At 43.4% G+C, this 58,425-nt stretch overlaps 4 protein-coding genes across 5 annotated transcripts; all 4 read right to left on the bottom strand.

Moving 5' to 3' along the window:
- Positions 1 to 3,786: 3,786 nt before the first annotated feature.
- LOC123484277 lies at positions 3,787 to 12,782 on the bottom strand. The gene is made up of 3 exons (XM_045214424.1): positions 12,760 to 12,782; positions 10,774 to 11,538; positions 3,787 to 3,821 (listed from the first exon to the last, which is right to left on the bottom strand). Exons 1-3 carry the CDS (start codon positions 12,770 to 12,772, stop codon positions 3,787 to 3,789), a joined length of 813 nt encoding a protein of 270 aa, XP_045070359.1. The 5' UTR covers positions 12,773 to 12,782.
- Positions 12,783 to 27,479: 14,697 nt separating this feature from the next.
- LOC123484279 (zinc finger protein 768-like) lies at positions 27,480 to 30,766 on the bottom strand. Its single transcript, XM_045214433.1, has 4 exons — positions 30,730 to 30,766; positions 30,205 to 30,316; positions 29,956 to 30,083; positions 27,480 to 28,526 (listed from the first exon to the last, which is right to left on the bottom strand). The coding sequence occupies exons 2-4, from the start codon at positions 30,305 to 30,307 to the stop codon at positions 27,609 to 27,611; spliced, it is 1,149 nt and encodes a 382-aa protein (XP_045070368.1). The 5' UTR covers positions 30,308 to 30,316; positions 30,730 to 30,766; the 3' UTR covers positions 27,480 to 27,608.
- A 2,623-nt stretch (positions 30,767 to 33,389) lies between these two features.
- LOC121561233 (zinc finger protein 528) lies at positions 33,390 to 45,426 on the bottom strand. 2 transcript variants are annotated; one of them, XM_041873842.2, is made up of 4 exons: positions 45,411 to 45,426; positions 45,058 to 45,222; positions 35,101 to 35,231; positions 33,390 to 34,923 (listed from the first exon to the last, which is right to left on the bottom strand). In XM_041873842.2, exons 2-4 carry the CDS (start codon positions 45,071 to 45,073, stop codon positions 33,718 to 33,720), a joined length of 1,353 nt encoding a protein of 450 aa, XP_041729776.2. In that variant the 5' UTR covers positions 45,074 to 45,222; positions 45,411 to 45,426; the 3' UTR covers positions 33,390 to 33,717. The 2 variants fall into 2 exon arrangements, with proteins under 2 accessions (XP_041729776.2, XP_041729777.2); XM_041873843.2 differs by lacking the exons at positions 45,058 to 45,222; positions 45,411 to 45,426 and adding an exon at positions 39,539 to 40,642.
- LOC123484280 (zinc finger protein 664-like) lies at positions 43,635 to 45,051 on the bottom strand. The gene has a single exon (XM_045214435.1). It carries the CDS (start codon positions 44,875 to 44,877, stop codon positions 43,954 to 43,956), a length of 924 nt encoding a protein of 307 aa, XP_045070370.1. The 5' UTR covers positions 44,878 to 45,051; the 3' UTR covers positions 43,635 to 43,953.
- Positions 45,427 to 58,425: the final 12,999 nt, after the last annotated feature.

Consider the following 58,425-nt stretch of genomic DNA (forward strand, 5'->3'; position numbering starts at 1 on the left):
GCTTGAAACATGTTGGTATTACAGACTCAGTCAGGGACATGTTGAAAATGTCAGTGAAGACACTTGCCAGTTGGTCAGCACATGCTCGGAGTACACGTCCTGGTAATCCGTCTGGCCCTGCGGCCTTGTGAATGTTGACCTGCTTAAAAGTCTTACTCACATCGGCTACGGAGAGCGTGATCACATAGTCGTCCCGGAACAGCTGGTGCTCTCATGCATGCTTCAGTGTTGCTTGCCTCGAAGCGAGCATAGAAGTGGTTTAGCCTCGTCTGGTAGGCTTGTGTCACTGGGCAGCTCGCGGCTGTGCTTCCCTTTGTAGTCTGTAATAGTTTTCCAAGCCCTGCCACATCCGACGAGCGTCAGAGCCAGTGTAGTATGATTCAATCTTAGACCTGTATTGACTCTTTGCCTGTTTGATGGTTCGTCGGAGGTCATAGCGGGATTTCTTATAAGCGTCCGGGTTAGAGTCCCGTTCCTTGAAAGCGGCAGCTCTACCCTTTAGCTCAGTGCGGATGTTTCCTGTAATCCATGGCTTCTGGTTGGGGTATGTACGTACGGTCACTGTGGGGACGACATCATCGATGCACTTATTGATGAAGCCAGTGACTGATGTGGTGTACTCCTCAATGCTGTCTGAAGAATCCCGGAACATGTTCCAGTCTGTGCTAGCAAAACAGTCCTGTAGCTTAGCATCTGCGTCATCTGACCACTTTTTATTAGCGAATCACTGGTGCTTCCTGCTTCAGTTTTTGCTTATAAGCAGGAATCAGGAGGATAGAGTTATGGTCAGATTTGCCAAATGGAGGGCGAGGGAGAGCTTTGTATGCGTCTCTGTGTGTGGAGTAAAGGTGGTCTAGAGTTTTTTCCCCTCTGGTTGCACATTTAACATGCTGGTAGAAATGAGGTAGAACGGATTTAAGTTTCCCTGCATTAAAGTCCCCGGCTACTAGGAGCGCTGCATCTGGATGAGCGTTTTCCTGTTGATTAATGGCCTTGTACAACTCATTCAGTGCAATCTTAATGCCAGCATTGGTTTGTGGTGGTAAATAGACAGCTATGAAAAATATAGATGAAAACTCTCTTGGTAAATAGTGTGGTCTACAGCTTATCATAAGATACTCTACCTCAGGCGAGCAAAACCTTGAGACTTCCTAGTATTTGATTTTGTGCACCAGCTGTTGTTTACAAATATACACAGACCGCCACCCCTTGTCTTACCAGAGTCTGCAGTTCTGTCCTGTCGATGTAGTGTATAGCCCGCTAGCTGAATGTTGTCATTGTTGTCGTTCAGCCACGACTCCGTGAAACATAAGATATTACAGTTTTTAATGTCCCGTTGGTAGGATAACCGTAATCTTAAATCGTCAATTTTATTCTCAAAAGATTGAACGTTGGCTAATAGGATTGATGGGAGAGGCAGTTTACTCGTTCGCCGTCGGATCTTACAAGGCACCGGATCTGCGTCCACGATATCTCCGTCTCTTCCTCACGCGAATGACGGGGATCTGGGCCTTGTCGGGTGTCTGTATGATATCCTTCGCGAACGCCTCGTTGAAGAAAAAGTCTTCGTCCAATTCGGGTGAGTAATCGCTGTCCTGATATCCGAAGCTCTCTTTGGTTATAAGAGACGATGGCAGAAACATTATGTACAAAATAAATTACAAAATAAGCGGAAAAACACACATAATAGTACAATTGGTTAGAGGGCTGTAAAACGGCAGCCATCTTCTTCCGGGGCTGTTCTACATTATTCCACACAAACTACAAAACATTTACAAAAACAAAAAAATCCCACTCCTTCAGTCATTCAAAAACTCAGAGACCCTGCTAAGGCTCTGGGGGCATGAGAGGGTGAGACTGCATGAGACAGTACTCCATCTGTCATTATGTTGTCTTATAATGGTCATATTCTGGTCACGATGTCATACGACCAAAAAATGACTAGTTTAAGACATCTTTTTCTGAGATAAAAATATTGGATTTAAGCTGATTGGCCACTCTTTAAAGAGATTATCCGGTACTTTTGTATAATTTTTTTAGCCAGTAGTTCTGAGACCAGTAGTTTTGGCACTCACACGCCAAAAGTGGTCCCCGAAAATTGGGTTACGTCACATATGTCCAGATATGTGCACCACGTCACTGCACTCGCTCTGCTGTGTCCACTGAGCCGTTGGGCCCACCCCTGCAACCTCATTGGATAATGCTGCGAGGGCTGAAGTACATTGGCTAGAACTTGAATTGCTAGGGGGCTGGCCCCAGGTGGGGGAAATTTAGGGAAAATGGCTTGGCAAAACTTCAAGAAAACAGTCGCTTCAAAACTGAAACAGTAATTCTGCTCATAGATTATGCATGTATGAACTACACATTGACACATCCAGCCAAAAGCAGGAGTTAAAAAAAATACACTACATGGCCACAAGTATGGCCCTTCAAATTAGTGGATTCGGCTATTTCAGCCACACCCGTTGCTGACAAGTGTATAAAATCGAGCACACAGCCATGCAATCTCCATAGACAAACATTGGCAGTAGAATGGCTCCTACTGAAGAGTTCAGTGACTTTCAACGTGGCACCGTCATAGGATGCCACCTTTCTAACAAGTTAGTTCGTCAAAATTCTGCCCTGCTAGAGTTGACCGGTCAACTGTAAGTGCTGTTATTGTGAAGTGGAAACGTCTAGGAGCAACAACGGCTCAGCCACAAAGTGGTAGGCCACACAAGCACACAGAATGGACTTCCAAGTGCTGAAGCACGTAGCGCGTAAAAATAGTCTGTCCTCGGTTGCATCACACTACCGAGTTCCAAACTACCTCTGGAAGCAACGTCAGCACAATAAAAGTTAGTCGGAAGCTTCATGAAAATGGTTTCCATGGCCGAGCAGCCGCCACCAGCCTAAGATCACTATGGAGTGGTGTAAAGGTCGCTGCCATTGGACTCTGGAACAGTGAAAACGTGTTCTCTGGAGTGATGAATCACGCTTCATCATCTGGCAGTCCGTTGGACGAATCTGGGTTTGGCGGATGCCAGGAAAACGCTACCTGCCCGAATGCATAGTGCCAACTGTAAAGTTTGGTGGAGGAGGAATAATGGTCTGGGGCTGTTTTGCATGGTTCGAGCTAAGCCCCTTAGTTCCAGTGAAGGGAAATCTTAACTCTACAGCATTGCTGCCCAACCCTCTTCCTGGGGATCTACTGTCCTCTAGGTTTTCAGTCCAACCCTCATTTAGCGTATCTGATTCAGCTAGTTAAGGTCTTGTTGAGCAGCTAATAAGTAGAATCAGGTGTGTTAAATTAGGGTTGGACTGAAAACCCACAGGACGATAGATCTCCAGGAAGAGGGTTGGACAGCCCTGCTCTACAGCATACAATGATGACATTCTAGACGATTCTGTGCTTCCAACTTTTGTGGCAACTGTTTGGGGAAAGCCCTTTCCTGTTTCAGCATGACAAAGCAAGGTCCATACAGAAATGGTTTGTCGAGACCGGTGTGGAAGAACTTGACTGGCCTGCACAGAGCCCTGACCTCAACCCCCTTGAATACCTTTGGGATGAATTGGAATACCGACTTGAGAGCCAGGCCTAATCGCCCAACCTCACTAATGCTCGTGGCTGAATGGAAGCAAGTCCCCCACAGCAATGTTCCAACATCTAGTGGAAAGCCTTCTCAGAAGAGTGGAGGCTGTTATAGCAGCAAAGGGGGGACCAACTCCATATTAATGCCCATGATTTTGGAATGAGATGTTCAACGAGCATGTGTTGACATACTTTTGGACATGTAGTGTACTTTCTTAGTAGCCAAAGTACTGCCGCATGTCTTTAAGGGCTGCAAAATGAGCAGGGATGTACCCAGAAGATCCAACACGTTTGCTTAAAGCTGCACTAGGGTCAGATAACATTCCTGTGTAGATTAAGACACCGCGGAGCCGGCGGGAGATATGGCTCGGAAAATTTACCTCAATCCAGGGATTAGAAATGCGTTGTACTCCGAATTGTCCCATTATCCCAACTGTTACACAGAGAAGATTGAACGACTGCTAGCAGTAGCCACAGCAGCCATTATGGATGAATCCCGGAACATATTCCAGTCTGTGCTAGCAAAACAGTCCTGTAGTTTAGCATCCGCTTCATCTGACCACTTCCATATTGAGTGCGTCACTGGTACTTCCTGTTTGAGTTTTTGCTTGTAAGCAGGAATCAGGAGGATTAAGTTATGGTCCGATTTGCAAAATGGAGGGTGGGGGAGAGCTTTGTATGCGTCTCTGTGATCTAGAGTTTTTATCCCTCTAGTTGCACAGGTGACATGCTGGTAGAAATGAGGTAAAACATATCAGTTTTCCTGCATTAAACTCACCGGCCATTGGGGGCCGCCTCTGGATGAGCATTTTCTTCTTTGCTTATGGCCCTATACAGCTCGTTGAGTGCGGTCTTAGTGCCAGCATCGGTTTGTGGTGGTAAATAGACAGCTACGAAAAATACAGATCAACTCTCTTGGTAAATAGTAGGGTTTACATGATGAGGTATTCTAACTCAGGCGAGCAGAACCTCGAGACTTCCTTAATATTAGAGACACACCGCTACCCCTGTTCTTACCGTACTCTGCCATTCTGTCCTGCCGATGCATAGAAAAACCAGCTAGATTTATATTATCCATATCCTTGTTCCAGCCATGACACTGAGAAGCATAGTATATTACAGTTCTTAATGTCCCGTTGATAGGATCGTCTCGGAATGGAGCTCGTCCAGTTTATTTTTTCAGCGATTGCTCATTTGCCAATAGAACAGAGGGGAGATGCGATTTATTCATTTGCCGCCGTAGTCTCGCCAGGGTGCCTCGGCGGCCTCTATAATGCCTTCTATGAGTGTCTGGGATTAGGGCCTGGTCCGGGATAATCAATATGTCTTTAGCTTCCGACTCACTGAAGTAGAAGTTCATATCCAAATCGAGGTTAGTGAGAGCTGTTCTTATGTCCAGAAGCTCTTTACGGTCATAGGAAACGATGGCGGAAACATTATGTACCAAAAAAAGACACAAAATAGCACTATTGGTCAGGAGCCCGTAAAACTGACGCCATTCCCTCCGGCGCCATTCAATAATTCGTAACATCTTGTAGGAATTGTAATTCGTAACATATCAGACAAATTCTAATTTGTAACATATCATACGAAATGGATGATGGACTTCCACAAATTAATACCTACCATACGAAACGTAACATATCATAACGTTTACTCTGGTCCAACGTTAAATCAACTCGGAAGTTCAAAGACACTGAGTTCTTCCATAGAAGCCGCTTCTCCATAGGTATAATTCTGTGGGCCTAATTCAGATAATGCATGTCATAAGAAGATGCCCAGCGCTTCAAGGCAAGCTTCCTCCATCCTCTCTCTCCTCACCCGCAAAATGTCAATTGCATCTCGCACCCTACACTGTGACTGGCAGGACAGCGTGTGTGTTTGTCTTTCATTATTATTAAACCATGCTGTTACGGCAAAATACAATTTGCTCTTAACGACTTTCCTATGCAGATTAAATCAGCACCTGCTCCATAGCAAGCTGCTCTATCTGCACTGGGAAGTAATTTAATGTTGAGCTAAATGTAAAGAACATTTTGATTTCAGAGGTTTATAAAGGAACAGAAAGGAACAATATAAACCGTAACTTTTTTTTTTGTTCGAACCCCCTGCTGAAAAGTAGTAAGTAGTAGAACATTTGAGAAAGTTGTCAATGATGAGATTCGAACACGCAACCTTTGGGTTGCTAGACATTCACATTATAAACCCACCCATCCACCCCGACCAACCACCTTCCTTGCGTTTTTGCCTTAAGTAACCTTCTGTCTTATGTAACCATACCAAATGTAACATGTCATACTAATGTGAGTGTCCCGGATTTACATTTACTATGTTACGTCTAGTCTATGAGACCAGGCTGGAACGCTTCACATCCCTAGCTTATGAAACACATTCCAGACACTGGCTCTTGCTATTTTACTATAACTGATTTGACAGAGAAATATCAGCTAGACAGGATAGTCAGCTGCAGCTATCACCAAGCTAAGCTAGGCCCCGTTTACACTGAAGAGAAAGGATCTTATTGGTTGGTGTCATATAGTTAAAATGGTGTGGTTAAATGAAAAAGGTATGCGCGCTGTTCTTTCAAATACGGTACTGCTTATTACATTACACATCCAATCTCCTATGACCAACATCTTTCAAGCTGAGAGCAGACTTTTTTTAGAAAGAACAGTGTGTTAGCAAGAATATAGTAGAAAATAATAATTAAACTATTCCATTTACATCACCTCAGTAAGGTAAATATTCAACTGCCCTTGTTCTAGCCTAGGTTTACTGTCTCTCTAAAAAACGGTATCTACACCAGCCTGTTAATTACCCTCTTACCCCAAGACACTTGACATGTTAACTGTAATACAGTGGGTATCATAAATATTCACCCCCCTTGGAATTTTTCACATTTTGTTGCGTTACAAAGTGGGATTGAAATAGATTTAGTGATTTTTTTTGTCATTGATCTACACAAAATACTCCATAATGTCAAAGTGAAAAGAAAATTCTACAAATGTTTACAAATTAATACAATTGTAATAACTAAAATATAGCATAAGTATTCAGCCCCTTTGTTCAGACAAGCCTAAATTAGTTCAGGAGTAAAGTTTGGCTTAACAAATCACATAATAAGTTACATGGATTCACTGTGTGAAATAGGGATTGACCTGATCTTTGAATGACTACCCCTTCCTCTGTCCCCCATACATACAGTGCCATATTTTGCTACGTTAGAGCCTTATACTAAAATTGATTAAATACACATTTTCCCTAATCAATCTACACACAATACCCCATTATTACAAAGCGAAAACAGATAATAAAAAACAGAAATACCTTATTTACAGAAGTATTCAGACCCTTTGCTATGAGACTCGAAATTGAGCTCAGGTGCATCCTGTTTCCATTGATCATCCTTGAGCTGTTTCTACAACTTCATTGGAGTCCACCTGTGGTAAATTGAATTGATTGAACATGATTTGGAAAGGCACACACCTGTCATTATATGGTACCACAGTTGACAGTGCATGTCAGAGAAAGAAACTAAGCCATGAGGTTGAAGGAATTGTCCGTAGAGCTCCGAGACAGGATTGTGTCGAGGCATAGATCTGGGGAAGGGTACCAAAACATTTCTGCAGCATTGAAGGTTCCCAAGAACACAGTGGCCTCCATCATTCTTAAATGGAAGAAGTTTGGAACCACTAAGACTCTTCCTAGAGCTGGCCGCCTGGCCAAACTGATCAATCGGGGGAGAAGGGCCTTGGTCAGGAGGTGACCAAGAACCCGATGGTCACATTAGAAATACATCAAAACACAATCATGTTGAAGTAAAGAGCCCTGCCAACTAATAGAAACACTTATATTTCATTTTGGATAACTGTTTCTGTACATTTAAGAAACATTGCCTTGTGCCTTGTAATTCCATTAACAAAGACCCACATCTTTTAAGATATTTTCTAAAATCTCTCCCTCATGAGGGAGGATAATGAAAGTTTACAGAAGTTACAAGTGAAGGTAGACTTACCAATTAGTTATAGTGTTTTTACTGATATCAAGTTTGTTTATTAATTATTAAGGGATTAAGACTTATAATTCTGTTACCAAATCGGTAATGGAATTACTGGAATTAAATTGGCTACCATGGGAAATCATAGTAATCACAAACCACAGTTAGGTCACCTGCTACTGTCCTTCCTTCCGCTAGCATACTATTATGTTCAGCTCCTAACTGTTTTCTTTCTCTTTCTGTCATCTGGTGGACAAAGCAAGACTGTGAAAACAGTCTGGACAAACCCACACTCTCACTCACTCACCCACTCTCTCTCCTCTCCAGTTAATGTCTCCTCTCCCGTCTCCTACCACCTACCCTCTTTCCATTTACTGTAACAAGCATCCTCACCCACTGAGCACCAAGGGAAACCGGACGTCCATGGATGTTGAAAAGTAGTTGAACTTTGGTCAGTCCACCGTGGGCTGACCAATTCTGAACCAATCATAGATGTCTGTGTTTCACAAGTTTGGAAAGTACAGTAGAGTTCAGTACAGTCAAGTAGATTATAATGTACCGTACTGAACATATCTACTTTACTGTACTGTACTGTGCTGTCCAAACTTGTGAAACATAGTCGTATATGATTGGTTCAGATTTGTCTGGTCCAGACCACTTAATTGTGGTCTTGTTTGGGGGCAGAGCTCATTAGAATAATAGCCAGTGCGTAGAATAATACACAAATATGCAAAGGAGGATATTGCATATTTCTACCTTTGTGTACCTATTCAGGATACATCACCACGAAGAGAACGATATTCATATCCTAATTTTGCATTTCTGTATAGTACAGATCAGGGACCCATGATGTAATTCCGTTACCGGATGTAAATCCACTTCACTTACTGTAGTTCAATAACCAAAATATATTTTTTCAAACTCAAGGTGTCATGTCATAGCTGACACCCCATTCTTTCTGCAGAAATTTTTTGAATCTTAATTCAGAGCAGATATTTAACAGTTTTTGGAAAACGTGGTCACATAAAAATACATGTTTTTTGTTTGGTAACATTTTAAAGTGAAAAATCTGAGTCTCAGCGTAAATCCGTTATTGTGGAATTGCCCAAATTGAACAGAAATGCATAAAGGTTTATATAAGGAACTCTTTGCTGTACACACAGAAACATGACATTATAAAATGTTAACCACAGTCAAGCCCTTCTCTAACACTGTGATTCAAGTACCTAACAATATGGAGCCATTGGAGTTTATCAAAAAAAAGGTTGATATGTGTTGATTTAAGTATAATATTTTGGTTCGACTGAGATAAAGGAACCTCAGTCGCTGCAATGATACAAAAATAACCAAGTCAGTCAGCCCAGAGTCAATTTTGTATTTAATTTCAGCAACACTCACATAACGTGAAGTACAGTACTTTTATTGCACAAAACGATACGTGGCAAGTAGAATAACTGTTCTCACTATGGTAACACTTAACATTTTCTGTAAATCTGGTACCATCGCTTTGATAAAATAAATTTTTAAATACTTTCGAAAAGGTTCAACATTACATTACACGGATCTTATCTAATTTGTCAAGTGAATTAAGGCACTATCATTATCTCACTATAAAAACACCAATATCAACCTAAAAGGGACATACAGTGCCTTGCAAAAGTATTCATCCCCCCTTGGCTTTTTTCCTATTTTGTTGCATTACAACCTGTAATTTAAATCGATTTTGTATTTGGATTTCATGTAATGGACATACACAAAATAGTCCAAATTGGTGAAGTGAAAAATGCTAAAAAATAAATAACGGAAAAGTGGTGCGTGCATATGTATTCACCCCCTTTGCTATGAAGCCCCTGAATAAGATCTGGTGCAACCAATTACCTTCAGAAGTCACATAATTAGTTAAATAAAGTCCACCTGTGTGCAATCTAAGTGTCACATGATCTCAGTATATATACACCTGTTCTGAAAGGCCCAAGAGTCTGCAACACCACCAAGCAAGCGGCACCATGAAGATCAAGGAGCTCTCCAAACAGGTCAGGGACAAAGTTGTGGATAAGTACAGATCAGGGTTGGGTTATAAGAAAATATCTGGTCAGATGAGACTAAAATTGAGCTTTTTGGCCATCAAGGAAAACGCTATGTCTGGCGCAAACCCAACACCTCTCATCACCCCGGGAATACCATCCCCACAGTGAAGCATGGTTGTGGCAGCATCATGCTGTGGGGATGTTTTTCATCGGCAGGGACTGGGAAACTGGTCAGAATTGAAGGAATGATGGATGGTGCTAAATACAGGGACATTCTTGAGGGAAACCTGTTTCAGTCTTCCAGAGATTTGAGCCTGGGACGGAGGTTCACCTTCCAGCAGGACAATGACCTAAGCATACTGCTAAAGCAACACTCGAGTGGTTTAAGGGGGAAACATTTAAATGTCTTGGAATGGCCTAGTCAAAGCCCAGACCTCAATCCAATTGAGAATTTGTGGTATGACTTAAAGATTGCTGTACACCAGCGGAACCCATCCAACTTGAAGGAGCTGGAGCAGTTTTGCCTTGAAGAATGGGCAAAAATCCCAGTGGCTAGATGTGCCAAGAGACACACCCCCAAGAGACTTGCAGCTGTAATTGCTGCAAAGGGTGGCTCTACAAAGTATTGACTTTGGAGGGGTGAATAGTTACGCACGCTCAAGTTGTCTGTTTTGTTGCATCTTCAAAGTGGTAGGCATGTTGTGTAAATCAAATGATACAAACCCCCATTTTAATTCCAGGTTGTAAGGCAACAAAATAGGAAAAATGCCAAGGGGGGTGAATACTTTCGCATGCTACTGTTGTTGTCACTCTTAATCAGTGAAGCATTTTTACAGACCCCATCACACCAACCATCACCATATCTACTCTGCCTCATCATACTAATTCTTTCCTCAGTTCACCTCATCCAGTTGAAGTTCCCTATATATCCAAAACCAAAATAATTGACTACAAACTAACTAGTAATATATTACGTCACTATACTCTATACATGGCCAGTGTGCATTTTCTGCTGGTGTATCCTGAGGTAGCTTCTCTCTGAGAACCTCTTCCCGCAGTGCGTACAGGCTGAACGGCCTCTCTCCCGTGTGGATCTTCAGGTGCATCTTCAACTGGTGCTGGTGGGAGAACCTCTTCTCACACTGGGGACAGCTGTAGGGTTTCTCCCCTGTGTGGACCCTCTGGTGCCTCTTCAGGCTGGATGAGTGGGAGAAATTGGCCCGGCACAGGTGGCAGCCGAATGGTTTCTCCCCTGTGTGCATCCTCTGGTGGATCTCCACCTGTTTGGGGGAAACTGAAGGCTTTCCCACAGAACGAACACGGGAAGCGCTTCTCTTTGGCGCTGCCACCCTTACTGATTCCGTCTCTACTACTGTCATTTGTCAATTGGCTTGTGTAGCCATTTAGTGTTGAGGCACTGGCATTGTCTGAGGTCTGGTTTAACATTAGGAGAGTGTGAGGAGGACGAAGGCCAGGGAGTGTCTGTATTGTTGCAGGGTCCATGTTCCAGTTGATAGATCCTATAGAAGGCAGGCTGAAGGCAGCACCTGTTAGGGGGTTAACCTGAGGCACCATCAGCCCCTCTGAATCACAACTATAGGAGCAGGATGGAGCATCGCTAGCCGAGTCTGTGTCTGTTCTCTCCCGCCGCATACGGACACCTCCCCGTCCCTGCAGACCAAGTCTACGCCTCGCCCTGGTCTCAACCAGTCTGTTGTCATGGAGACTACGTTCGGTTGTTTTTTTATGTTCGTCTCTCTGGTTAACAGTGTTGTTCCCCAGCCCAGAGTTGAGGACGCTGTCCCATCCACTGTCCTCCACTATATCACCTCTGGTCCTGGCCTGCTCAGTGATGTCATCCCCCAGGCCCTTGGCTGCACCCGTCTGGGTCTGGGAATCCAAGATGGCCGCCCAGTCTCCTCTGTTAGCCTCCAGCCAATCACCTGCAGGAAGAGGTTACAAAATAGACTTTACAAACATGGCAGAGAAAACTCTACATATGGAGGTTTTTTTGGTCAATTACCTATTCAAGTTCATACATTGTAATGTGTGTTTTTGTATGTAAACATAAATTGCATTGATTTCTTCTTATGGAATGAAGAAAAAAATGAAAGAATAAGGGTTGTTCCACGAAATGAGTGCCTTTTACATCACTTTCATATTTTAGCTAGAAATTATGCACCAATATTGCATTTTAAAATGAAGGGCCCTTTAATATAGACCACATGAAGAATTTAATAAATCAGATATTTTATATGAATAACATTTCTAGTCTGTATCAAAATTCAGCATTTTGACATTTCCCCTTTGTGCATCTACTGTGACTCGTAGGAAGATTTTAACCCACTTAACCCCAACATTTCTCTACGTTTTCACCATCATTAAGTAATTTTTTGCTTTGGCAAAGTAATTACTGAAGATTATATCCACAGAGTAGTGTTATCAACCTGACCTTCAGTATGCTGATCTGTATATCATTTGTATTTCCGGTTTTTATTTTCAATACTGATGCAATTTGCACGTGACAAACACTTGCACAATATGGCTGAGCCTAACCGAACGGCAAACACTACCAGCAGATTGTGAGAAAACGTGCTTCGGTCGACTACATTCGGTTACATTCGGCTATTGTTTACATATTGTGAAATGCGTTAACTGATTGAAAATACAAGTGACAGAACCTACCAGCGCCGCAAAAAGTTGGGTAAACAACACTTTCCTGTATATACCTTATCTCCACCTCCAACCACCAAAAGGACCAACAGCATGAACAACCGGTAAAGTAAGTGTAAATATAATTGTATTCAACATTTTGGCTTGTAGAGACTATTTATTTAAGACTGATAGCCACGGAGTAACCATGGTAACAGTCTGATGTTTAGGCAACCATTCCCCCTGTCACAAGGGGATTTATGGCTGATTTAAGATGAATTTGTCAACCCTGTTACGGTCAACCCTGTTACTTTATTTGGCACTTAATAGTCTTTTTTTTGGAGATAGGAAAAAGTGTTTTTTTATTCAATTGAATATGTGCTCTTTATTTTTACACAAAGTTACACTACTCAAAAGCCACCAAATTGGTGGAATGACCCAATAGCCAGGTGCATCACTATTCCCATTGAAGATCTATTACTGTATGTAGGCTATATGTATTTCTACCTTACCTTGCTCCCCCATCTTTAGTCCACTCAGCAGGTCAATGCTCTCTGGTCCGTCTTCTACTGTCTCCTCTTTGACTAGTAGCAGATCAGGCTTCCCATCCTCCATGTCTACTGACTGTAAGAGATACAGAGATACAGTGAGAAAATCTGATATGAGCACCCTGCGATGGAGTATCTTCTGATTGTGCAATGAGGGATTGCTATGAGTACTATGCAAACGTATTAGTTGTTTTATTGTTTGACACTCTTTAATGGTTTCATAATTCAAAAGACATGGTCCCACACTTAAGACAGAATGTATCAGAGTAGTGCTGATCTAGGATCTTTACATATAACCTTATTCATTATGATCTAAAAGGCAAAACTGATCCTAGATCAGCACTTCTACTCTGAGAGGCTTTGTGGATACGGGCCCTGACCTAATACCATTCAGACAGTAGTTCACAGTGGGCTCACCTCAGTGAGACTGTGTGGTCCTGTGCTGCTCAGCTGGTTCCTCTGTGGGTTCAGGAGGAGGTGTAGTCTGGTTGTCCTCCATGACCATGGTCCCCTCAGGGTTCTCCAGACCCTCCTCACATCCCTCCTCCTTCACCAGCACCATCTCTGGACCCTCCTCCTGGAAGAGACAGGTGATACCATCAGGTACGTACACACCGGACATTTGACTGGAAGCATTTTCATTTATGTGACATTTGAGAAATTTACCGGACCCATATGCATTGGGTGCATGACCTGATTAGGCCGTCCACCCACAGTGCTCAGAATGACAGAAATCACCTTTAGATTATGGTAATTAATCTTACCAGAACATGTAATGGCGTGGATCATTCTTACCGAATTCCCATGCGCACTTTACTTTTCCTCAGCCAACAAGACGAGTAACTCGAACAGCAAAATCACTAGCCTATGTCAATCTACCATCCCCCATAGTAGAAAAGTGTACCTATTATATTGGTCAGCTTGTCGTTCTGTGCGAGAAAGAAGTAGCCTATTCCAAACAGACTCTGGGACAGTTGTGGGACGATAGATCCCAAATTCATCCAACCAGTAGAACTAGGCTACATCAAAAAAAACGTTAAAAAGCAATGAGGTTGCCTCCCGAGTGGCGCAGCGGTCTAAGGCACTGCATCACAGTGCTTGAGGTGTCACTACAGACCCGGGTTCAATCCCAGGTTGTGTCGCAGCCAGCCTTCGACCGGGAGACCCATGAGGCGGCGCACAATTGGCCCAGCCTTGTCCGGGTTAGGGGAGGGTTTGGACAGCTGGGATGTCCTTGTCCCATCGCACTCTAGCGAATCCTTGTGGCGAGCCGGGCGCATGCTTGCTGACTTGGTCGCCAGTTGTACGCCGTTTCCTCCGACACATTGGTGCGGCTGGCTTCCGGGTTAAGCGAGCAGTGTGTCAAGAAGCAGTGCGGCTTGGCAGGGTCGTGTTTCGGAGGATGCATGGCTCTCGACCTTCGCCTCTCCCGAGACCGTATGGGAGTTGCAGCGATGGGACAAGACTGTAACTACCAATTTGGAAATCACGAAATTGGGGAGAAAAAAAAAAGCTATGAGGCTGATTCAACAGATCAGAACGTTTACCTTAAAATGTTGATAAACTATTTTTTCACATTTTTGTGCGAATATTCATTCCATAATGCAATTAGCGGGAAAACGGTCGTTAGCAAAGCGCACCCCACATGCGAGTGTTAAAACAGTTTTGAAGCCACTATTAAAAAAAGAGCTTCTGTTTTTAATTCTCAACTGGTAATTGAAGCATGCTTCCCATTCGCCCTTCAAGTGCATAGGCAACTGTAGGCAATGTGAGTAGGAGGCAGTATGCATTTTGAAAACATTTACTTCATTGTTTGAAACAACGTTTTACTTCACATTATGTGGCATGTCTTACCTTGCTTCAAAGCAGCCTAGCCAAAATCCCACCATAAAAAAACGAGACAATTTCTCAAATGCTCTGTAAATTAAAATGCTGCTGGTCAAATGTCCAGTGCCACATTTTCCTAATGGAAACCCTGGTAGGTATATTTAGTAAGTGTATATTGGTTATAAAGCGCTGTTGGGTGTATGCAGAATAGGGTGAGATCAGATGTGATGTATACTAAAGAGAGTCTCAATTAAAGTCTTAGAATGTAAGTCCCATTTTGTGTTTATTACACATAAACAAGTGTTAAATACACCATATGAAAACCACAAAAAATCTGCATGAACTTCATGAATTGCATTCATTTTCTTAGGAAAATGTTTTAGTTGAATGGAAGTAATGAAATAGGCATTTGTGAACATGATATAGCCTACACAGTACAAACACAATATGTAACAGACTTTTAAGGCTTTATATACAGTATCACACAATGTCTGGATGCAATATTCTACCCAGGAATATTCAACACTCTTAGTCTTACTCACATTATTCCAAATGCATCTGTGGATCTTTTATGCTGACAACAATGACAATTCATCTTTGTCTTTAATGCAGGATTTGATCTAAATGTCAGAAGACCTTTCTCCCGTGTGGACCTTCAGGTGCATCTTCAGGTTACCAGCCTGGGCGAAGCGCATGTGACACTGGGTACAGCTGTAGGGTTTCTCCCCCGTGTGGACCCTCTGGTGCCTCTTCAGGGTGCAAGCCTGGGCAAAGCGCATGTGACACTGGGTACAGCTGTAGGGTTTCTCCCCTGTGTGGACCCTCTGGTGAATCTCCACCTTCTGGGGGCAGCTGAAGCCTTTGTTACAGAACATGCAGAGGAACCGTTTCTCTTTACTATTGCCTGATGTGGCTCCCCCTCCCTGAGCCTTGGCTCTAGCCCTTTTGTTTGAGTTCAATACCTGATCGAAAAGGATGCGACCGTGTGAATCGGAAGGTGCCATCGATGTGGACACTGGGTTGCAGTCCCTGAACGTGAGTAAAGGGAGGTGAGTCACAACATTTTGATTGTTTTCTAAGCTTTCCCTGTAGTCTAAGAAGTCACTGGTGTTGCCCTGCGAGTGTCCTTCTCCTAAGTGAGTCTTGTCTACATTCCATGTCAGAGGAGTGTCACCCTCCACTTTCACAGTCACCTCATCTACGAGCAGACCCTCTCCTTTCTTATCTAGGCACCCTTCAGAGTATACACTACTACTGTACCTGTTCATTTTCCCTCTCATTGGATTAGTATGTGTATCTAAGCCCACAGGCATGTCACCAGGTATCATCTCTGTCTTTGTAGCGTATGAACAGGACGGATCATTGCCAGTCTGTAACGCGTCACCTGAGTCCTGATGGGACAGAACCGGGCTCGAGTTACCATAAAGTAAATACTCTGAGCGGGGAGCAGGAGGACAGCCCAGTCGCCCCAGCCCCATTAAAGTCTCGGTGTCTGTCTCTGACTTGAGGGCGGCGTTCGGCGTTCCACTGACCTCCGTGATGCTGCATCGGGTCCTGGTCTGCACTGGGGCAGTGGTGGGGTCCTCCGTGGCTACAGCTGGTGCCACTCCAGCCGCTGCTCCAGTCTGGATGTCAGTGCTGTGTCGTGGGTCCTCCTCTCCTTCAGTCCTCTCCTGCTTGACCCCAGGACCTGCAGCCTCTGCATCTGCAGACTAACACAAGTACGTTTTTTAATGGGCTTCCAGCTTATATCATCAAATTCATGAAAACGCGGTCAAATAAGATATCCAGTGCCTTCAGAAAGTATTCATACCCCTTGACTTATTCCAAATTTTGTTGTGTTACAGCCTGAATTCAACATTTATTAAATCAATTGTTTTTCTCACCCATCTATACACAATATCCCATAATGACAAAGTGAAAACATGTTTTTAGAATTTTTTTCAAATTTATTGAAAATGAAATACAGAAATATCCCATTTACATAAGTATTCACATCACTTTTGCCAGCGATTACAGCTGTGAGTTTTTCTAGGTAAGTCTCTAAGAGCTTTGCACACCTGGATTATACAATATTTGTACATTATTCTTTTTTAAATTCTTCAAGCTGTCAAGTTGGTTGTTGATCATTGCTAGACAGCCCTTTTCAGGTCTTGCCATAGATTTTCAAGCCGATTGAAGTCAAAACTGTAATTAGGCCACTAAGGAACATTCAATGTCATCTTGGTGTTTTAGGTTATTGTCCTGCTGAAAGCTGAATTTGTCTCCCAGTGTCTGTTGGAAAGCAGACTGAACCAAGTTTTCCTCTAGGATTTTGCCTGTGCTTAGCTCTATTCCTTTACTTTTTATCTTAAACTCCCTAGTCCTTGCCGATGACAAGCATACCCATAACAGGATGCAGCCACCACCATGCTTGAAAATATCAAGAATGGTACTCAGTGATGTGGTGTGTTCGACTTTCCCCAAACAACGCTTTGTATTCAGGACATGAAGTGAATTTCTTTGCCACATTCTTTTGCAGATTTACGTTAGTGCCTTATTGCAAACAGGATGCATGTTTTGGAATATTTGTATTCTTTACAGGCTTCCTTCTTTTCGTTAGAATTGTGGAGTAACTGAAATGTTGTTGATCCATCCTCAGATTTCTCCTATCACAGCCATTACACTCTAACTGTTTTAAAAATCACCATTGGCCTCATGGTGAAATCCCCGAGCAGTTTCCTTCCTCTCCAGCAAATGAGTTAGGAAGGACGCCTGTATCTTTGTAGTGACTGGGTGTATTGATACACTATTCAAAGCCTAATTAATTACTTCACCATGCTCAAAGGTGCCCTTCTTTGCGAGACATGGAAAAACCTCTTTGTGGTTGAATCTGTGCTTGAAATTCACTGCTCGATTGAGGGACCTTACAGATAATTGTATGTGTGGGGTACAGAGATTGGCAAGTTATTCAAAAATCATGTTAACCACTATTATTGAACACTGAATGAGCCCATGCAACTTATGCAATTTGTTAAGCACATTTTTACTCCTGAACTTATTTAGGCTTGCCAAACCAAAGGGGTTGAAAACTCATTGACTCAAGACATTTCAGCTATTAATTTCTAAAAATGTCTACAAACAAAATTCCACAATTACCTCGGAAACACGTATACATTTTTATATATATACAGTACCAGTCAAACGTTTGGACACACCTACTCATTCCAGGGTTTTCTTTATTTTACTATTTTCTACATTGTAGAATAATAGTGAAGACATCAAAACTATGAAATAACACATATATAGTAACCACTTTTTTTTTTTACAAATCAAAATATATTTTATATTTGAGATTCTTCAAAGTAGCCACCCTTTGCCTTGATGACAGCTTTGCACACTCTTGGCATTCTCTCAACCAGCTTCACCTGGATGTATATCAATGTATATTTTAAGCAAATTCTTAACCTACAAAACGAGGGAACCACAAAGTATCACTTTCATGGCATACTGGATAACAATGTCGTAGGAAGTCTCTCAAGCTCCCCTAAGGCAGATAGCTCAAGTGAATAGCTGAAGGGAGCCTTTCTGAAACAAACGGGCCACATTTGATTTACAAAGTGACTGTAATTTCTTATGCACCACTATTACACTAACCTCTATTACGATAACGTGCTGGGTTGAGGTTCCACTCCCCTCATCAACAGTGATTGGTTGGTCATCTCTCCATTTATCGTGTCCCGCTGGCTTCACAAAGCTCCTGTGGCTTCCAATGAGATGTCCGCCACCTGAATGAGTGATTGGGGAAAAGAGGTGGTTAAGTTACCTACTGTCAATGCTCAACAGTATACATTAATGGTCAAAAGTTTTGAGAATGACACAAGTATTGGTCTTCACAAAGTTCGCTGCTTCAGTGTTATGAGATATTTCTGTCAGATGTTACTATGGTATACTGAAGTATAATTACAAGCATTCCATAAGTGTAAAAGGCTTTCATTAACAATTACATTAAGTTTAGGCTTTCATTAACAATTACATTAAGTTTATGCAAAGAGTCAATATTTGCAGTGTTGACCCTTCTTTTTCAAGACCTCTGCAATCCGCCCTGGCATGCTGTCAATTAACTTCTGGGCCACATCCTGACTGATGCCAGCCCATTCTTGCATAATCAATGCTTGGAGTTTGTCAGAATTTGTGGGGTTTTGTTTGTCCACCCGCCTCTTGAGGATCGACCACAAGTTCTCAATGGGATTAAGGTCTGGGGAGTTTCTGGCCATGGACCCAAAATGTCGATGTTTTGTTCTTCCAGCCACTTAGTTATCACTTTTGCCTTATGGCAAGGTGCTCCATCATGCTGGAAAAGGCATTGGTCGTCACCAAACTGTTCTTGGATGGTTGGGAGAAGTTGCTGTCGGAGGATGTGTTGGTACCATTCTTTATTCATGGCTGTGTTCTTAGGCAAAAATGTGAGTGAGCCCACTCCATTGGCTGAGAAGCAACCCCACACATGAATGGTCTCAGGATACTTTACTGTTGGCATGACACAGGACTGATGGTAGCGCTCACCTTGTCTTCTCCGGACAAGGTGTTTTCCGGATGCCCCAAACAATCGGAAAGGGGATTCATCAGAGAAAATGACTTTACCCCAGTCCTCAGCAGTCCAATCCCTGTACCTTTTGCAGAATATCAGTCTGTCCCTGATGTTTTTCCTGGAGAGAAGTGGCTTCTTTGCTGCCCTTCTTTGACACCAGGCCATCCTCCAAAAGTATTTGCCTCACTGTGCGTGCAGATGCACTCACAGCTGCCTGCTGCCATTCCTGAGCAAGCTCTGCACTGGTGGTGCCCCGTTCCCGCAGCTGAATCAACTTTAGGAGACGATCCTGGCGCTTGCTGGACTTTCTTGGGCGCCCTGACGCCTTCTTCACAACAATTGAACCTCTCTTCTTGAAGTTCTTGATGATCCAATAAATGGTTGATTTAGGTGCAATCTTACTAGCAGCAATATCCTTGCCTGTGAAGCCCTTTTTGTGCAAAGCAATGATGACGCACGTGTTTCCTTGCAGGTAACCATGGTTAACAGAGGAAGAACAATGATTTCAAGCACCACCCTCCTTTTAAAGCTTCCAGTCTGTTATTCTAACTCAATCAGCATGTCAGAGTGATCTCCAGCCTTGTCCTCTGATGAGAGAAATAATGAGAGAATCACTGACATGATGGCAGCTGGTCCTTTTGTGGCAGGGCTGAAATGCAGTGGAAATGTTTTTGGGGGATTAAGCTCATTTTCATGGCAAAGAGGGATTTTTCAATTAATTGCGTTTAATCTGATCACTCTTCATGACATTCTGGAGTATATGCAAATTGCCATCATCAAAACTGAGGCAGTAGACTTTGTGAAAATTAGTATGTGTCATTCTCAAAACTTTTGACCACGACTGTATTCACACTATTGACAGTTTTGACACTGTCTAGAATTGCCAAGGATGTAAGGTAACACTTCTCATAACTTCTTGATATACTTCTTTATTGATTGATGTATTATATTCCATGCATCACATCGTTTTCATTGAGTAAATAATAGGAAATGCAGTAAATCAAGAATCTGGTTAGAATATGATAGTGTCTTTGCGCAAGATAGCCAAGTAATCTGGGGAAATATTGCGTACTATCCTAAATCTGACCAAGACCTTATTCTAGGTAACACATCTGAACACATGTGCAGAGGGGAATGGGTACTGAGCTACAGTAGATATGAACCGCGACAGGCCGCGCAGCCTCGGCCTTCCTACCTCTTGCCATTCCTCTGTATTGGTTGAGGATCTTGACACTACTTGGACGACTGGCGAGGACGCGCTCTCGCATTGTCCTGTCTGCGCGCTCCCGTGTCACCTTCAATTCCTGTAGCTGTAGTTTCCTCCGCAATGCCCTGTTTTCTTTCTGGCTTTGAGAAATTTCCAAACGAAGCACAGCATAGTCGTCGTCTACGAGTTTACAGATCTCTGCCACGGCTGCATTTGCTAGCACCTCCATGATGGAGGCTATTTGAGTGTGAAAAACCATACAGTTAGCCATTGTTAGCAGCTAGCTAGCGTTACCTAGATAACATATATCAACCAAGTCCTGTCTCCAACGCGAATTAAAGACTACATGGCGTAAGTATGTGATGCTGTGCACTTAAAATAATCATATTTTGAGCTCCATGGCGTTAATAAACGTCTAAATAATAACGATAACGTGGAAATTGTTCTCGGTCACTGTTCACTTCTGTTTACAGTGAAGAGAAACGTTATTGGTGTGCGTCACATCACAAGGGGTGTGGCTAAATGAAAAGCGTATGCGCGCTGTTCTTTGAAATACGGTAGTGCTTATTACATTTTATAAACTGGGTGGTTCGATCCCTGAATGCTGATTGGTTGACAGCCGTGGTATATCAGAGTATACCACGAGTATGACAAAACAATTAGAGCAGTAAAAATAAATATGTTGGTAACCAGTTTATAATAGCACCCCCTTGTGCCTTATTGCTTAAACATTACACATCAAGGGCTCTATTTTAACAAACCTAACGCAATGGTAAATCTTACCGCTGGCGGTAGGGCTATAGGTTCAGGGGTGTGTCAGATATGTTTGCTATTTTCACAACCATAATTATAAGCGCAGTAGCTGGCGGTGGCGCAAAAGGGCTGGGTTTTGATGAATAAACAAGTTCAAGGTGTGTCAAGGCTTGACCCCTCACTGGCCAATCAGAACGTGCTCCATGGCTAAATATGTGGTTGCTTCAAGTTGTTTATTAAAGGTCTTTCATATACAGTGCATTCAGAAAGTATTCAGACCCCTTGACTTTTTCCACATTTTGTTACGTTACAGCCTTATTCTAAAATGGATGAAATTGTCCCCCCAAATCTACACACAATACCCCATAATGACAAAGCAAAAACATATTTTTTATAGATTTATTAAAATAAAAACTGAATATACATTTACATAAGTATTCAGACCCTTTTACTCAGTACTTTGTTGAAGCACCTTTGGCAGTGATTACAGCCTGGAGTCTTCTTGAGTATGACGCTACAAGCGTGGCACACCTGTATTTGGGGAGTTTCTCCCATTCTTCTCTGCAGATCCTCTCAAGCGCTGCACAGCTATTTTCAGGTCTCTCCAGAAATGTTAGATCGGGTTCAAGTCCGGGCTCTGGCTGGGCCACTCAAGAACATTCAGAGACTTGTCCAGAAGCCACTCCTGCATTGTCTTGGCTGTGTGCTTAGGGTCGTTGTCCTGTTGGAAGGTGAACCTTCGCCCCAGTCTGAGGTTCTGAGTGCTCTGGAGCAGGTTTTCATTAAGGATCGCTCTGTACTTTGCTCCGCTCATCTTTCCCTCGATCCTGACTAGTCTCCCAATCCCTGCCAGTGAAAAACATCCCCACAACATGATGCTGCCACCACCATGCTTCACCGTAGGGATGGTGCCAGGTTTCCTCCAGACATGATGCTAGGCATTCAGGCCAAAAAGTTAAATCTTGGTTTCATCAGACCAGAGAATCTTGATTCTCATGGTGTGAGAGTCCTTTAGGTGCCTTTTGGCAAACTCCAAGGGGGCTGTCATGTGTCTTTTACTGTGGAGTGGTTTCCGTCTGGCCACCCTACCATAAAGGCCTGATTGGTGGAGTGCTGCAGAGATGGTTGTCCTTCTGGAAGGTTCTCCCATCTCCAAAGATGAACTCTGGAGCTCTGTCAGAGTGACCATTGGGTTCTTGGTCACCTCCCTGACCAAGAAGAGCATGTGACACTGGGTACAGAGACAGACACTGAGACTGTAACTGTAACAGACAGGCTCTTACACACAGGATCTGACCACAGATCAGACCCAGAGAGACTGCAGCTGGGACCACTGGGCAGACAGGCTCTTACACACAGGAAACCCGCAGACACTCGGCCCTCCGTGGAATGAGTTTGACGTGCTCTAGACAGATCAGCCTGTGTCTCTAAACCCAAGGGCATGTTGCCAGGGTCCATCTCTGTAGTGTAAGCTTAGCCGCGGAAAGTTGCGGGCTGAGGGTGCTGCAGCACCCCCTGAAAAAATAAATACATATTAATTAATTAAAAAAGATAAATACACTACCGGTCAAAAGTTTTATAACACCTACTCATTCAAGGGTTTTTCTTTATTTTGACTATTTTCTACATTGTAGAATAATAGTGAAGACATCAAAACTATGAAATAACACATATGGAATCATGTAGTAACCAAAAAAGTGTTAAACTAATCAAAATATATTTTCTTCAAATAGCCACCCTTTGCCTTGATGACAGCTTTGTACACTCTTGGCATTCTCACAACCAGCTTCATGAGGTAGTCACCTGGAATGCATTTCAATTAACAGGTGTGCCTTGTTAAAAGTTAATTTGTGGAATTTGTGGAATTTCTTTCCTTCGTAATGCGTTTGAGCCAATCAGTTGTGTTGTGACAAGGTAGGGGGGTATACAGAAGATAGCCCTATTTGGTAAAAGACCAAGTCCATATTATGGCAAGAACAGCTCAAATAAGCAAAGAGAAACGACAGTCCATCATTACTTTAAGACATGAAGGTCAGTCAATACGGAACATTTCAAGAACTTTTAACATTTCTTCAAGTGCAGTACCAAAAAAAAATCAAGCGCTATGATGAAACTGGCTCTCATGAGGACCACAACCGGGAATGGAAGACCCAGAGTTACCTCTGCTGCAGAGGATAAGTTCATTAGAGTTACCAGCCTCAGAAATTGCAGCCCAAATAAATGCTTCACAGAGTTCAAGTAACAGACACATCTCAACATCAACTGTTCAGAGGAGACTGTGTGAATCAGGCCTTCATGGTCGAATTGCTGCAAAGAAACCACTACTAAAGGACACCAATAATAAGAAGAGACTTACTTGGGCCAAGAAACATGAGCAATGTCAATACGGAAATAATTTTGATGTCTTCACTATTATTCTACAATGTAGAAAATAGTAAAAATAAAGAAAAACCCTTGAATGAGTAGGTGTTCTCAAACTATTGACCAGTAGTGTGTAACAAAGTGAAAATGTAGTTTCCATCAACCTCGCGCGCAATGTAGACATCAAAGAACGCCACAGTTCGCGGTAGAGTAGTGGGTGAAACCATTCACTTCAGGAAAAGGGGGTGATATAAATAAAGTTTCCTTTAATTTTGTGTTACTGAATTCATAAAAATATTTGCTGCCATTGTAGTAAAGTTGGTAATATGAGAGGTCTTCCGACTTACCATTTTTTGTACTATTTTCTTTTGAAAGAAAAGCTAGTGAGTTTTGAGTGCTTCTCCCCTATTTGGGAAGTTGGTCTGCTTGCTCTTCAGTCTGAGAGAGATATTCTGAGAGCAGTTTAGTGTCTCCTTCCTCTGTATATAAAAAACTGTTTAAAACTGTATTTTTTATTTTATTTTTATTTCACCTTTATTTAACCAGGTAAGCCAGTTGAGAACAGGTTCTCATTTACAACTGCGACCTGGCCAAGATAAAGCAAAGTAGTGCAATAAAAACAACACAGAGTTACATATGGGGTAAAAAAAACATAAAGTCAGAAATACAACAGAAAATATATATACAGTGTGTGCAAATGTAGCAAGTTATGGAGGTAAGGCAATAAATAGGCTATAGTGCAGAAGTATAACATAAGTGTTTTTGGAAAACGGGTTTATATATCCTAAAGTCAATAGCAAATGTGGCTATGTATATATTTATTTTGCCGTTAATGTATTGAAGACCTATTTCAGCAAGTTAACCAAGTTTTTGCTGGCTTAGCTAGCCATGTTAATGATGAGCTAACTAGCACCGTTGGTCACTGCACTACAACGTCACGCTAGCTATTGCCAGCAGGTGATTTGCTAGCAGGTGACTTATTGAAATTAAGTGAATGTTTATTTTCTTACTACCTTCAAAGGTTTATATAAAAGGGTTGTACTTGTGCTCTGTATTTATGGATTAATATTACTTCACATTGAGGGTATGTATCACTACTGTTGCTCCTATCTAAAATATATATTGTGTTCTACCTAACCAGTGAATGTGTGGCTGTGACCGTCCTGTCAATGCCTGTCTCACTGTTTGATATCTTTACTGCAGGTATGCTTTTCTGTATTTTTGTTATTTTCTAAACACAACCCATGTATACTATACGATCACTTTGTGGATTCAGTCTGAGAGAGATATTGTGAGAGCAGTGAACGTGTGGCTGTGACTGTCCTGTCAATGCCTGTCATCACTGTTTGATTTATTTTACTGCAGATAAAACCGAGTCAACCTGAAGTGTGGGTGTCTGTGTGCCTTTCTTCTGGGGGGATATGTGAAGTTGGTTACATGTGTATATATATTTTTTATTTCACAAAAGTAGTGCACTGGGCCTTTACTAGTCCTGTATTAGTGGACCGGTATAGCCGGTTTGGCCCCAAACATCTTCCCGCAGCTAGGAGTGTAAGAACAAGACGGATCATTGCCAGTCTCTAATGTGTCACCTGAGTCCCGATGGGAATTAACCGTCCTCTGGCTCCGATTACCGTAAAGTAAATACTCTGAGCCGGGAGCAGGACGACAGCCCAGTGGTCCCAGCTGCAGTCTCTCTGGGTCTGATCTGTGGTGTGTAAGAGCCTGTCTGTTACAGTTACGGTCTCAGTGTCTGTCTCTGACTTGAGGACGGCGTCCAGCCTTCCACTAACCTCTGTGATGCTGCGTCAGGTCCTTGGCTGCGAAGGGATGGTGGTGGGGTCCTCCGTGACTACAGGGAGCGCTCCAACTACTCCAGTCTGGATTTCTCTGCTGTGCCGTGTGTCCTCCTCTCCTTCAGACCTCTCCAGCTTGACCCCAGACTGACAAGAAGAGAGGAGGTTATTATCGGAACATGAGTTAAATTGGATAACTATTTCATAGGGAAGTCTCACAATCTCCCCTATGGCAGATAAATAAGGATGTACATGTAAGCAAGTGAATAGCTGAGGGGAGCTTTTCTGAAAAAAAACGGTCAAATTTGATTTACAAAGTAACTGTAATTTTAATGTAACACAATTACACTAACCTCTATCACAATAACGTGCTGGGTTGAAGTTCCAATCCCCTCATCAACAGTGAATGGTTGGTCATCTCCATGTATTGTGTCCCCTGGCATCACAAAGCTCCTGTGGCCTCCAGTGAGATGTCCTTCACCTGAGAGAGTGATTGGGGGAAAAGAGGCGGTTAGGTTAGGTACTGTCAATGCTCAATGGTATATTGTACACTATTGACAGTTTTGACACCGTCTAGAATTAGCCAGGATGAAAGGTAACACTTTGCATAACTTCTTGATATACTTTTTATAGATCGATTGATTCATGCATCATTGTTTTCAATGAGTAAATAATAGGAAATGCAGTAAATCGAGAATCTGGTTTGAATATGATATGTCTTTGCGCAAGATAGCTTAGTAATTGCGGGAATTATTGCATAGTATCCAAAAACTGACCAAGAATCACCGCAGCCTCGGTCTTCTGCAAAATGTACAGTACCTCTTGCCATTCCTCTGTGTGGGTCGACGATCTTGACACTACTGAGACTGGCGAGGACGCGCTCCCGTGCCACTTTCAGTTCCTGTAGCTGTAGTTTCCTCCGCAATGCTCTGTTTTCTTTCTGGCTTTGAGTTATTTCCAAACAAAACACTGCATAGTCGTCATCTATGAGTTTACAGATCTCTGCCACGGCTGCATTGCTAGCACCTCTATAATGGAGGCTATTTGAGTGTGAAAAACCATAGCCATTGTCAGTTAACGTTAGATGTAAATGTAAAATGTTAGCAGCTACAGGTAACTGCTAAAATAAAGGGAAACACCAACAAAGTGTCTTAATAGGGCGTTGGGCCACCACAAACCAGTTGATGGTGGTGGAAAACGCTGTCTCAGGCGCTGCTCCAGAATGCCCGAAAAGTGTTCAATTGGGTTGAGGTCTGGTGACTGAGACACACACACACCTTTTAAACTCCCAATGCTCCTTTGAGACCCGTCTTTCAAAGTCACTGAAATCTCTTCTTCTATAATAATATAATATAATATGCCATTTAGCAGACGCTTTTATCCAAAGCGACTTACAGTCATGCGTGCATACATTATTATTTTTTTGTGTATGGGTGGTCCCGGGGATCGAACCCACTACCTTGGCGTTACAAGCGCCGTGCTCTTCCAGCTGAGCTACAGAGGACCACCTTTATCATGGTAGCCAAAATAATGGGCAACATGACGCTAAGCATGAAGGGATGTTAATTGCTTAATTAACTCAGGAACCTGTGTGGAAACCTTCCTTTCAATATACTTTGTATCCCTCATTTACTTAAGTGTTTCCTTTATTTTGGCATTTACCTGTAGCTAGCTAGTGTTACCTAGATAACATCTGTTAAAGTCCTGTCTCCAACGGGAATTAAAGACTAATGTTACCTGGGGTAAGTATGTGATGCTGTGCAGTTAAATTAGTCATATTTTGAGTTCCATGGTGTTAATAAACGTCTACTTAACAAACAAAAAAAGCAATAACGTGAAAATTGTTGTTGGTCACTGTTCACTTAACGTCACAATGAAGAGAAAGGATCTTATTGGTTGGCTTCATAGCTCAAAGGGTGTGGTTAAATGGAAAAGGTATGGGCGCTGTTCTTTGAAAACCTCCAATGATCAGTATCTTTCAAGATGAGCGCAGACTTGTTTAGAAAGAATAGTTTGTTCGCAAGAATAGAGTAGAAACAAATAGAATAAATTACTTTATTCCATCTACATCACCTCAGTAAGCTAAATATTCAACTATACTTGTTCTAGCCTAGGTTTACGGTCTCTCTAAACACAGGTATTTACACAAGCCTGTTTCAAATTAAAAAGTTAACAAAGGGTTAATGAGGGGTATGTGGTTAATTACCCTCTTACCCGAAGACACTTCACATGATAACTATAATATGTCAGCTAAAGAATGGTTCCCAGATATCCCCTGTGTACATCTCAAGCCACACTGCTACGATTTCTCCCCATTGTGGACACTCCTATGTCTGATAAGGCTACTCAGGAAGGAGAAGCTCTTGTGACATAATTTGCACTTGAAGCTGTCCTTGGTGTGAACAGTCTGGTGCTGCTTCACATACCTAGCCTCAGCAAAGTGCTTCCCACACGTGGGGCAGGCATACGGCTTGTCTGCGTCCGTCCTAACGCTCGGCCTCCCACATTGTGACCCAATGACACCAGAGGAGGTAGAAGCAAGAGTCTTTGAGCTCCCTCCTTGACCTCTAGCCATTGTTTGGGTGTTGTTGGGATTGTGTGCTGTGTTATAGGCTAGGTACCTCTTGTGGTGAACGCCCATCCTGACCCTGTCTGTATTGGTGGGGTAACCATGAGGTAACTGAGGAAGGCTAGACCCAGGCTTCCTATGAACCCATTCACCAGGCATTAGACGAGGCCCTGAAGGAGAAGACAAACTTCCTGATAGACAACCACCAGGGGGGTCTCCCACCACTCTCTCTGAAGGTTGAAGCCCAGGGTGACCTGCTCTGTTCATCATGGATACTGTGGTGTTTGTATCATAGGAACAGGAGGGTCCATCTCTATCAGCCCCAGGCCCTGCTTCATCCCTGCGCTGAGACTGTGAAGAGAAGGGTCTGGGCTGCAGACTGGATCCCTGACTGGAGCCTCTGTCTCTCTGATGACCACCAGGACTGAGGTTGTTCAGTCCTCCTGTCCACTGGTTGTGTTCTGTGTGGTGGTTGTGGGGGAGTCTCTGTCCCTTGTGGTTCGGTCCAGGTTCCGACTCGGGAAGGAAGAGCGACGGCTCCTGATCCAGGGTTCTGATCCGGACCCAGGGTTTTTGACCAGTCGCTGCAGAGGTCCAGTCTCTCCTGTCACCAACACCGGACATCAGCAGGTCCTCATGGACTGCAGACTGTAAACACAAAATGTAACAGAAACGTTTATATAAGAAACACTTTGTGTACACACAGAAACATGACATTAAAATGTTAACCATAGTCAAGTACCTAACCATATGGAGCCATTGGAGTTTATTATTTAAAAAAAAAGGTCCATATGTGTTGATTCAAGAATGAAGTATAATGTTTTGGTTCGACTGAGACAAGGGAAACTAAGTCTCTGCAATGATACAAAAATAACCAAGTCAGTCAGCACAGTTTTTATTTAATTTCAACAAAATGGTCATACAGTCACATAACATGAAGTACAGTACTTTTATTGCACAAAACGATACGTGACAAGTAGAATAACCTTTCTCACTATGGTAACCTTTTCTGTAAATCTGGTACCCTTACTTTGATCAAATTAATGTTAGAATACTTTGGCAAAGGTTCAACATTACATTACACAGCTTCACTACTTTATGTCAAGTAAACATGAATTAAGGCACTATAATTCTCATTATAAAACACCAGCATCAAACAACAGGTCAGGGGTTGTCACTTAATCAGTGAAGCATTTTTACAGACACCACCCATCACCATATCATCTACTCTGCCTCATCATACTCATTCTTTCCTCAATTCGCCTCATCCAGTTCCCTACTACATCAAAAACCAACAGAATTAACTATAAACTAACTAGTACTACATTACATGTCACTATACATGGGCCGTGTGCATTTTCTGCTGGTGTATCCTGAGGTAGAACCTCTTGCCACAGTGCGTACAGGCAAACGGCCTCTTGCCCGTGTGGACCTTTAGGTACGTCTTCAGCTGGTGCTGGTGGGAGAACCTCTTCTCACACTGGGGACAGCTGTAGGATTTCTCCCATGTGTGGACCCTCTGGTGTCTCTTCAGGTGACCAGCCTGGGCGAAGCACATGTGACACTGGGTGCAGCTGGAACGGGAAGCGGGATGCCGTCTGTACTACTCTCATTTGTCAGTGGGCTTCAATTGGCTTGTGTAGCCATTTAGTAGTGTTGAGGCACTGGCATTGTTTGAGGTCTGGTTTAACATTAGGAGAGTGTGAGGAGGACGAAGGCCAGGGAGTGTCTGTGTTGTCACAGGGTCCATGTTCCAGTTGATAGATCCTATAGAAGGCAGGCTGAAGGCAGCACCTGTTAGGGGGTTAACCTGAGGCCCCATCAGTCTCTCTGAATCACAACTATAGGAGCAGGACGGAGCATCTTTAGCCAAGTCTGTGTCTGTTCTCTCCTGTCGCATACAAACTTGGCTTCCAGTCCCCCGCAGACCGAATCTACACCTCGCCCTGTTCTCAGCCAGTGTGTTGTCATGGAGACTAAGTTTGGTTGTTGTTTTGTGTTCAACTGTCTGTTTCTGGTTTTGGTTAACAGTGTTGTTACCCAGCCCAGAGTTGAGGACGCTGTCCCATCCACTGACCTCCACTATGTCGCCTCTGGTCCTGGTCTGCTCAGTGATGTTATCCCCTGGGCCCTTAGCTGCACCGGTCAGGGTCTGGAAATCCAAGATGGCCGCCCAGTCTCCTCTGTTAGCCTCCAGCCAACCACCTGCAGAAGGAGGTTAGAAAATGTATATTTTTTAAAATTACCTGCTGAAGTTCATACATTAAGACGGGTGTTTTTGTATGCAAACATAAGTTGCTGTATGCTATATATATTTCTCCCTTACCTTGCTCCCCCATCTTTAGTCCACTCAACAGGTCAATGCTTTCTGGTCCGTCCTCTATTGTCTCCTCTTTGACCAGCAGCAGATCAGGCTTCCCATCCTCCATGTCTACTGACTGTAAGAGATACAGAGTGGGAGGATGTTGGAATTAAGAAGGCTGATAGCACCCTGCTATGGAGCATCTTCTGATTGGGCAATGAGGGATTGCTATGAGTATTATGTAAACATGTAAGTTGATTTGATACTATGAAAACTTTGATTTAATTACTTGACACTCTTTAATGGTTTGATCATTCAAACTCATGGTCCCACACTTAAGACAAAATTCATCAAGACCTCGGCCCGTATCCACAAAGAGTCCGAGTAGAAGTTCTGATCGAGGATCAGGTCCCCACCTGTCTATATAGTCTCATTCATTATGATCTAAAAGGCAAAACTGATCTTAGATCAGCACTCCTACTCTGAGAGGCTTTGTGGATACGGGCCCTGACCTAATACCATTCAGCCAGTAGTTGACAGTGGACTCACCTCAGTGAGACTGTGTGTGGTCCTGTGCTGCTCAGCTGGTTCCTCTGTGGGTTCAGGTGTAGTCTGGTTGTCCTCCATAACCATGGTCCCCTCAGGGTTCCCCAGACCCTCCTCACACCCCTCCACCTTCACCAGCAGCACCTCTGGACCCTCCTCCTCCTGGAAGAGACAGGTGATACAGATTACACAGACATACACTCCCTCAGGTATGTACAGTGGGGGAAAAAAGTATTTAGTCAGCCACCAATTGTGCAAGTTCTCCCACTTAAAAAGATGAGAGAGGCCTGTAATTTTCATCATAGGTACACGTCAACTATGACAGACAAAATGAGAAGAAAAAAAATCCAGAAAATCACATTGTAGGATTTTTAATGAATTTATTAGCAAATGATGGTGGAAAATAAGTATTTGGTCAATAACAAAAATTTCTCAATACTTTGTTATATACCCTTTGTTGGCAATGACACAGGTCAAACGTTTTCTGTAAGTCTTCACAAGGTTTTCACACACTGTTGCTGGTATTTTGGCCCATTCCTCCATGCAGATCTCCTCTAGAGCAGTGATGTTTTGGGGCTGTCGCTGGGCAACACGGACTTTCAACTCCCTCCAAAGATTTTCTATGGGGTTGAGATCTGGAGACTGGCTAGGCCACTCCAGGACCTTGAAATGCTTCTTACGAAAGCCACTCCTTCGTTGCCCGGGCGGTGTGTTTGGGATCATTGTCATGCTGAAAGACCCAGCCACGTTTCATCTTCAATGCCCTTGCTGATGGAAGGAGGTTTTCACTCAAAATCTCACGATACATGGCCCCATTCATTCTTTCCTTTACACGGATCAGTCGTCCTGGTCCCTTTGCAGAAAAAACAGCCCCAAAGCATGATGTTTCCACCCCCATGCTTCACAGTAGGTATGGTGTTCTTTGGATGCAACTCAGCATTCTTTGTCCTCCAAACACAACGAGTTGAGTTTTTACCAAAAAGTTCTATTTTGGTTTCATCTGACCATATGACATTCTCCCAATCCTCTTCTGGATCATCCAAATGCACTCTAGCAAACTTCAGACGGGCCTGGACATGTACTGGCTTAAGCAGGGGGACACGTCTTGCACTGCAGGATTTGAGTCCCTGGCGGCGTAGTGTGTTACCGATGGTAGGCTTTGTTACTTTGGTCCCAGCTCTCTGCAGGTCATTCACTAGGTCCCCCCGTGTGGTTCTGGGATTTTTGTTCACCGTTCTTGTGATCATTTTGACCCCACAGGGTGAGATCTTGCGTGGAGCCCCAGATCGAGGGAGATTATCAGTGGTCTTGTATGTCTTCCATTTCCTAATAATTGCTCCCACAGTTGATTTCTTCAAACCAAGCTGCTTACCTATTGCAGATTCAGTCTTCCCAGCCTGGTGCAAGTCTACAATTTTGTTTCTGGTGTCCTTTGACAGCTCTTTGGTCTTGGCCATAGTGGAGTTTGGAGTGTGACTGTTTGAGGATGTGGACAGGTGTCTTTTATACTGATAACAAGTTCAAACAGGTGCCATTAATACAGGTAACGAGTGGAGGACAGAGGAGCCTCTTAAAGAAGAAGTTACAGGTCTGTGAGAGCCAGAAATCTTGCTTGTTTGTAGGTGACCAAATACTTATTTTCCACCATAATTTGCAAATAAATTCATTAAAAATCCTACAATGTGATTTTCTGGATTTTTTTTTCTCAATTTGTCTGTCATAGTTGACGTGTACTTATGATTAAAATTACAGGCCTCTCTCATCTTTTTAAGTGGGAGAACTTGCACAATTGGTGGCTGACTAAATACTTTTTTCCCCCACTGTACACATAGATAATAAACACACTTTCAACATGGAGTGTTTACCCATCCCCACTATGTTTGAGTCCTATACTGTAGTTACAGACTGACTTCATTGTTGTTAAACCCATCATGGTGGACATAAATATGATGTTGTGGGTAAATATGAGACATCATCAGACAAACCCGACAGTGTAATAAAATAAAAAAATAAAAAAGATACATTTTTAATAAAAAATTAAGGATAAAAATAAGTCAGCTATGATAAGTCAAAAGTCAGACAAACCTGACTAAACTATTTTGACGTGTACAGTAGGTGTTGGTTAGTGTGTGGGTACATTTATTTATATTTAAGTGTATATTGGTTATAAAGCGCCAGAGGTGGGACAAAGTCATTGTTATGCAAGTCACAAGTAAGTCTCAAGTCTTTGCCCTCGAGTCCCGAGTCAAGTCGGAGTCAAAGATGAGGCAAGTCCCAAGTCGAGTCAAAAGTCAAAGCCATCAAGTCTCAAGTCGAGTCCAAAGTCCTACATTTTAGTTTTGAGTCATTTCAAGTCCTCTTAGCAAGCCTTTGCAAGTCATTACAAGTCCTCGTAGCAAGTCTTCTCGAGTCATAAGGCGCAAGTCCAAGTCAAGTCACGAGTCATTGATGTTAAAGTCCAAGTCGAGTTGCAAGTCTTTGTACATTTTGTCGAGTCGAGTCTGAAGTCATCAAATTCATGACTCGAGTCTGACTCAAGTCCAAGTCACATGACTCGAGTCCACACCTCTGTAAAGCGCTGCTGGGTGTATGCAGAATAGGGTGAGATCAGATGTGATGTATCCTAAAGAGTCTCAATGAAAGTCTTAGAATAAAAAGTCCCATTTTGTGTTTATTAAACAAGTATTAAATACACCATATGAAAACCACATACAGGTCTCAACAAAAAATTGATAACTTGCATACATTTTCTCATTGAAAGTGTCTTGGGAAAAACATTTTGTAGTTGAATGGAAGTAATGAAATAGGCATTTGTGAACATCAAATATCCTACACAGTACAAACACAATATGTAAAATACTTTTTAGGCTTATGTCTGGATGCAATATTCTACCCAGGAATATTCAACACTGAAATCTGTTACTCTTGTTATTCCAAATGCATCTGTGGATCTTTTCTGCTGACAACCGTGAAAATATATATATTTTCCTGTTATAGAGTAGAATGGTTTTTCTGCTGGTGTATCCTGAGGTAGCTCCTCTCTGAGAACCTCTTCCCGCAGTGAGTACAGGCGAACGGCCTCTCTCCCGTGTGGACCATATGGTGCCTCTTCAGCTGGTCCTGGCGGGAGAACCGCTTCTCACACTGGGGGCAGCTGTAGGGTTTCTCCCCTGAGTGGACCCTCTGGTGCCTCTTCAGGTCACCAGCCTGGGCGAAGCACACGTGACACTGGGTACAGCTGAAGGGTTTCTCCCCAGTGTGGACCCTCTTGTGGATCTCCACCTTCTGCGGGCAGCTGAAGCCTTTGTTACAGAACATGCAGAGGAACTGTTTCTCTTTACTATTGCCTGATGTGGTTCCCCCTCCCTGAGCCTGGGCTCTAGCCCTGTCGTTTGAGTTCAATACCTCATCGAAAAGGATGTGGCCGTGTGAATCGGAAGGTGCCATCGACGTGGACACTGGGTCGCGATCCCTGAACGCGTGTAAAAGGGAGTGGGTGGGGACATTTTGATTTGTCTCTAAGCTTTCCCTGTAATCTAAGAAATCTCTGCCCTGTGAGTGTCTGTCTCCTAGGTGACTATCTGTATTCCATGTGGGAGGAACGTTGCCCTCCACTTTCACAGTCACTTCATCTACGACCAGACCCTCCCCTTTCTTATCTAGGCACCCTTCAGAGTATACACTACTACTGTACCTGTTCCAATCCGCTCTAGACAGATCAGTCTGTGTCTCTAAACCCAAGGGCATGTTGCCAGGGTCCATCTCTGTATCATAAGAACAAGATGGATCATCAACACCAGTGTCTAATGCGTCACCATCTCCACAGGAATGAACCGTCCTCTGGCTCTGGTGAAATACCGGTAAATACTCTGAGCCAGGAGCAGGAGGACAGCCCAGTATCCCCTGCCCCAGTCTCTCTGGGTCTGATATGTGGTCAGATCCTGTGTGTAAGAGCCTGTGTGTTACAGTTACAGTCTTGGTGTCTGTCTCTGACTTGAGGACGGCGTTCGGCGTTCCACTGACCTCCATGATGCTGCGTCGGGTCCTGGCCTGGGGCACGGTGGCGAGGTCCTCCGTGGCTACAGGGGGCGCCACTCCAGCTGCTGCTTCAGTCTGGATGTCTCTGCTGTGTCTTGTGTCCTCCCCTTCAGACCGCTCCTGCTTGACCCCAGGACCTGCAGCCTCTGCATCTGCAGACTGACACAAGAAGAGTGGGGTTATTATCAGTACATGAGTTGAATTGGATAACAATGTCTTAGGGAAGTATCACAAAGTCCTCTATTGCAGATAAATGAATAGCTGAGGGGAGCATTTCTGAAATAAACGGGCCACATTTGATGTACTGTTATTTTAATGTTACATTATGACACTAACCTCTATCACGATAACGTGCTGGGTTGAGGTTCCACTCCCCTCATCAACAGTGATTGGTTGGTTATCTCTCAATGTGTTGTGTCCCGCTGGCTTTACAAAGCTTCTGTGGCCTCCAGTGAGATGTCCTTCCCCTAAGAGAGTGATTTGGGGAAAGGGGTGGTTAAGTTAGGTACTGTCAATGCTCCACGCTATATTGTACACTTGACACAAGTGGCAAGGATGTCACTTCTCATAACTTCTTGACATACTATTTATTGGTTGATTATGTTCCATGCATCACATTCTTTTGAGTATGAGAATAGGAAATTCAGTAAATCAAGACTCTGGTTAGAATATGATAATGTGAATTGTTTAATATTGTGTCTTTGTGTAAGAAGAATGTTCTTAATTGACCTGCCTGGTAAAATAGCTAAGTAATCAGGGGAAGTAGTGCATCAGGGCAGGCTCAAGGCATAAGTGACATAAGCAGTCGCTTCGGGGCCCCATCTACTAGGACCCCCCCCCAAAGAAATGTATGTATAGAGTGCCTTGAGAAAGTATTGACACCCCTTGACTTTTCCACATTTTGTTGTGTTACAGCCTGAATTAAAAATGGACAACCATCTTTTTGGGGTCACTGGCCTACAAACAATACCCCATAATGTCAAAGTGGAATTATGTTTTTCCTTTTTTTTAACAAATGAAATTAAAAAGAAATGCTGAAATGTCTTGAGTCAATAAGTATTCAACCCCTTTGTTATGGCAAGCCTAAAAATGTGCTTAACAAGTCACATAATAAGTTGCATGGACTCACTCTGTGTGCAATAATAGTGTTTAACGTGATTTTTGAATGACTACCTCATCTCTGTACCCTACACATACAGATAATTGTAAGGTATCTCAGTCGAGCAGTGAATTTAAAACACAGATTCAACCACAAAGACCAGGGAGGTTTTCCAATACCTCGCAAAGAAGGGCACCTATTGGTAGATGGGGAAAAAAAACAAAGCAGGCATTGAATAGCCCTTTGAGTATGGTGAAGTTATTAATTACACTTTGAATGGTGTATCAATACACCCAGTCACTTCAAAGATACAGGTGTCCTTCCTAACTCAGTTGCCAGAGAGGAAGGAAACCCCTCAGGGATTTCACCATGAGGCCAATGGTGACCTTAAAACGGTTACAGAGTTTAATGGCTGTGAAACTGAGGATGGATCAACAACATTGTAGTTACTTCACAATACTAACCTAATTGACAGTGAAAAGAAGGAAGCCTGTACAGAATAAAAAATATTCCAAAACATGCAACAAAGCAATTAACTTTTTTGTCCTGAATATAAAGTATTATGTTTGGGGCAAATCCAATATAAAACACATTACTGAGTACCACTCTCCATATTTTCAAGCATAGTGGTGTCTGAATCATGTTATGGGAATTATTGTAATCATTAAGGACAAAAAAAGAAACGTAATGGAGCAAAGCACAGGCAAAATCCTAGAGGAAAACCTGGTTCGGTCTGCTTTCCAACAGTCATAGGGAGACGAATTCACCTTTCAGCAGGACAATAACCTAAAACACAAGGCCAAATCTACACTGGAGTTGCTTACCAAGAATACAGTGAATGTTCCTGAGCGGCTGAGTTAAATTTACTTGAAAATCTATGGCAAGAAGAACTGAAAATGGTTGTCTAGCAACAACAACCTATTTGACAGAGCTCGAAGAATTTTGAAAAGAATAATGGGCAAATGTTGCACAATCCAGGTGTGGAAAGCTTTTAGAGACTTATCCAGAAAGACTCACAGCTGTCATCGCTGCCAAAGGTAAGTCTACAAAGTATTGACTCAGGGGTGTGAATACTTATGTAAATTAGATATTTTAGTATTTCATTTTCAATACATTTGCTAACATTTCTAAAAACATGTTTTCACTTTGTCATTACAGGGTATGTGTGTGTAGATTCAGGCTGTAACACAACAAAATGTGTAATAAGCCAAGGGGTATGAATACTTTCTGAAGGCACTCACCGGCCAGTTTATTAGGTATACCACTCCGTTCACGAAAATGTGACAACGGAAGGCAGGCTTCATCAGCGCCGCATACACCACTTTGCAATCTGGAGGCAGTATGCATTTTGAAAACATTTTCTCTGTGCCCCATGGCAAAATGTGTAGAATTGCAGGAAATTAACTCTAAAAAATTTTTTTATCTGCCTTCAAACTTTTGCTTAGGGCCCCCAAAAGGCTAGGGCCAGCCGGAAAACGTGTGGCGAGACAACATTTGCCACAGTACTTTTCAATCTTTCAAAGCAGCAGCAACAAATGCGTTTACCAGACATATTCATTAGTTCATGTCATAGAAAAATGTTTTGCAACGGAAAAGAAAGCAGGTGTTTCTTATTGGACAAGTTTACATAGTACCTCCCCCAATTTCAGCCTGTTTTCCTCAGTTTTGTCTAGTGACGCGGTAGCCCCCACGCTTGCTGTGACAGGTGGATTCACTTGTCAGTCACAGAGGTCTCCTAGCTACAGCCTACAGAGCCTCATCAACCACGCCTCTCAACAACTAGTTTGGTTGCACCAGCACCTCGTCAAAGACAGTACAGTATGAAGATAGGCAGAAACTGCTTCTCCAATAGAAATCCCCGATCACGCTTGTAGGCGATGTCATTGCAACGTTGTCTAGCTATACTCATGCGCAGAAACATGTCATCGGGTCTAACGGTCGTCTCGCGCCGAACTGCGCATGTGCAGACCGTTTAATCAAAGACACTACTTCGATCTAAAGTTGTTTTTGTTCTCTCATCGACCTCTCAAACCTCAAACCCCGGCCTGGTCTGTTTGGTCTGCTTCGCAAGCGTTCCCGGAAGTCTCGCAATGTTGCGCCTCTGGGTTTAGAAACTCTGTGACCTCGTTGTTTGACTGTCCTTGCTATCAGGGATCCTTGGGACGTCCCTACCCCATTGAAGTTGAAAGTTAAAATGGTTAGGTCTTTAGGATAGGGATGTCCCAAGGATTTCGGATAGCACTAAACATTGTTTGACTCGCACTTTACCGCTTTCTTCGCTCACGTTCCGTTCTGTGGAATCTGACTTTGTGGCTGTGTTATCTAGTGTAAACAGTCCTCTCCTGCCTGCCTCATGAGAGAGCAAACACACATTTTAATGGAAAACAGGGCATGTGTTAATAAAAGCAGTTAATAAAAGCAGTTTAGTCGTCTAAAACTAGGTAGAACGATTAAATCTATAGCTACTAACGCTAGACTAGACTAGCTAGATAACATTAGCTAGATATGTTGATGCAGCCAGCAGCTAACGTTAATATGAATTTAGACCAGGGGTGCAACTTTGGTTTTAGAAGTGGGGGGGATTTTCCAATCGTTTCATTCTGAACAGAACCATTCTTTTTTTTTATTCCGTTCCGACCAGCAAAATACATTTCTGAACCGGTTCGAACCAAAGAAAAGTACTGGATTATATAGCTCCTTTCTGTTCCTTTTTAAACCTATGAAATATAATTTCGTTATTTTCCGGTTTTCGGTTCTGTTCCCTGAACGGGTTCCAACCTACTGATATGAACTGGTAATTCAGGTTTGGTTAGAATAGAGTGCAATGGAATGAGTGATATTCAATTAAATATCCTTCATGAAAAGTGGGATATTATTTTCAATGAGACTTTAGAATGTAGTTGATTTAATGATTGAATATATGGATTTTACAGACAATCAGTACCTACAGTGAGCGCCAGGAAACCAACCTCTGGTGGGACAGATGGAGACCAGGACAACAACACAAGGTTAGTGGTTTTATGACTTACACATAAAAAACTGTTACAAAGTCTACTGTGTATAGTGTTAAATGTAACCCTGCCTTACATAAAGATTACAAAATGAATAATTGCAGAAGAGCACTGTAATCAGATGAACAGATAGGTTTTATGACATTAAATTAAGACTTTTCAACATTCAAACCTGCATTTATTTTTATTTGTCAAAGTCCACTGTTTAACATTGTGTGTATAGAGTGAAATGAATATTTAAAGACATTGTAACCATTCTTTGCATAACGCTCAGCCCTGCTATAGTAGTTCACTAAACTACAGAGCATGTTGTCCATTGAAGTTGTCATCTCTGGCTCTTTTGATATTTGATTCAGAATGAATAATAACAAGGTTTGTGGTAGTTTGAAAGGGTTTGATCCACCTTAGGCCAGAAGTGTTTCCAATTCACATGACCCGACAAAAAAATCCCATCCCTATGGTCATAACACAGATGAAAAGGGAAGCTATCTATAACAATATTTTGTCACAGCCTATGAATAGGACCCAGAGTTTTACCTAAACAGAAAATCTAAACAACCAAGCATTCTATTGCATACCATCTAAAAAACTGACCAAGTCACAATTCTGGGTAACATCTGAACACATGCGCAGAGGGGAACGGGACGACTTCTGAAAAATGTACCTCTTGCCATTCCTCTGTATCGGTCGAGGATCTTGACACTACTGGGACGACTGGCGAGGACGCGCTCTCTAACTGTCCTCTCTGCGCGCTCCCGTGCCACCTTCAATTCCAGTAGCTGTAGTTTCCGCCGCAATCCCCTGTTTTCTTTCTGGCTTTGAGAAATTTCCAAACGGAACACTGCATAGTCGTCATCTACGAGTTTACAGATCTCTGCCACGGCTGCATTCGCTAGCACCTCCATGATGGAGGCTATTTGAGTGTGAAAAACCACACAGTTAGCCATTGTTGTTAGCGGCTACCTAGCTAGCTAAATAACATCAATCAACCAAGTCCTCTCTCCAACGCGAATTAAAGACTATCTGAGGTAAGTATGTAATGCTGTGCAGTTAAATTAGTCATATTGAGTTCCAGGGTCTTAATAAACGTCTAAATAACAACAATACAAACGCTAACGTGGAAATGGTTCTTGGTCACTGTTTACTTCCTTTTACACTGACGAGAAATGATCATATTTGTTGACGTCATAGCTCAAAGGGTGTGGTTAAATGAAAAAGGTATGCGCGCTGTTCTTTGAATTACGGTACAGCTATTACATTACCAGCGCTTCAGACTAAGGTTCTTTCTGCAATTTTTGTCAAAATTAAGTTGACGTATAGCCTTGTTCTGTTCAATGTTCTCCAACTATATAGTACTCTAAATACCCCCAATTCATGATATTCCGTTCAAAAGAAAACAAGAAAAAAAATGGTTGACACCATTCAAACCAATGAGGATTCAGAACTTTAAAGCCAATTATCTCAGAATCATATTTTTGAAGTTAAAGGCCCATTGCAGTCAAAAACGTGATTTTCCTGTGTTTTATATACATTTCCACACTGAGGTTAGAATAATACTGTGTAATTGTGAACATGATGATAATGCCCTTTTGGTGTAAGAGCTGTTTGAAATTTCAGCCTGATTTGGTGGGATGGAGTTGTGGCCTTCCATTATGACATCACCATGCTGTAAATTAGTTAATAGATATTTTTCAATTAAACGTCACAATATGTTTGATTTGGCTGCTGGGGGGGCACATGTCAAACGGCACATGTCAATAGTTTTAGTGGAGCTGGGGGTCTCCTTGCCCCCCCCCCCCCCCCCCCCCCCTCCTGAAAGTTAGCTTGCTAACTAGCCATTTTGACGTGATGTTATTTTCTAGCTAGCCAATTTGATGTGGTCCATCAATCAGTGTAGCCTATATCATGTATGTTAGCAGCAATCGTAATTGAACACTCTTATAAACAATGTTGAAAAGGGGATCATGTAAGCTAACTTCCCTAGGTAGGCCTTCATTGGTTGGGTCTACTTAGGTCTACTTACCACTATATGTTTAGCCAACTGTACAAAGTTTTACATGGAATAATCATAAATGTGTAGGTCTGACTATGCTCTTCAAGAGGTGATGATATTACAACCAAATAGTTAACATTTATTTAACAATCCCTTAAAACGGCACGCAGTTGTCACTGGTTTTAGTGGAGCTGTGGGTCTCCTTGCCCCCCAGCAGGCAAATCGAACACTCTACACCTTAATGAGGTTTAATTGAAAACGAGCTATAGACCAAGAAAGAGAGTTCTAAACCTCTCTGCCAATAACAGCTAATTTTCTGTTTTCCCCTCCCCACTCAGACCACTCCCAGACAGTCCTAGCAAAATTGAGAAATTGCTCTTTGCTAAGAAGCTATTTTTGTTTATTTTTGACAGTTTTAATTGAAAACAACCACAGTAAGGTACCTAATTGTTACCCAGAAATGATTTGATATTGAAAAAATTCTACATTGGACCTTTAAAAGAATGTACACTCCCCAGTTTGTAGAGACCTACAGTCAGTCTGGAATATCAAGTACAGGTTCACATTCTTCATGTTTGATATTTCAACCCAGTCATCACAAGACCTGAATGAAGCCTTCAGGCCATTTACTGAAAACAGCTTGAGGTCAAGGACTGTTTGTAAAGATCTCATACCACAAATTATAGATCTAGATAAGCTTGTGAGCCCTGTAAAAAAACAAACAAAAAAAAACAGTTAAGAGGGACTTGATTTGAGCATGTTTTGGTCATTGTTGCAGGTAGCCTAGAGGTTAAGTGCGTTGGACCAGTAACCGAAAGGAATCCCCGAGCAGACTAGGTGAATAAATCTGTCGACGTGCCCTTGATCAAGGCACTTAACCCTAATTGCGCCAGTGAGCTAAATCAGTGGTTCCCAAACTGTGGGGCGTGAGGGGTCGGAACTCAGTCCCGCTTTCAACTCACTTTTGAAAGTTGTAATAGTAGAATGCACAAGGTGAAATTTCGAAATTGGGTAGTGCATCATCACTATTCCTCGTCATGTCAGTCATTGCATACCTTAGAGAGCTATTTATAACTTGTCAGAAATGTCCAGATCAACTAGGCCAGCTAACGTTTTTTAGCCCATAGATTTTGCAGTAATGTTGGAGTCACTCAAATATCACACGAATACACATTAGACATGGCATAATGTATAGAATTGCAAGAAAATTTGCTTTAAAACTGCAAAATGTTCTCTGCACCCCATGACAAAATGTGTAGAATTGCAGGAAATAAGCTTTAAACCTGCAAAATGTTATCTCCGCCAACAAGAGGGGTGTGAACAGTTTCTGTCATGAACAGTGTTTGTTGAACACCTGTGCTAAATTACTTAAATGTAAAACGGTCAGCTTCCAGGAATTGTGTACAGATCCTTGCGGCATGGGGCCATGCATTATCATGCTGAAACATGAGGTGATGGCAGCGGATGAATGGCACGAAAATGGGCCTCAGGATCTCGTCACTGTATCTCTATGCATTCAAATTGACATCGATAAAATGCACTTGTGTTCATTGTCCGTAGCTTATGCCTGTCCATACCATAACCCCCACCACCACGGAGCACTCTGTTCACAACGTCGACATCAGCAAACCGCTCACCCACACAAAGCCATACACGCTGTCTACCATCTGCCTGGTACAGTTGAAACCAGGATTCATCCATGAAGACCAGACTTCTCCAGCGTGCCAGTGAGCATTTGCCCACTGAAGTCAGTTATTACGCCGAACTGCAGTCAGGTCAAGACCCTGGTGAAGACGACAAGCACGCAGATGAGCTTCCCTGAGATGGTTTCTGACAGTTTGTGCAGAAATTCTTGGGTTGTGCAAACCCAGTTTCATCGGCTGGTGCTCTTCCTCCCGGGGAGGCCTGCCGGTCCATCACGGTTGAACACTCCACCGTGTCCCCCTCCCACAGTGCAAAGAACCTTGGCGTGACCCTAGACAACACCCTGTCATTCTCTGCAAACATCAAAGCAGTGACTCGCTCGCAGGTTCATGCTCTACAACATCCGTAGAGTACGACCCTTCCTCACACAGGAAGCAGTGCAGGTCCTAATCCAGGCTCTTGTCATCTCCAGTCTAGACTACTGCAACTCTCTGTTGGCTGGGCTCCCTGCTTGTGCCATCAAACCCCTGCAACTTATCCAGAACACTGCAGCCCGCCTGGTGTTCAACCCTCCCAAGTCACCCCGCTGCTCCGCACACTCAACTGGCTTCCAGTCAAAGCTCGCATCCACTACAAGACCATGGTGCTTGCCTTCAGAGCAGCAAGGGGAACTGCCCCTCTCTGCCTTCATGCTATGCTCAAACCCTACACCCCTACCCGAGCACTCCGTGCTGCCACCTCTGGTATCTTGGCCCTCCCACCCTTCCCATTCAGCCCAGACAAAGCTCTTCCCTGTCCTTGCACAGCAATGGTGGAACCAACTTCCTTCCCCGAGTCCCTGCCAGTCTTTGGAAAAAATCTGAAACCTGACCTTTTCAAAGAGTATCTTATCTTAAATGAATCTCACGGTGCCTCCTACCCACCCATACAACAAAAAACGAAAAAGCACTGACTTTGCTGATAACTAATTTGATGGAAAATGTACTTGCTACGACTGTGTGGTTGTCTCATCCAGCTTTCTTAATGCACTAATAGTAAGACGGTCTGGATAAGAGCGCCTGCTAAATGACAAAAATGTCAATGTAAAATGTAAAGTCTCAACAAAAAATCTGCATGAACTGCATTCGTTATCTCATAAATGTATTGGGTGAAAAATGGAGTAGTTCAATGAAAGTAATGAAAGAGGCATTTGTGAACATCATTTAGCCTACACAGTACAAACACTATGTAACAGCCGTTTTAGGCTTATATATGCCTTATATATCACACAATGTCTGAATGCAATATTCTACCCAGGAATATTCAACACAGATCTGTTACACTCGTTATTCCAGATGCATCTGTGGATCTTTTCTGCTGACAACAATGAAAATTAATCTGTCTTTAATGCAGGGTTAGATCTAAACGTCAGAAGCTATCGAGTGGAATGGTTACTTTCTATGTTATAGAGTGGAATGGTGTTTCTGCTGGTGTATCCTGAGGTAGCTCCTCTCTGAGAACCTCTTCTCGCAGTGCGTACAGGCAAACTGCCTTTCTCCCGTGTGAACCTTCAGGTGCATCTTCAGCTGGTTCTGGTGGGAGAAGCTTTTCTCACACTGGGGGCAGCTGTAGGATTTCTCCCCTGTGTGGACCCTCTGGTGCCTCTTTAGGCTGAAAGAGTGGGAGAAGCACATATGACACTGAGTACAGCTGAAGGGTTTCTCTCCTGTGTGGACCCTCTGGTGCCTCTTCAGACTGCCAGCCTCGGCGAAGCGCATACCACACTGGGCACAGCTGAAGGGTTTCTCCCCTGTGTGGACCCTCTGATGGATTTCCACCTTCTGGGGGCAGCTGAAGCCTTTGTTACAGAACATGCAGAGGAACCGTTTCTCTTTACTAGTGATGTGGTTCTGAGCCTGGGCTCTAGCCCTGTCGTTTGGGTCCAATACCTGATCGAAGAGGACCCGGCTGTGTGAATCGGAAGGCCCCATTGAAGTGGACACTGGGTCGTGATCCCTGAACGCAGGTAAAGGGGAGTGGGTCTTTACATTTGGATTTGTCTCTAAGCTCTCCGTGTAATCTAAGAAATCTCTGCCTTGTGAGTGTTCTTCTAAGTGAGTCTCGTCTGCATTCCATGTCAGAGGAGCGTTGTCCTCCACTTTCACAGTCATCTCATCTACGACTATAACCTCCCCTTTCTTATCTAGGCACCCTTCAGAGTATACACTACTACTGCACCGGTTCCAGTCCCCTCTAGACAGATCAGTCTGTGTCTCTAAACCCAAGGATATGTTGCCAGGGTCCATCTCTGTAGTGTAAGAACAAGATGAATCATCACCACCAGTGTCTAACGCATCACCATCACCATCTCCATGGGAATTAACCATCCTCTGGCTCTGGTAAAATACAGGTAAATACTCTGAGCCAGGAGCAGGAGGACAGCCCAGTCTCCCCAGCCCCACTGGGTCTGATCTGTGGTCAGATCCTGTGTGTAAGAGCCTGTGTGTTACAGTTAAAGTCTCTGTGTCTGTCTCTGACTTGAGGACGGCGTTCGCCGTTCCACTGACCTCCGTGATGCTGCATCGGGTCCTGGGCGGCGCTGGGGCGGTGGTGGGGTCCTCTGTGGCTACAGGGGGCGCTCCAGTCTGGATGTCTTTGCTTTGCCGTTGGTCCTCCTCTCCTTCAGATCTCTCCTGCTTGACCCCAGGACCTGCAGCCTCTGCATCTGCAGACTGACACAAGAAGAAAGGAGGTTGTTACTGGTACATGAGTTGAATTGGATAACAATGTCATACGGAAGTCTCAAAAGCTCCCCTATGGCAGACAAATTAGTCCATGTGAGCAAGTGAATAGCTGAAATAAATGCTCCACATTTGCTATACAAAGTAACTAATTTTTAATGCAACATTACTACACTAACCTCTATCACGATAAGGTGCTGGGTTGAGGTTCCACTCCCCTCATCAACAGTGATTGGTTGGTCATCTCTCCATGTATTGTGTCCCGCTGGCTTCACAAAGCTCCTGTGGCCTCCAGTGAGATGTCCTTCACCTGAGAGAGTGATTGGGGGGAAAAGAGGTGGTTAAGTTAGCTACTGTCAATGCTCAATGGTATGTATTGTCCACTATTGACAGTTTCGACACTGTATAGAATTGGAAAGGATGTAAGGTAACACTTTGTATAACTTCTTGATATACTATTGTTTTCAATGAGTAAATAATAGAAAATGCAGTAAATCAAGAATCTGGTTAGAATATGAGTGTCTTTGTGCTAGACAGACAGACAGATATATACATTTAAGTCATTTAGCAGACGCTCTTATCCAGAGCGACTTACAAATTGGTGCATTCAATTTAGGATAGCCAGTGGGACAACCACATCTTGATCACAGTAAGTACACTTCTTCAAACAAGCAGCTGTGAGCAAAGTCAGTGCAAAAGGAACAACTACATCTCAATCACAATAAGTACATTTCTTTAAACAAGTCAGTGCTAGCAGGTGAAATAAGTCAGGTGTTAGTTTAGACAAAAGACAGTGGTAGTAAAGGGGGGTAGAAGGATTACTATTATACTATTCCAGGTATTCCTTAAAGAGGTAGGGTTTCAAGTGTCTCCGGAAGGTGGTCAGTGACTCCGCTGTCCTGGCGTCGTGGGGTGTCCTGGCGTCGTGGGGGAGCTTGTTCCACCATTGGGGTGCCAGAGAAGCGAATAGCTTTGACTGGGCTGAGCGGGAACTGTGCTTCCGTAGAGGTAGGGGTGGATGAACGTAGTGCCCTCGTTTGGGTGTAGGGTCTGATCAGAGCCTGAAGGTAAGGAGGTGCCGTTCCCCTCACAGCTCCGTAGGCAAGCACCATGGTTTTGTAGTAGATGCGAGCTTCAACTGGAAGCCAGTGGAGTGTGCTGAGGAGCGGGGTGACGTGAGAGAACTTGGGAAGGTTGAACACCAGACGGGCTGCAGCGTTCTGGATAAGTTGCAGGGGTTTAATGGCACAGGCAGGGAGCCCAGCCAACAGCGAGTTGCAGTAATCCAGACGGGAGATGACAAGTGCCTGGATTACGACCTGTGCCGCTTTCTGTGTAAGGTAGGGTCGTACTCTGCGAATGTTGTAGAGCATGAACCTGCAGGATCGGGTCACCGCTTTGATGTTAGCAGAGAACGACAGGGTGTTGTCCAGGGTCACGCCAAGGTTCTTTGCACTCTGGGAGGAGGACACAATGGAGTTGTCAACCGTGATGGCGAGATCATGGAGCGGGCAGTCCTTACCCGGGAGGAAGAGCAGCTCCGTCTAGATAGATAGATATATGCACTCACTAACTGTATGCACTCACTTTGCTCTGGATAAGAGCGTCTGCTAAATAACTAAAACGTAAAAATGTAATAGATAGATAGATAGATAGATAGATAGATAGATAGATAGCAGGGCAATTAATGCATAGTATCCAAAAACTGACCAAGACCCAATTCTGGTTAACCATATGTGGGTAACACATCTAGTAACACATGCGCAAAGTGGAACCGGGCGACAGGCCCTCAGCAAAATGTACCTCTCGCCATTCCTCTGTGTCCGTCGAGAATCTTGACACTACTGGGAGGACTGGCGAGGACGCGCTCTCGCATTGTCCTCTCTGCGCGCTCCCGTGCCATCTTCAGTTCCAGTAGCTGAAGTTTCCTCCGCAATGCCCCGTTTTCCTTCTGACTTTGAGAAATTTCCAAACGAAACACTGCATAGTCGTCGTCTACGAGTTTACATATCTCTGCCACGGCTGCATTCGCTAGCACCTCTATAATGGAGGCTATTTGAGTGTGAAAAACCACACAGTTAGCCATTGTTAGCTGATGTTAACTGCTAGCTAGCGTTAAGTTACCTAGATAACATCTATCAACTAAATGATATCGCCAACGCCAATTAATGACTCCCCGGAGCAGGTATGTGATGCTATGAAGTTAAATTAGTCATATTTTGAGTTCCGTGATGTTAATATGTAAATGAAAACGCTAACGTGGAAATTGTTATTCGTCACTGTTTACGTCCGTTTACTTCTTCTTTAAATTTCTATTGGCGGATCGCAACCAACTGAAAGGTGCATATACCGCCACCTACTGTACTGGAGTGTGTGGACGGTCACGGCCTCCTTACTACTATTCTATAACTGAATTTCTAATAAAATAATTCCCAACAATCCTCACTGCTCCCATCCCCCCCACCACCCAAAATGCAACCCAATCCCCATCCCCGTCCTACCTCTCTAACCCTATCAAATAAACTCCCTTCCTACATCATTTCACAATAATAATACATGTTCAACCATTTCCTCTACCTTACACCCATCACACATTCCAGGACCATGTTTCCATATCAATTTCAAAGAAGGATTCAATCCCGTATGCCCTAATCTCATCCTATACAACATAACTTCCTCCCTTCTGTTCCCATTACATTATCTTCTTTCTTTTCTTTCAAAGACACGTGTTGTCTCAGACCAACTTTCGCTATCTCTCTCAGAACAATCTTCTTGACCCTAACCAGTCAGTCTTCAAGACGGGTCACTCAACCGAGACTGCTCTCCTCTGTGTCATGGAGGCTCTCAGCACTGCCAAAGCTGACTCTCTCTCCTCTGTTCTCATCCTCCTAGATCGATCCTCTGCATTTGACACTGAACCATCAGATCCTCCTCTCCACCCTCTAAGGACTGGGCGTCTCAGGCTCTGCACACTCTTGGATTGCATCCTACCTGGCAGGCCACCCCTACCAGGTGACGTGGAGATGATCTGTCTGCACCACATACTGTCACTACTGGTGTCCTCCAGGACTCGGTTCTAGGCCCTCTCCTCTTCTCTCTATACACCAAATCACTCGGCTCCGTCATATCCTCACATGGTCTCTCCTATCATTGCTATGCGGATGACACTCAACTACTTTTCTCCTTCCGCCCTTCTGACACCCAGGTGGCGGCACGCATCTCTGCTTGCCTAGCAGATATCTCAGCTTGGATGTTGGCCCACCACCTCAAGCTCAACCTTGACAAGACAGAGCTGCTCTTCCTCCCGGGGAAGGCCTGCCCGCTCCAAGTCCTCTCCATCACGGTTGACAACTCCACAGTGTCTCCCTCCCAGAGTGCAAAGAACCCTGTCGTTCTCTGCAAAATCAAAGCAGGCGCCCTGCAGGTTGCTAACATCTGTAGAGTATGACCCTTCCTCACACAGGAAGCGGCGCAGGTCCTAATCCTGGCACTTGTCATCTCCCGTCTGGACTACTGCAACTCGCTGTTGGCTGGGCTCCCCGTTTGTGCCATCAAATCCCTGCAACTTATCCAGAACGCAGCAGCCCGCCTGGTGCTCAACCTTCCCAAGTTCTCCCATGTCACCCCACTCCTCAGCACACTCCACTGACCTCCAGTCGAAGCTCGCATCCACTACAAGACCATGGTACTTGCCTACGGAGCAGCAAGAGGAAATGCCATTCCTTACCATCAGGCTATGCTCAAAGCCTACACCCCAACCTATGGGGAAATTAATGTTTTTTTTGTAGGGGTTTGGACAAACGCAGAACCATGAGGTAATCAAGGGGTCGTTCCATTTGATTTCAATCACTCTTTGACCCACCCTGTATTCAAGAGCATGCTGTGTGTCAACCAATGGCGGGCACAACACAAACACCTCAGATTATGTAAACATATGCAGGGGGGAAAAAATATTTGATAAAGAAATTATTAAATAGTTTGCCAAGCCTGTTTGTACGATTTTAAATGATAATATAATTTAAAAGCGATATTATCAAACTCAACAGTTCATACCTTCCAGTGATGAAGACATGGATGTCTCATGGTATGGTGGAGTATTCAAAATGGGTCCAATTTGAGGACCTCTATCTTCTGAATGTTTTGGCATTCAGGTCCAAAAAGTCACTTTCTGACCACTTCTACCATGGGCAAATACACTACATTACCAAATGTATGTGGACACCTGCTCGTCGAACATCTCATTCCAAAATCATGGGCATTAATATGGAGTTGGTCCCCCCTTTACTGCTATAACAGCCTCCACTCTTCTGGGAAGGCTTTCCACTAGATCTTGGAACATTGCTGCGGGGACTTGCTTCCATTCAGCCACAAGAGCATTAATGAGGTCGGGCACTGATGTTGGGTGATTAGGCCTGGCTCGCAGTCATTATTCCAATTCATCCCAAAGGTGTTCGATGGGGTTGAGGTCAGGGTTCTGTGCAGGCCAGTCAAGTTCTTCTACACCGATCTCGACAAGCCATTTCTGTATGGACCTCACTTTGTGCATGGGGGCATTGTCATGCTGAAACAGGAAAGGGCCTTCCCCAAACTGTTGCCACAAAGATAGAAGCACAGAATTGTCTAGAATGTCACTGTATGCTGTAGCGTTAAGATTTCCCTTCACTGGAACTAAGGGGCCTAGCCCGAACCATAAAAACAGCCCCAGACCATTATTCCTCCTCCACCAAACTTTACAGTTGGCACTATACATTGGGGCAGGTAGCGTTCTCCTGGCATCCGCCAAACCCAGATTTGTCCGTCGGACTGCCAGATGGTGAAGCATGATTCATCACTCCAGAGAATGTGTTTCCACTGCTCCAGAGTCCAATGGCAGCGACGCTTGGCATTGCGCATGGTGATCTTAGGCTTGTGTGCAGCTGCTCGGCCATGGAAACCCATTTCATGAAGCTCCCGATGAACAGTTATTGTGCTGACGTTGCTTCCAGAGGCAGTTTGGAACTCGGTAGTGAGTATTGCAACCGAGGACAGATGATTTTTACCGGCTTCAGCACTCGGCGGTCCCGTTCTGTGAGCTTGTGTGGCCTACCACTTCGCAGCTGAGCCGTTGTTGTTCCTAGACGTTTGCACTTCACAATAACAGCACTTACAGTTGACCGTGGTAGCTCTAGCAGGGCAGAAAGTTGACGAACTGACTTATTGGAAAGATGGCATCCTATGACTGTGCCACGTTGAAAGTCACTGAGCTCTTTAGTAAGGTCATTCTACTACCAATGTTTGTCTATGGAGATTGCATGACTGTGTGCTTGATTTTATATACCTATCAGCAACGGGTGTGGCTGAAATAGCCGTATCCACTAATTTGAAGAGGTGTCCACATTCTTTTGGCCATAGTGTATTTTATTATGTGGTCTAAAAAGGAAGGAAAACACAATCACGAGGATCCACTTTTATAGACAATATACCGACGCACACTGCTTCCTTCCAAACCACTCATTGTTGAATTTGCGATTTCCGACCTGCTGTGTCATGTTTATGTCCAATGGCCGATGAGCACCGAGACGTTTTATCTGTAATTTCTTTTCATATGACAAGGATTGTAAAGGATTTGCCAGTAGAAGTGATTTCATGATGATGACTGCTTATCTAACTAACTAGCTAAGATTTTGAAAGTATGATGATGTTGACATGATCAGTCCAATCAAAGCTACAGGAGATATGTGATTTGACGTCATGTTATCTGTGGACAATGACCTTGAGCCTTCTTGGACGGGCACTTATACTGTAAATCTATAGTAGCACCCCAGGGGGGCTTCCCTTGAATCACTGAGGTATAATAAGAACTGAACTGCCTAGCTCTCCTGTAGATTATGTAGTGACGTAATGTCCACGAGTGACAGAACCCTGAGCCAATCACGGCGCAACCAGAGAAGATGAACAATGCCTATGCTCTGTGCTTTCGCTGGCTGCCCCTCCACCACAGAAAGCACTGAGCTAGGCTGAAACAGCTGCATTTTGGAGCTGCCTTACTCAAGAAAGACACCAAGTTTGTTTGTATGCTGCTTTATTAACGCAAGGATTATTATTATTAAAAAAAAACATTTTTACGAATTAATGCCAGAATTACATGCAAAACAGGCCAACTTAAAAAATATATATAATTAGGTGGGGGTCAAAACAGGTGAAGCTCTGCCTCACCTGCCCTGAATGACGGGTCGCCACTGTGTAGTTCTATTTTTTTTTTACATTATGTAAAGCTGTAAAAATGATTCATTTCGTATCATACACATTGCGTTTTAACGTAGACGTTTATTTTGAAGGTAAAATCGGAAAAAAACAGAAGTCTTAATGTTGCTGCCGGGACGCTAATCTAAATAACAACAATAAAAACGCTAACGTGAAAATTGTTCTTGGTCATGTTTACTTCCGTTTACAATGAAAATAAAGGATCTTATTGGTTGAAGTCATAGCTCAAAGGATGTGTAGTTACATGAAAAAGGTTTGTGCGCTGTTCTTTGAAATACGGTACTGCTTATTACATTACATCAAATCTCCTATGATCAGTATCCTTCAAGCTGAGCGCAAACTTGTTAATTGTCTGATTAATCAGGCTGTAATACACCATTCAATTGATATATACAGCCTGAAACTAATGACAGTAACATTGTGCAAACGTTCCTTACAAGCCAGAATATGGAATAAAATTACATTTGAACTTACTCTACTGGTTATCTGTGCGGTTTGTCCTTCAGTTGATGGAAATTCGACACAAAATTATCCACAGGAAAGTATTGTTAACCCGACTTTTTAGAGCACCAATACTGCCATTGAAATTATCACCTGGAACGTGCACAATACCATGTAAACACCTGCAGACTTCAATTTCATGAATGCGTCGCGTGTGCATGTACTTCCATCTTGTGCACGTGCAAACAAATCTTGATTGCCACACACACAGATCTGCGTTTTGAAGTCGGGTTAATAACACTGTCCTGTTGATATTTTGTCTCAAATTTCTACTAACAGAAAGACCAACACCATGGACAATTGGAGTAAGTTCAAATTAAGTTTATTAAACATTCTGACTTGTAAAGGGACGGTTTGGCATTATTGAATGCGTGGCGTTTACATAATTTGAACGCCTCGCCATGTTTCGTGACTAACTTGTTTAGAAAGAACAGTGTAGAAAATAATATAATTACTTTATTCCATCTGCATCACTTCAGTAAGGTAAATATTCAACTGTCCTTGTTCTAGCCTAGGTTTACGGTCTCTCTAAAAACAGGTATTTACACAAGCCTGTTTCAAACGACAAGTTAATGAGGGGTATGTGGTTAATTGCCCTGTTACCCAAAGACACTTCACATGATAACTATAATATGTCAGCCAAAGAATGGTTCCCAGATATCCCCTGTGTTCATCTCAAGCCACACTGCTACGACTTCTCCCCATTGTGAACACTCCTATGTCTGATAAGGTTACTCAGGAAAGAGAAACTCTTGTAACATAGTTTGCACTTGAAGGGCTTCTCCTTGGTGTGAACGGTCTGGTGCTTCTTCACATAGCTCGCCTCAGCAAAGCGCTTCCCACACGTGGGGCAGGCATACGGCTTGTCGGCGTCCGTCCTAATGCTCGGCCTCCCATGTTGTGACCCAATGACACCAGAGGAGGTAGAAGCAGGAGCCACCACCCTCAGGTTGTTAGTCTTTGAGCTCCCTCCTTGACCTCTAGCCATTGTTTGGGTGTTGTTGGGATTGTGTACTGTGTTATAGGCTAGGTACCTCTTGTGGTGAACGCCCATCCTGACCCTGTCTGTATTCGTGGAGTAACCATGGGTTAGCTGAGGAAGGCTAGATCCAGGCCCAGGCTTCCTATGAACCCATTCACCAGGCATTAGACAAGATCCTGAAGGAGAAGACAGACTACCACCAGGGGGGTCTCCCACCACTCTCTGTGAAGGCTGAAGCCCAGGGTGACCTGCTCTGTTAATCGTGGATACTGTGGTGTTTGTATCATAGGAACAGGAGGGTCTATCTCTATCTGCCCCAGGCACTTCTCCATCCCTAAACTGAGATTGTGAAGAGAAGGGTCTGGGCTGCAGACTGGATCCCTGACTGGAGCCTCTGTCTCTCTGATGACCACCAGGACTGAGGTTGTTCAGTCCACCTGTCCACTGGTTGTGTTCTGTGTGGTGGTGGTGGAGTCTCTGTCCCTCGTAGTTTGGTCCTGGTTCCGACTCGGGAAGGAAGAGCAACGGCTCCTGATCCAGGGTCCTGATCCGGGGCCATGGTTTGTGACCAGCCGCCTCAGAGGTCCAGTCTCTCCCATCAGCAACACTGGATATCATCAGGTCTTCATGGACTGCAGACTGTAAAACACATATTGAACAGAAAAGCGTAAAGGTTTATATAAGAAACGCTTTGCTGTGCACACAGAAACATGAAACATTTACAGTACCAGTCAAAAGTTTGACACGCCTACTCATTCAAGGGTTTTTCTTTATTTTTACTATTTTCTACATTGTAGAATAATAGTGACGACATCAAAACTATTAAATAACACATATGGAATCATGTAGTAACCAAAAAAGTGTTAAATCAAAATATTTTATATTTGAGGTTCTTGAAAGTAGCCACCCTTTGCCTTGATGACAGCATTGCACACTCTTAGCATTCTCTCAACCAGCTTCATGAGGTAGTCACCTGGAATGCATTTAAATTAACAGGTGTGCCTTGTTAAAAGTTAATTTGTGGAATTTATTTCCTTAATGCGTTTGAGCCAATCAGTTGTGTTGTGACAAGGTGGGGGGGGGGGGGGTATTCCAAAGATAGCCCTATTTGGTAAAAGACCAAGTCCATATTATGGCAAGAACAGCTCAAATAAGCAAAGAGAAACGACAGTCCATTACTTTAAGACATGAAGGTCAGTCAAAACAGAACATTTTAAGAACTTTGAAAGTTTCTTCAAGTGCAGTCGCAAAAACCATCAAGTGCTATGATGAAACTGGCTCTCATGAGGACCGCCACAGGAAAGGAAGACCCAGAGTTACCTTTGCTGCAGAGGATACGTTCTTTAGTTACCAGCCTCAGAAATTGCAGCCCAAATAAATGCTTCACAGAGTTCAAGTAACAGACACATCTCAACATCAACTGTTCAGAGGAGACTGTGTGAATGAAGCCTTCATGGTCGAATTGCTGCAAAGAAACCACTACTAAAGGACACCAAAAAGAAGAAGAGACTTACCAAGAAGCATGAGCAATGGACATTAGACCGGTGGAAATCTGTCCTTTGGTCTGATGAGTCCAAATTTGAGATTTTTGGTTCCAACCGCCGTATCTTTGTGAGACGCAGAGTAGGTGAACGGATGATCCCCGCATGTGTAGTTCCCACCATGAAGCATGGAGGAGGAGGTGTGATGGTGTGGGGGTGCTTTGCTGGTGACACTGTCTGTGATTTATTTAGAATTCAAGGCACACTTAATCAGCATGGCTACCAAAGCATTCTGCAGCGATATGCCATCCCATCTGGTTTGGGCATAGTGGGACTATCATTTTGTTTTTCAAGAGGACAATGACCCAACACACACCTCCAGGCTGTGTACCGGCTATTTGACCAAGAAGGAGAGTGATGGAGTGCTGCATCAGATGACCTGTCCTCCACAATCACCCGACCTCAACCCAATTTAGATGGTTTGGGATGAGTTGGACCGCAGAGTGAAGGAAAAGCAGCCAACAAGTGCTCAGCATATGTGGGAACTCCTTCACGACTGTTGGAAAAGCATTCCAGGTGAAGCGGGTTGAGAGAATGCCAAGAGTGTGCAAAGTTGTCATCAAGGCAAAGGGTGGCTACTTTGAAGAATCTAAAATATTTTGATTTGTTTAACACTTTTTTTGGTTACTACATGATTCCAAATGTGTTATTTCATAGTTTTGATGTCTTCAGTATAATGCTACAATGTAGAAAATAGTAAAAATAAAGAAAACCTTTGAATGAGTAGGTGTGTCCAAATGTTTGACTGGTACTGTATATACCACGCCCCTCATGCCTTATTGCTATTATAAACTGGTTACAAACATAATTAGAACAGTAAAAATAAATGTTTTGTCATACCCATAGTATACGGTCTGATATACCACAGCTTTCAGCCAATCAGCATTCAGGGCTCGAACCACTCAGTTTATAATAAAATGTAAACCACAGTCAAGCCCATCTTTTTAATACTGTGATTCAAGTATCTAGCAATATGGAGCCACTGGAGTTTATTATTTTAAAAAATCTATACGTGTTGATTCAAGGATGAAGTATAACGTTTTGGTTTGACTGAGATGAGGAAACTCAGTCCCTGCAATGATGCAAAAATAACCAAGTCAGTCAGCACAGAGTCAATTTTGTATTTAATTTTAACAAAATGGTCAGACTAACAATGTTAAGTACAGTACTTTTATTGCACAAAATGTGACAAGTACACTGAACAAAAATAAGCGCAACATGTAAAGTGTTGGTCCCGTGTTTCATGAGCTGAAATAAGATCCCAGAAATTTTCCATAGTCACAAAAAGCTTATTTCTCTCATTTTGTGCACAAATTTGTTTACATCCCTGTTTGTGAGCATTTCTCCTTTGCCAAGATAATCCATTGACCTGACAGGTGTGGCAAAGCAAGAAGCTGATTAAACGGCATGATCATTACACAGGTGCACCTTGTGCTGGGGACAATAAAAGGCCACTCAAATGTGCAGTTTTGTCACATGACCCAATGCCACAGAAGTTGAGGGAGCGTGTAATTGACATGCTGACTGCAGGAATGTCTACCAGAGCTGTTGCCAGAATGTAATGTTCATTTCTCTTCCATAAGCCGCTTCCAACGTCGTTTTAGAGAATTTGGCAGTACGTCCAACTGGTCTCACAACCGCAGACCACGTGTAACCACGCCAGCCCAGGACCTACACATCCGGCTTCATCACCTGCGGGATCATCTGAGAGCAGCCACCCGGACAGCTGATTAAACTGTGGGTTTGCACAACCGAAGAATTTCTGCACAAATTGTCAGAAACCGTCTCAGGGAAGCTCATCTGCGTGTTTGTCGTCCTCACCAGGGTTTCGACCTGAATGCAGTTCGGCGTCGTAACCAACTGCTGTGGGCAAATGCTCACCTTTGATGGCCACTGGCACACTGGAGAAGTGTGCACCCGGTCGTGTGGGCGAGCGGTTTGCTGATGTCGACGTTGTGAACAGAGTGCTCCGTGGTGGTGGGGTTATGGTATGGGCAGGCATAAGCTACGGACAATGAACACAATTGCATTTTATCTATGGCAATTTGAATGCACAGAGATACAGTGACGAGATCCTGATGCCCATTGTCATGCCATTCATCCGCCGCCATCACCTCATGTTTCAGCATGATAATGCACGGCCCCCATGTAGCAAGGATCTGTACACAATTCCTGGAAGTTGAAAATGTCCCAGTTCTTCCATGGCCTGCATACTCACCAGACATGTCACACATTGAGCATATTTGGGATGCTCTGGATCGACGTGTATGACAGCATGTTCCAGTTCCCGCCAATATCCAGCAACTTCACACTGCCATTCAAGAGGAGTGGGACAACATTCCACAGGCCACAATCAACAGCCTGATCAACTCTATGCGAAGGAGATGTGTTGCGCTGCATTAGGCAAATGGTAGTCACACCAGATAGTGACTGGTTTTCTGGTCCACACTCCTACTTAAAAAAAAAAAAGGTATCTGTAGTCCTAGCATTGTTGTTGTCTCGAGACCACATTTTGAGTGTCTCAGTCTTACATTTTACATTTTAGTAATTTAGCAGACGCTCTTAGCCAGAGCGACTTAGTTAGTGAGTGCATACATTTTTTCATACTGGCCCCCCGTGGGCATCGAACCCACAACCCTGGCGTTGCAAACATCATGCTCTACCAACTGAGCTACACAGGTCTTGTGTCGGATACATTTGTACTCAGTCTTGACTCGGTCTCAGACAGTGAAGCCTCGTAATTTCTTCCAGAGACCAGCCGAGACCAGTGGAGTAAAAAACTCATAATTATCAGCTTCCATTCAGTAAGCGCATAAGCACTTTTCCAGGCCAAATATATACCCTCCTTTCTTGAAACATTAATACCTGCAGTCTTTATCTATTATAGACATGTTTGCGCAGTGGCAAACCTATTGGACCAAGGCTTTCAGTGGCAAACCTATTGGACCAAGGCCTTTAGTGGCAAACCTATTGGACCAAGGCCTTCAGTGTGTGACAGGTTCGTGATGATGAAAGGACAGCAATGGTAATACCTGCGCACTCATGCACTTTTTGTAAAACGGAGGGTATACGCAGGTATACGCTGTATACCCACTTTTTTGTTTTATGGGCATTCCGTATACTCACTTCTTAATCCCTACTGACGCGAATCAAAGTAGTGTAGTGAAGTTATACGATTTATCAGTTATGAAGTACAATAGAGAAATCATGCACAAAGTAGCCTACACAATCGCAAAGCACGTGAAATATATTCACATGCGCGCCGCACACAGCCTAGCTTCAGCAGAATATCATCTGCAGGCAGCAAGAGCGCACCGCTCTCAACTGGTTTTGGCATGGAGCAGCTCGCAGAAGAATGACATCGGTAGCCGGTAGGGTAGCTAGGAAATACTTTATAACTTATATCTACAAGTAAATGGGTATACAAACCAGGTATTGAAATGTATACCCACTTCTCCAGGCACCACTACACCACTGCATAGTGCAGATGGAAAGACAGCAGTCCCACACAGCATGATGTTAAAGATAAGCAGTCCATTCACACGGACAAAACAAGCCAGTAGGTCCCAATCATAAGAATACAAAAACACAACTATTAGGCTAAGCATTTCCTAATAGAAATGTACAACTATTATTTCCCATTGCAAAAAAAACAACACATTTAGCACACAAAGTAACCAGTGACCTAAAGTTTAAATGCAACAATGTTTCACACACAAGTTATTTTCAAAGCGATGGCTAAGAAAAGCAAGCAAGTTCCAAGAAAAAAACAGTTCCACTCACCAGATGATGATCATTTGAAAACTTCACTTCTTGTTGAAAGTTATTCTTGAAAAGGGAGAAGCTAACAAATTAGCAAAAACATCTTCTTTGAAAACAACTGCTGCAGCCACTGCAAACTAGCCTACAACAAAAGATACCTAGCTA

The sequence above is a fragment of the Coregonus clupeaformis genome, unplaced genomic scaffold (genome assembly GCF_020615455.1).
Source record: "Coregonus clupeaformis isolate EN_2021a unplaced genomic scaffold, ASM2061545v1 scaf0257, whole genome shotgun sequence".
Classification (NCBI taxonomy): Eukaryota; Metazoa; Chordata; class Actinopteri; order Salmoniformes; family Salmonidae; genus Coregonus; species Coregonus clupeaformis.

What these genes read in the sequence shown, in the direction of transcription:
- LOC123484277 (XM_045214424.1), bottom strand. An exon ending in GCCTGAAGAGGCACCAGAGG is followed by an intron (nt 3,822 to 10,773) that starts GTCCACACAGGG and finishes CTCATTTTGCAG; the next exon opens with CCCTTAAAGACATGCGGCAG.
- LOC123484280 (XM_045214435.1), bottom strand. Translation starts at nt 44,877, where the DNA reads ATGGTTAATTCCCATGGAGATGGTGATGGTGATGCGTTAGACACTGGT.
- LOC121561233 (XM_041873843.2), bottom strand. Translation starts at nt 39,821, where the DNA reads ATGGCTAACTGTGTGGTTTTTCACACTCAAATAGCCTCCATCATGGAG. An exon ending in ATACAGAGGAATGGCAAGAG is followed by an intron (nt 35,232 to 39,538) that starts GTACATTTTTCA and finishes TCACTCTCTTAG; the next exon opens with GGGAAGGACATCTCACTGGA. An exon ending in AGCACGTTATCGTGATAGAG is followed by an intron (nt 34,924 to 35,100) that starts GTTAGTGTCATA and finishes TTCTTGTGTCAG; the next exon opens with TCTGCAGATGCAGAGGCTGC.
- LOC123484279 (XM_045214433.1), bottom strand. Translation starts at nt 30,307, where the DNA reads ATGGAGGATGGGAAGCCTGATCTGCTGCTGGTCAAAGAGGAGACAATA. An exon ending in ACTAAAGATGGGGGAGCAAG is followed by an intron (nt 30,084 to 30,204) that starts GTAAGGGAGAAA and finishes CTCCTTCTGCAG; the next exon opens with GTGGTTGGCTGGAGGCTAAC. An exon ending in CCAGAGGCGACATAGTGGAG is followed by an intron (nt 28,527 to 29,955) that starts GTCAGTGGATGG and finishes TTGTGTTTACAG; the next exon opens with TCTGCAGTCCATGAGGACCT.